The sequence below is a fragment of the Malania oleifera genome, chromosome 11, assembly GCF_029873635.1.
Source record: "Malania oleifera isolate guangnan ecotype guangnan chromosome 11, ASM2987363v1, whole genome shotgun sequence".
In the NCBI taxonomy this organism is placed as follows: Eukaryota; Viridiplantae; Streptophyta; class Magnoliopsida; order Santalales; family Ximeniaceae; genus Malania; species Malania oleifera.
This window is the reverse complement of record NC_080427.1, coordinates 46,681,958-46,754,046: the sequence shown is the minus strand read 5'-3', so window position 1 is coordinate 46,754,046 and position 72,089 is coordinate 46,681,958. Positions and strand designations below refer to the sequence as shown.

At 35.1% G+C, this 72,089-nt stretch overlaps 4 protein-coding genes across 6 annotated transcripts; 3 read left to right on the top strand and 1 right to left on the bottom strand.

Moving 5' to 3' along the window:
* Positions 1-21,515: 21,515 nt before the first annotated feature.
* On the bottom strand, positions 21,516-49,309 carry LOC131168313 (uncharacterized). 3 transcript variants are annotated; one of them, XM_058127644.1, is made up of 4 exons: positions 48,917-49,309; positions 43,670-43,869; positions 35,011-35,240; positions 21,516-21,958 (listed from the first exon to the last, which is right to left on the bottom strand). In XM_058127644.1, exons 1-4 carry the CDS (start codon positions 49,129-49,131, stop codon positions 21,680-21,682), a joined length of 924 nt encoding a protein of 307 aa, XP_057983627.1. In that variant the 5' UTR covers positions 49,132-49,309; the 3' UTR covers positions 21,516-21,679. The 3 variants fall into 3 exon arrangements, with proteins under 3 accessions (XP_057983627.1, XP_057983626.1, XP_057983628.1); XM_058127643.1 differs by lacking the exon at positions 43,670-43,869 and adding an exon at positions 48,357-48,556 and having other exon boundaries at positions 48,917-49,308; XM_058127645.1 differs by lacking the exon at positions 48,917-49,309 and adding an exon at positions 44,244-44,740.
* LOC131168314 (uncharacterized) lies at positions 27,071-32,264 on the top strand. Its single transcript, XM_058127646.1, has 3 exons — positions 27,071-27,341; positions 27,748-27,823; positions 31,912-32,264. The coding sequence occupies exons 1-3, from the start codon at positions 27,292-27,294 to the stop codon at positions 32,092-32,094; spliced, it is 309 nt and encodes a 102-aa protein (XP_057983629.1). The 5' UTR covers positions 27,071-27,291; the 3' UTR covers positions 32,095-32,264.
* Positions 49,310-63,288: 13,979 nt separating the features above from the next.
* On the top strand, positions 63,289-63,702 carry LOC131167499 (egg cell-secreted protein 1.4-like). The gene has a single exon (XM_058126301.1). The coding sequence runs from the start codon at positions 63,289-63,291 to the stop codon at positions 63,700-63,702; it is 414 nt and encodes a 137-aa protein (XP_057982284.1).
* Positions 63,703-71,265: 7,563 nt separating this feature from the next.
* On the top strand, positions 71,266-71,664 carry LOC131167498 (egg cell-secreted protein 1.1-like). Its single transcript, XM_058126300.1, has one exon. The coding sequence runs from the start codon at positions 71,266-71,268 to the stop codon at positions 71,662-71,664; it is 399 nt and encodes a 132-aa protein (XP_057982283.1).
* Positions 71,665-72,089: the final 425 nt, after the last annotated feature.

Sequence of the window (72,089 nt, the reverse complement as noted above, 5' to 3'; positions counted from 1 at the left end):
TTCTCAATGTCTTAAAAACTATAGGTCTTACTACTAATAGATTATTCAAGAAAAACACAAGTAGAAGCTCTAACACTTAATTTAGGTCTTTTAGGGTCTGTGAGCGTTCCAAAGGCTAAACAACCCCAAACTCTAAGATAATCTAAAGTAGGATTATGCCCTCTCGAAAGTTCAAATGGAGTAACTTTGGTCTTTTTGTGTGGCACTTTATTTAATACATGACAGGCAGTTAAAACTATTTCTCCCCAAAGATTAGGAGGTGCACCTGATTCTATTAGCATGGCATTAGTCAGACATATTAAAGTTCTATTCTTCCTCTCAGCTATGCCATTTGATTTAGGCAAATAAAGGGGAGTAACTTCAGGGATTGATTCAGGAGAATAAGTTGGAGTAACTTCATGGATAATTCCTAAGGATTCTACAAATGAATTGAATTCAAAAGATTCAAACTCATGACCTCTCTCACTTCTAATTCTCTTAATTTTTCTACCAAACTGATTTTCAGCTTTGAGGAGGAATTTTTTAAATTTTACAAAAGCATCACTTTTATTTTAACAAATACACATGCGTAAATTTTAAAAAAAAAATTATCAATAAAAGTCATAAAATATCTATTTCCTCCATGAGTTAAAATTCCTTCAAATTCACACAAATATGTGTGAATTAAGTATAATAATTTGGTATTTCTTTCAATGCTTTTATGAATTCCTTTTATTATTTTAGCTTTACTACATGATTCACATTTATCAAAATCCTTATCAACTTTTGGAATTAATCTCAAACCACTCATGATTCCTACATATCTACTATTAATATGACATAAAAAAGCATGCCAAAAATTTAACGAAGAGAACATATAAATAGAACTTGAAGATGCTATATTGTTATTCTCAATACTTACTTTAAACATCTCATTACAAGCATGACCTTTGCCCACAAATATCTCATTCTTAGTAATTACATATTGGTCAAATTCCATGGTTTGTATAAACCCAACCTTGTTAAGGAGAAAACCTGACACCAAATTCTTTCTCATGGAAGGAGTAAAGTATACATCTTTTAATACTATTGCTCTTCCAAAAGTAAACTTCAATTCAACCTTACCACCACCAAGTACTTGAGTGATATGTGAATCACCAAGTACAATAGTTTTGAGTTCCTTAAAAGGAGTGTACACCTTGAACCAAGATTTATCATAACAGACATGCCTATTAGCACCTAAGTCTGCCCTCCACCCCTTAGTACTGTGGACCATATTTATATTAGTAAGTAATGCCACAAATGGTTCCTCAACTATATTACATTGAGGAATAGGCCCACATTTTCAGAATTTTCAAATTCAAGCAATATACCCACTTTTGCCACAAACATAACAAACATTATTATTTTTCTTGTTATAATTGTAAGGAGGTCCTTGGTTTAAAATTTTTTTTTTTTATTAGGGTTGCCCCTATTCATTTTGTGAGGTTTACTATTATTTTTCATATTTCTCCTCTTATGCTTTAATTGAGAGTTTTTAGGAAAAAGACCTTTGGGCAAATTATTATGTTCAGAAGCAATTAAATTTACCTTCGTGGTATTACCGTTATTGATATTACCATTTTCTTGCATAATTGCATCTTGCCCTCTTGCCTCCTCCTCTATGCGAATTCGAGTGGTCAAAGTTTCAAGAGCCATATCTTTTTATTTGTAACGCATGCTCTTTCAGAATTCTCTCCAAGATAGGGGTAACTTGTCAATAATTCCTGCCACAACAAGATTGTCTCCAATATTGATCTCTTCTGATGTAACCTCTGCCACTATCATTTGAAAGTCTCGTGCTTACTCCACAACTAATTTTTCGTCCACCATTTGATAACGAAAAAATCGGCTAGCTGCATATTTTTTCGCTCATGCCTCCTCAGCATCATACTTATTCTGCAAAGCCTTCCAAATTTTCTTTATGAAGGAGTAAGTAATATCATAATAATCATAGAAATGATCGGGAGTGACATTTATACTTGCCTTTTTTGTATTGTTACAATTTTTTGTGGTGATTGACCAACTCATCTTCATTCACTTTTTTGGTATCAATTTTTTTTTATCCTTCTCGGTGAGAATATAAACAACTTTGCGGAGACTAAAGTAAAAAATTACCTTTTCTTCCCATATCTTGAAGTGGGCTCCTTTAAATTGAAAAGACTTGTTGAGATCTCTAATATTTTCACTCAGTTTCTCAACCGTAGACTCCATATATTGAATTTCCTTTAAATTGTTAAGAAATCTAATAATAATAAAAACAATAAAACTTAAATATAAATTAAAATACAAATATAAACACGATTCACAAATAGACTGAGACACGGATATCTCGTTCTCTTAAAGGAGATTCAAGCCCTCTACAATTTTTTTGGCTTAGTCTACAAACTAGTGCAGTAGAACTCCTCAAGACTTGTCTCCCTCAAGATACAACAGTTCGATTTGAATCATATGACTCCAATTTTCCACAAACGGAGGAGTCCAAAGTTCCACTAAAAACACCTTTCTTTACTTGTCAAATTCTCTAGACTCAAAAGAATGATGATATGATTAGAATTAAGAGAAGAGATTAGTGTGTTATGCTAATGCCTTAAGAGTCTATTTATAGGCACAAAATGACCCTTCATTTTCCATGTACTTAATAAATAAGATGTGCAAATATTAAATAGATACACACCTAAATTTAATGTATATTCATATAACTAATCTTATGCGTTTATGAAATACATGAATGAAAGGCCTAATTAAATGTAAATACATAACCCAATCCAAGGTACATGCTCTTTTCCAAGATAATAAATAAAATAATAATATTATAATACACTAACAATATAATTAATAAAATAATAATATTAAAATACACTAACATCTTTCAATAACATGATATTTTAAATTTAATTTTCATTGCATCTTTAAAGTCATTTTATTTTTTATATTCATCAAGAGTTCAAGAAAGAACAAAATAAAGATTTTATATTTGAATGGGTTAAGATAAAAATCATAAGAAAATTAAGAAAAAATAAATTATGACATTGAACCTATTAATAATAATTGGATATAAAAATAAAATAATATATTTAAAAAATTATTTATTGTTGTATTTGTATGTGTGGCTTTTATACTTAAGGGCTCATAAACAAAGGAAGAAGAAAAACATATGGATTAAATGGTACTGCACAGCAGGGACTCGTCAACGAGTGCCCTGCACTCGTCGACTAGTAAATACCGAAAGGCCCAAAAGTTCAGAGGTTCTGAGATATCGAGAGTAGAAAATTAGAAATACTGTAACGCTCTAACCCCCTAAGTGGGCCCGAAGTGCTACTAATCCATTCATTTACCTAATAATCCACATTCTAATATCATTTATGCAACGAAAAATATAACCATAATCTTTCAACAAATATAATATCAGAGTTTTCTACATCCATCTACATTCTAACATAAATCATACATTCACCTGTATTCACATATATACATATCTCCGAAACATAACTTACACTTCCAGTATTTATAAACACCAGTAAGTTTCACAACCATCCATTTCTTAAAAGACTTAAAACATAAAACATAAAATATTTACATCCCAAAATATTATCAAAATTATACCTTTTTCCTCAAAAGTACTATAACAGCTCGAGCTCTCTAAGCTCGATCTCGTGGAGGTCCTGAAAAAGATTAGTTCATATTCGGGTGAGACACATCTCAGTAAGGAAAGAAACATTATATAAAAAAAGTGTGTGGCCAATATGGGTTTTTATAACAACATAATATTTAACATTTGAAAATCGTTAACATAATTTCTAAAATCTTTTTCTAATTCTATTCAAACACATGTAAGGTATTTTCCCCACGAGATTACCTGAGGATAGGGGTGATTACCTGCCCATACAAGTAGCACCCCTCTGCTCTGATATATTAGGCAACCCAAAGGTCATAGTTAAAACATACTAGGGCACTCACCTTACTCAGTAAGCCCTCAGGTGATAAATTAATCTTGTACTCGCATAGTTCATACAAAAATTTACCAGCGAAGGCTCCCAAGAATAGAGAAATCTACCCGCCCATACAAGCAGTTTCCCTCTGCCCTAGCACGTTATGCAACCTACTGCTACACCTGATACAATCAGGGCACTCGCCTTTCTCAGCAAGCCCTCGAGCAAAGAGTTTGCCTCGCCCAAAAGTAACATGTGCTACTAGCATAAATACTAATAATACCATAATACATTATTTTGTTTGCCCTTATTCTACATTTCTCAACTATTCATATTTCCATCTTTTACATTTCATTTCATTTCTCTTTACGTGGCTCTTTCCCATTTTACATTGTTCAGATTTCACATTTCATTTCTATTTCGTTCATTTCCATTTTCATTTCATTTCATACCCAGCATCTTTCAGCTGTTTTACCTAACATATTTCAGTTGTTTTACCCAGCATTTTCAGTTGTCATATATTTTGTAACGCCCTAACCTACGTCTGCCAGGGAGCATTGTGTCTCTCCTCCTCCACCTGGACCAAACAACAGCAGGACGGGCCTTATCGGACTAATGACTGGCTCCACAAACCAACACGTGTCCTTTTCAGTGTGTTTTGCCTTTATTCACACACTTCCTAAGAAAACTTCTCAGGTAGTCACCCATCCTAAGATTGCTCCAAGCCAAGCACGTTTAACTATGGAGTTCTTATGGGAAAGCTCCCAAAAAGAAATGTGCACCTTGTTGATATGGGTAGTAACATCTAATCTTTTAAGTCTTTCATCCATGGAATATCACACATTTACCCAACATCTTTCAGTTGTTTTACCCAACATCTTTCGGCTATTTTACTCATCATTTTTCAGTTGTCATACATTTACCCAGCATCTTTCATCTGTTTACACGGTTGCATTAACACACACAAGCAGCATATTTCATATAACATTTTCATACTCAGTTCATTTCCTGAATATCATACATCTCATATACATATATCATATTTCCACACAACACTCCTACTTACTCATGCCACACTATTTAGCAGTAAAATTCATATATATTTCCTATAAAATAAGCTAATCCACATTTAACATTCACATACTAGAAAAATACTTTTAATTTTTTACATAATTATTCTGAAAAATGTTTCATTTTCATCAGTTCAATTTCACATATACGTATCTAATAAACAGTCCTAAACTTGAAAAAACATAATTTAAATAGTTGGAATTTTAAACCCATACCGAAATATATACACGTATTTATAACACCATTCATTTTCCATTAAATTTATAAAAATTCTAATTTAATATATATTTTTCCCTTACTGAGACGTGTCTCACTCGAATATGAACTAACCTTTTTCACAACCTCCACGAGATCGAGCTTAGAGAGCTCGAGCTGTTATAGTACTTTTGAGGAAAAGGGTATAATTTTTATAATATTTTGGGATGTAAATATTTTATGTTTTATGTTTTATGTTTTAAATCTTCTGATAAATGGATGGTTGTAAAACATACTGGTGTTTGTGAATACTAGAAGTGTAGGTTATGTTTCGGAGATATGTATATATGTGAATACAGGTGGATGTATAATTTATGTTAGAATGTAGATGGATATAAAAAACTCAGGTATGATATTTTTTGGAAGATTACGGTTATGTTTTCCACTGCATATATGATATTAGAATGTGAATTATCAGGTAAATGAATGGATTAGTAGCACTCCGAGCCCACTTAGGGGGTCGGGGCGTTACAAATACGAAGACTCGTCGACGAGTGGTCATACTAGTCGACAAGTGGTCTTCTGTGTCTCATCGGCAAGTGCCCTATTCTCGTCAATGAGTGCATCTAGGCTGCGAGAAGGAATTTGAATTTTGAATTGGAACGTTGAGGTGGTTGGGAATTTGGAAGGAAACCTCCAAGGGATTATTATTTATGCTCTTCTGAGCATACTTTGACAGAGAGATAGATCATTGTGAAGTGTATTGTGTACTTTCATATTTCTTAGTGAAATTCTTTTGTCGATTGCTTTTGTCGACGTAGGCTTTGTATAACCACGAATACTGTCGTGTTGTTATCTTTTGCTTTTAGAATTTTGGTTGTGTATGAATTGTGTCTTGTGGTGCTTTATCATTTGTTGCAAGGTTAATTATTTCATTGTGCATATTATACTCGATTTCCACAAAAAATTGGTATCAGAGAGTTGTTGTCATGGCAACGATATTATCTTCTGCAAGATTTGATGTCGTCAAATTCGATGGAACCTGAAATTTTGGTTATGGCAGAGAAAAGTTAAGGATATACTTGTGCAACAAGGGATGGTGAAGGCTCTACATGGTGTTCAACTGAACGATATGGATGAGGCAACTTGGGCAGAATTGGAGGCAAAGGTTGTTTCAACAATACGCTTGTGTTTGGTCAATGAAGTGCTCTATCATGTGATGGATGAAGCTTCTCCAATGGCTATATGACGAAAGTTAGAAAGTTGGTACATGTCCAAATCACTCTCAAATAAACTATTTCTTAAGCAGCGTCTTTATTGGCTTAAGATGGTTGAAGGATCAAACTTAAATCAACATAGCGACTCACACATATGAAAATTTAATTACCACCCTTACTTAGGAAAAAGAGTCTCTTAATCTAGAAGATGTGACAAGTGCCTTATTGAATTTTCATCAAAGGCTGAAAATATATGATGAAGGAGAAGGACTTATGGTGAAAGGTAACAATGAGTGTGGCAAAGGAAACTACAAAAGTGGGTCAAGTCAAAAATCTTGTACTCAATCCAAGAAGAAAAAGGATATCCAGTATCATAAATACGGTAAAAAAAGGCATGTGAAACCGAAGTATCCGAATTGGAAGAAAGGAAATGCTGAAAAGCATGAGGGGATTTCAAAATCTACTACTGTGGTTCAAGAAGGAGATTCGGTTTGCAGTGATGATGATGTTCTTTCAGTTTCATCGAACTCATGAAAACTTGACTCGGCATGTTCTTACCATATGACTCCAAACAAGGAGTGGTTCAGCACTTATAGGTTGGTAAACTCAGGTTCAGTTCTTATGGGTAATGATGTTTCTTGTAAGATCATTTGTAATGCCCCAACCTGGGTATGCTAGGGAGCACTACGTCTCTCCTCCTCTATTTGGACCAGACAACAGGGGCGAGCCTTATCGAACTAATGATTGGCCCCACAGACCAACACATATTATTTTCAATGTGTGTCCTTGCTCCCATACTTCTTTAGAAAACTTCCTAGAAAGTCACACATCCCAAGATTACTCCAAGCCAAACATGCTTAACTGTGGAGTTCTTATGGGAAGGCTCCCAAAAAGAAAGGTGCACCTTGTTGATATGGGTAGTAACATCTAATCCTTTTAAGTATTTCTTCCATGAGGTATCACATTATCCCCCACTTACGCAACGTCCTCGTTGTGAACCCACATTTACAAACCCAAGCGATTTGAATCTCATCACACTTCCGGCTGGGTAATTGCACTGATACCATTTTGTAATGCTCCAACTTGGGTCTGCCAGGGAGCGCTGCATCTCTCCTCCTCCACCTGGACCAAACAACAGGGGGCGGGCCTTATCGGACTAATGACTGGCCCTACAGACCAACACGTGTCCTTTTCAATGTATTTTGTCCTCACTCACACACTTCTTGAGAAAAATTCTTAGAAGGTCACCCATCCCAAGATTACTTCAAGTCAAGCACGCTTAACCGTGGAGTTCTTATAGGAAGGCTCCCAAAAATAAAGATGCACCTTGTTGATATGGGTAGTAACATCTAATCCTATTAAGTCTTTCTTCCACAGGATGTCACGTCATTGGCATAGGAAATGTTAAGATAAAAATGTTTGATGGTGTCGTGAGAACCTTGAGCAATGTGAGACACATACCAGAGTAAAGAAAGAGTTTGATTTCACTTAGCACCTTGGATTGTAATGGTTTTAATTACAAGTTTGAAGGTAGGGTTATGAAAGTATGGAAAGGTAATATGACGGTGATGAAAGGGAAAACTCTAGATGGGAATATCTGACCAGTGCAAACTGCAAGTGCACAGTATCGTAGTTTTATAATATAATGATGTGTAGAGTATCGTCCTCAGGGATTGATGTCTTAATTTTACCAAATACCAAAATTTTACTAACCTTGATTTTATTTAGAAAAATTAATAATTTTAGACTGCAAAATTTAAACAAAGCTACTTTAAATAAACTATTCAGGAGAATTTAAAACTGGATACCGCGTGTCAAATTGATGATGATGAAAACTTCTAGGAAACTGATTTCACCTAGTTTCTCACTATGCTTTACTCATTTAGCTAATTTAACTTCGTTTTCTCTATTTGTTAACAAATCGCCAATTTTTCCAAAAGCCTCTTTCGATAGTCAATCAGAACCTATTCTTGTTTATTATTTAACATAAGAGTATGCAAATTAATAACGCAAGAACGCAGTAAGACCCTCGATTTTTAATACTATGTAGGTTCATATAAGTCTTTCGATCTCTATATTTACCTATGCTGAATTATCCAAGATCTATCCTATAATCTCCCCTTTCGGTAGCAAATCACAAGACTAAAATCATTTAATTAATGGCCAGTTAATTAAAAGCATTAGGCACAGAATAACTCAAACAAACATTAATGAAAACTACTTCAGATTAGCATCAAAGAGCAAGCATAGTTTGAAATTGGCTACATCGTTTTCCTAAAATTCAAAAATTTAGTTCATTCCGAAAATTAAATCCAACATAACAGATTTCACCATATTTTCTTCAATTTGGAGCGTACGGGAAAGATGAACACTCGCCGCACCGCCGTCGCGCGTCACAAACACCTCGAACACCGCCGTTGTTCACCGCCTTCCGATTCTGAAAAGATATTATTTTTGCATGCTTCCAACTCTCCTTTGCTGGTTGTGTATCTTCGCAGCACCCCCAAAAGAAAACCACAAGAAAGCTCCTAAAAAATAATTTTTCCAAGAAACTTTCTGTCGTTTGGCCTCCATTGTGTGTCTAACCAAGAAAAATCAATTCTTTCTTTTTGTAAGATGCGGCCTCCCTCTCTGTCCCAGCGCACGCAGCCCCCCCTCCTCTCTTCTTCCACACAGCTCTCTCCAAAGAAACCCTCCTCATTGGCTTTTTTCATTCCTTTCCTTTTGTCTTTCCTTTCTTTGCTTTTCTTTCCTTTCTTTTCTCTTTCCATTCTTTTGTCTTTCCTTTCTATGTACCCAGCGCCTCACCCTTCTGAGATGATTCGACTGCATGGCTGGGTCACATCTCATTTTTTTATTTTTTTATTTTCTTTTTTCTTTTTTTTCAAAGGTACACAAACTGCTCTCCTCTTTCGAGCCCACTTTCTACCTTCTTACAGCTCATAAATCTCAAATCTTAAAACACAAAAGATGTAGATATCTTTTTTAGCTTTTCCTAGAATTTTGAATCGTCTCGATCAGAGCTCGGATGAGAAAGTTACGCCAAGATTACGAAGAATTGTTGAAATAATCCATAAAACGGTGTATGCTAACTTCACGTCTGATTTCAATCTTGATGCATCCATTATTTTGCAAAATGTAAAACATGAAAATTGTAGAACATTTTCTTATCTTTCTATGTCATCTTGAATAATCTGAATCGGAGGTTGGATGAGAGAGTTACGCACAGATTAAAAAGTGTTGTCGGTTTTTTTGGCTTCCGATAGTTGCCCTACAAGAAAAAATACCAAAATTTCATAAATTACTTAATAAAACTCAAATATTATAAATAAAACATAATGTTAAAATATTGAGAGTAATTAGGCATTTAAATACAAAATAGGATTCCCAATACATGAATTAAAGCACCTAATTGCGCAATTTAAGCGCGTAATCAATATCTATATATATATTGCAAGGAACTACCATTGTAGGTGGAGCTGCAGTCGTAGATGCTAAATCTGATGAAACTATCTTGTGGCATATGTGTCTCGAGCATACAAAGGTACATGCTATGAAGGAAATACACAAGAGGAAACTCTTGAAAGGTATGAAATCATGTCAGCTGGACTTTTGCATGATTTGTGTTCTTGGAAAACAAAACAGGGCAAAATTCAAGTCAGTCATTCACAAGACGAAAGGTATTGTTGATTATGTGCATTTCGATGTTTGAGTCCCAGTTAGAGTAGCATCAAGAGGTATACATGTGTATTATATGAGTTTTGTTGACGATTACACACGGAAAGTCTGGGTATACTTCATGCAGCACAACTCTGATACGTTTTCCAAGTTCAAGTTGTGGAAAGTTGAAGTGGAAAATCAAATGGGGAGGAGAATCAAATATCTAAGATCAAACAATGGTACTGAGTACGCTGATTCTTGATTTATGGAGTTTCGTGAGCAGCAAGGCATTAAGAGACACTTTATCGTTCATCCGACACCTCATTAAAACGGTGTGGCTGAAAGGATGAACCGAACTCTAGTTGAAAGAGTTCGGTGTCTCAGGCTTAATGCAAGACTACCAAAGAAATTTTGAGCCGATTCAGTTAGTATGGCTTGCTTGTTTTCTAATAAACCAATCACCAAGGGCATCACTAGAGGGTAAAGTGGCAGAAAAGGTATGGACGGGAAATGCAGTAGACTACTCTGAATTGAAAGTACTCGGGTGTCTAGCCTATGTTCACATATCTAGTAAGGAGAGATCAAAGTTTGAAACAAAATCTCGGCGTTGAATTTTTTTCTGGATACCAAAAGGGTGTGAAGGGGTATAAGCTGTGGGATCCAGCGACAAACAAGGTGGTGATTAGTAGGAATGTAGTCTTTGATGAGAAAGTTATAGTGGAGCGTTCTCAAGATTGTGATGAACAAAAACAAAAGCCAAGAAGCTGAGGCAGTAATGAACATGTTATGCATGTGGAGTTGGAAACTCAAGGCAACGGCAATGATCATGGACCTTTGGTTGCAGGGAATTCTAGTTTAGGAAACCAACAAGTCGATAATCTTCCTATACGGAGATCCAGACGTACTATCAGGCCTCTGGTAAGGTATGGATTTGAAGAGTTAGTGTCTTATAATTTTCTTACTAGTTGGAATGATCCAACTACATTTCAAGAAGCAGTGCACTGCCAGGAGAAAGGTAGGTGAATGAGTGCAATGATTGAAGAGATGGAATCACTACATAAAAATCAATCTTGGGAATTGGTGGAGCTTCAAGATGGGAAGAGAACAATAGGTTGCAAATGGATATTTAGGAAGAAGAAAGCAATTTCATAAAAGGAAAGAGAAAAATTCAAGACACGGTTGGTGGTAAAAGGGTACTCACAGAAGAAGGGAATAAACTATGATGAGATCTTTCCACCTATGGTCCGACACACTTCGATTAGAATTGTGTTGGGGTTGGTAACCCATTATGATCTTCATTTGGAACAAATGGATGTGAAAATGGTGTTTCTTCACGGTGACTTGGAGGAACAGATTTATATGCTGCAGCCGAAGGGACTTAGTGAACCAGGGAAAGAAAGCTTAGTTTGCAAGTTAAAGAAATCTCTTTATGGGTTGAAACAATCTCCAAGGCAATGGTAAAAAATATTTGATTCCTACATGATCAAGATTGGCTACAAAAGGTGTGAGTATGACTGCTGCGTGTATATGAACAAGCTTGATGATGGTTCTCTTATTTTTCTTGTTATTGTATGTCAATGACATGTTGATAGTTGCAAAAGATTTAATTGAGGTGAATCAGATAAAGGAACTATTGCATAAAGAGTTTGACATGAAAGATCTTGGTCCAGCCAAGAAAATACTTGGGATGGAGATTCACCAAGACAGAAGTGCAGGGAGGTTATGGTTATCTCTTTAGCAGTTATGTATAGAAGGTGTTGGAAAGGTTTAGCATGACTAATGCAAAATCGGTGTGTACACCTCTAGCGAGTCATTTTAAGTTGTCTACTGCAGATTACTCAAGTACGGATGAGGATATCCAGGACATGTCAAAGGTCCCCTATGCAAGCGTCGTGGGGAGTTTAATGTATGTAATGGTGTGTATAAGGCCATATTTGGCACATGCCGCGATTGTGGTGATTGGTGAGTAACATGTTCGGCCAGCAATAGGGTTGTCCTTCAGTTATGGGATTTGTAGATACTGATTATGCAGGGGATATGGACAACAGAAGGTCTACAATGGGTTATGTTTTTACCCTTGTAGGAGGACCTATATGTTGGATATCCATGGTTCAATCTCCGGTGACATTATCCACCATTGAAGCTGAATACATGGAAGTTGCCGAAACTACAAAGGAAACCTTATGGCTTACCGGTTTGGTCAAAGAGTTGGGCTTACAACAAGACAGGGTTGTGATGCATTGTGACAGTCAGAGTGCTATTTACTTAGCGAAGAATCAAGTGTACTATGCTAGAACCAAGCATATTGATGTAAAGTTCCGCAAGGTTTGGGAGTTGATTACTTCGGGCGAGCTTGTATTGGAGAAGGTTCACACATCTACAAACGCAACAGATATTTTGACGAAACCGATCACTAATGAAAAGTTCAAACATTGCTTGAACTTACTCTATATTTCCAAGTGATAAAAGGGAGACAAACCCAATCGAGCATTCTAGGTGGAGATTGTTGTATTGTATATGTGGCTCTTATACTTAGGGCTATAAACAAAGGAAGAAGAAAAGCATATGGATTAAATGGTACTGCACAGCAGGGACTCGTCGATGAGTGCCCTGCACTCGTCGACTAGTAAATTCCGAGAGGCCCAAAAGTTCAGAGGTTATGAGATACCGAGAGCAAGAAATCAGAAATACGAAGACTAGTCAACGAGTGGTCATACTAGTCGATGAGTGGTCTCCTGTGTCTCATCGGCGAGTGCCCCGTTCTCATTGACGAGTGCATCTGGGCTACGAGAAGGAATATGAATTTTGAATTGGAATGTTGGGGTGGTTGGGAATTTGGAGGGAAACCTCCGAGGGATTATTATTTATGCTCTTCTGGCATACTTTGACAAAGAGAGAGATCATTGTGAAGTGTATTGTGTACTTCCATATTTCTTAATAAAATTCTTGTGTCGATTGCTTCCGTGAATGTAGGTTTTGCTGAACCACGTATATTGTCGTGTTGTTCTCTTATTTTGCTTTCAAAATTCTAGTTGTATATGAATTATCTTTTGTGATGCTTTATCATTTGTTGCAAGTTTAATAATTCCACTACATCCTATACTTGATTTCCACAACATTTATTTATCATATTCAATTTACTTTTTTAGTTTGCAAATAGATAGAACAAGATTGTTTTATCTAATTATCAATATTTACATATATTTTTTAAGTATTTTTAAGAAATTCAGAAAATATTTTATATATACAAAAAGTTTAGATGGAATGGTGACTAAGGCATTCTTAGCTCCCTTTTTCTTCGTGTTTGAACACGTGCTATATGGTCTTTACACTTAGCGTGTCATCACACGTAAAATTTCACATGCATTAGCATAATTTATTTTCATTATTATGACCTTAAGATACCCTATCGTCAGGTTAAAAAAAATTAGTGTAAAAATTTTTATTCAAGTATAATATTATTACAATCAACAAAAAATTTAGCAATATGTGACGACTCATATATATAATATGAAAAACTTTATATCGGAGATTTTTTATGTCGATACTAAAGTTAAATTTATTCAAATTTACACAAATTTAAATTTAAGACAAGAAATCCTCGATTAAATTCCTAAGCGTAAGCACATGCGTAATGTGATTTTGAGATTTATGTTTGGTCAATATAAGATTTTTCAAGACCATTTTCTTTTGGTTTTTTTTTAAGGTGATGGTGTGAGCTATGACCTACTTATTTTTGTCCTCAAGAGTAGGCAGCCTCTTGGTCTATGCAGCTGACTAAGCATCAATATAAAGCATAATTAGTGGGCCATAAGCATTCATTCTCATATATAAAACATCCCATGACTCTATAAGTATGTCACTTAATTGTAATTAGGCATGATAATTCTATGGGTTTTGCTAAATTAATCTAATATTAGTTTCTAATACAGAACAAAACTAAGGGATATTCCCATGGCCATGTGTAGATCATTTAACCCTTCGAATTATTGTCAACAAAAATATTATCATTATAGGCGAGGAGACAACGGGCACACGCTATCATAATCGGATAAGTAAAGCATAATCACTTATGGTCCGTTTGGATCAGGAATTTTACCTATGAAAATGAAAGGAAAGGAAAATAAGGAGAGAACTTATTTTTCATTATATTTTCCTTCTATATTCAATTATATTAAAAATGAAAGTTTATTTTTTATATGATTAAAATTTGAGAAAAAATAAATATTAATGATATGTAAAATCAAAATTTTGTTTGTAAATTTGATATATTTTTTCTTTTCTTTTTTATTTTCCTTGATAACCAAACATGAAAACATGGATTCCTTCATATTTTTCTTTCTTGTCCCTAATATTTTTCTAATTCCAAATGAGGCCTTAAGTGTTGGATAATGTGATTGTATAATAAAAAAAAATATTCCTAAAAAGGCATCTCATGTGTAAATAATTGAGCCTGAAATCTAAAAGCCTAAACCATAAATTTTGATTCTTGGAATAAATCCTATCAACCAAATGCCAAGAACACAAAGAAAACAAAAAAATAAAATAGAAATAATTATTTTTCTCACAATAAGCTGTCATTGAAAAGGATGTAATAAAACTACAACAAGCTTACAAACAACAACTAATCTCTGAAAAGTACAATAAAATTATTTTAAAAAATTTTAAAAAAAATCAATTTTTTTTTATAATTTTCTTCCTTCTTATTAAAAATAAATAAATTATCAAACCCATCTTAAACTTCACCTCCCTAAAAATACAAAAACCCTAATCTTGCATTTGGGAGCATGCATTTTAAAACTTTAATTTGAATGTGCGCAAATTTGATCTAAACGTAATACAAAATTCACAAAAATCTAAATTTAAAGTTGGCACTATATATGAAAATCATTTATTATTATTAATACCATTGTAAAAAATTTGTTACTTCTAAAATTGAAAATTAATAAAGAATACCCCATATAATAAAGAAACATTCCTAAAAAGCATTGAGTCATATACTAGCCAAGTGAAATCTAAAAGCCTAACCCATTAATTTTGATTCTTGGAATAAATCCTATCAACAAAACGCCAGGAACACGAAGAAAACAAAAAGATGAAAGAGGAAAAATTGTTTTTCTCAAACAATAAGCTGTCATTGAAAATGATGTAATAAAACTACAGTAAGCTTACAAGCAATAACTAATTTCTGAAACGTACTATAATATTAATTTTTTCTTCTTACTCGTTAAAAATAAATAAATTATCAAACCCATCTTAAATCTCGCTTCCCAAAAATAACAAAAACCCTAATCCTGCATTTGGAAGCTTACATTTTATACCTGTAATTTGAATATATCCGAAACAAAATTTACAAAAATCTAAATCTATACCTTAAAATTTATACTTGCATACATAAAATAAATTTATCATTATATAATTTTTAATATATATATTGAGAGGGGGGTGGAATTCAATTCAACATTGGGTATTAAAAGGGGAAGAGGACTTGAATTTTCCAAGGTTGCTCCGTTTCGTGTTGACTAATGAAATTGGGATTGAATCATTGATGATGATGTAAAAACTTGAAACTACCAAAAGAGAGAGAGAGGTAGTTGAAAATTTGAAATGATGGGCAGCACAAAAATCACATCCCATCAATAATTAATAATCAATAATCATTTTCAGGTTGAACGTTAGACAATCTAGGCGGGTAGGACCAACGACCAAACCCCTCTCTCATAAGTAATTAATTAATTAATTAATGGATTCAAGTCCTTTACCTTTGAACCCCTCGGATCACGTGCCAGCATGTTGCCACGTGTCCGCCTCCTCCACGTCATGTAAGCACATGTGTATGCATGCATGTGGGCATTAGTTGCTTTTAAAAAAAATAAATAAATAAAACAAGATAAGTATAGGCGTGTCAGAACGGGTTAGCTGATCGAGTTTGAACGGATTGTAAATAGGTGGAGGTTAAATGGGTTTAAGTTCAGATTGTCCCGTTTACTAATGAATGACTAATATTAACATATAAATCCAAACCTGCCTATTTAATAAACAGGTCATAAAAACATGCCTCACGGTAGGAACTATGTTCCCACTCATCACTTATTAATTGATGTTTTTTTCCTTCTCAAGTTCATTGTAGGTTATCGAATTTGGGTTATTCAAAACTAATCTTCGAGTTTGATCTTTGATTTCACTTTCTTAATACTAAATTAAATAGGATTTTTAATATAAAAATTTTAAAATTACGTCACGTAAAAGGACTACTGGAAGTGGAAATTGGACCAATAATCGTTTTGGCCAAATTAATTATTGATTAAAAAATAATTATTTTGAGTTTGGGAGTTAAAATATGTTTAAACGTTAAACTGCACGATTTGATGATTTTTTTTTTTTTTTAGTTACTTTTTAAAAGTAAACATTTGAAAAACTAAACATTCCGTGCAATTTTGTTTACTAAATAATAATTTATTTTAATCATCTTTGCGACTTGAATCGAGCATTAAACATTGTCAATTATAGCGAAAACAGAAGTGTTCTAATTCAAATATCATTCTGAACATAAGAATATAAATTTTAAATAGATATTTTGACCCAATCTAGTGAACTTGGGATTGTAAAAAGTTAAATTATCGAATTTGGATCTATAATTTCATAAGTAAATCATTATTTAGATCAAAATAACTTAATGCAACATTTAGAAATATAAATTTAGGATTATAAACTTGGAATTGGTTGCCCGTGGATGATATATAATTTTATATCTTAAATATTCTTATTCAAATAGCCTAACAAAACTAGCATTTTGCAAGATAAATTAGGGATTGCACAACTAATTTCATCAGACTAGATTTGACCAAATATAATTGAATTTGCTTGGCTTGTTAGGATTAGAGGAGTTCATGGATAGTCTTAATACACATGAATGAGCACCAACTTGACCCAAAAGCTTAAGCTTATTGGGTCTTGGACCAAACCATATATATAGGTATCCATCATCGTCTCAATTTTTCCAATGTGGGACAAACTCACAAGTGGGATTCTTGACAATCTCCCCCTCACTTGTGAGTTCCAATTGCTCCCCCTTAACGATCTCCCCTATGGGAGTAAGCTTAATTATCCAACAGATGCTCGAGTGAGCCTTACCACTGCGTCTTACGTGTCTCGAATTGCATTTCAAGTGTCTCCGAACCCATCATACCTCCCACGTCTTGACCCTATTCGGATCCATCTTCCAAGTCTAAATGATCCTTATTAGCCTCGATCACACACTAGGTCCTCCAACTATTACCACATAAGGAAAACTAGTTTCTTGTCTCGATTTTTATGATGTCGCTCGTCTAGAGTTACAAATCATCGGCTCTAAACCATACCACGTGCTCCCAACCATATATATAAGCACCCATCATCCACTTAATTTTTTCAATGTGAGTCAAACTCTCAAGTGAAATTCTCAACATGGCCTACCATGCACATGTTAAGGACACGAGTGAATATTTCATTTTTCTCTTTTGGTTTATGCATACAAAAAATCTATTAACTTGACTTGCTAGTAGGAGGACCGACGGACGAGCTCTAACCCATGTAAAATTTTTTAAAAATAAAAAGACATCATATTTATTATGTAAAAATGATTTAAAAATTGAAATTCATGCTTGCAAACAAAACTTTTTAAGAATTTTCTAAACCCTAACTTTCCCTATGGAGACTAGAATGGGTTTTAGGCGGCAAAGTGGTTCACTTCTAGGAAGGCACTGAAATTTCTAGTAAATCCAAGCGATGGCTATTGGTCAATCAATGACATGGAAAATTTGGTTGTGCTATTATTAAGTACATGCATCTCAATGCCCATCCACATCAACCAATACGTATCCCATTATTTCCTTTGTAGACTTCTTTAACCTATTTCTATTCTCTAAATCAATTTTAGACCCATATATATATATTGTGTGCTCGTGGGTGTCCTTATAATAATTTTTGTAATCATGATACGTATAGTCTCCTTCTTCCTTTTTATAAAGAATTTTGGTTAACAGGAATTTGATTATGAAATTTTGTAACACCAGCATTTTGATTGAGTGTGACAAGACATGAAAGACTAATTTTTTAATGATTTGTGTTGTGAGAATTTTATTTTTATACAAATTTTTGTAATTTCGAAGAGGGTCCTTGTGAAAATAACAAGGAATGATTTATTTATTTTAAATATAAGCTTATATTTGTGTGTGTATGTGTGTATTTGTATGTAGGATTAAATTTTTTAATAAAATCGGCTGTGATAATTCTATTTTTTTTATTAGGAGGAGTAAATTATTGAAATAATAAAGACATATGAAAACATGGTTTATATTTAATTAAAATTTCTTAGAACCCATTTCTCCATCAATTTTAAATCCATATATATATATATATATATATATATGTGTGTGTGTGTGTGTGTGTGTGTACAGGAGCAGCTCTTCACAATATGGGGCCCTAGTGAATGATTTAATTAAGGGTCCTTAATATTTTATTTAATTTTTATTTTTATTTAAAATTAATTTTTCTAAGTACCTCAAATAATTTTAGTTACATTACATGTGTACTTCACTCACCAAACACGTGAATTCCATAAATAATGTTAACATTATTATATTAAAAAAAAAATTTGAGGTCCCCAAAGCACCTCAGTGGCCTTAATGAAGAGCCGGCCCTGTATATGTAGCATTCATTTCTCTCTCTATTTTAGTGTATCTCTATCTTCGAATCCATTTGCCTCTTGATTCTTTTATTCAATGACAAATCTAAAAATTGTTTATATTTAATTAAAATTTCTTAGAACCCATTTCTCCATCAATTTTAAATCCATATATATATATCTAGAGTTCATCTTAGCATTCATTTGTCTTCTTGTATTTTAGTGTCTCTCTATATTCGAATATCCTTGTCTCTCGATTTTTTTATTCAATGACAGATCTAGAAATTTTCTCCTCTAGGAAAGGAGCAATCGAGCAACATGTATATGGTCGCACATAAAGAAAGAGAAATATAGAAATATATAAATCAAAAGTTTTCAAAATTAAAAATTTTTTAAAGTCCGAATTTGAAAGCTCTAATGCATAATGTAGGAGCCCTAATAGATGTCAAACAATTGGGGTGTGTTACGAAACATTTGAAATGATTTTCGATATTCGCTAATTTAACAAATAACCTCTTAACAAAATTTAAATTAATGAGGCATAATCATATTTTTAATCTAAATGTTTTATAATTTAGTATATAATGCATTATTTTCTAAAATATTAGTGGCGGCGCATGTCCCACAGGGCAAAACCTAGGTCCGCCACTCATTGAATTTCCCCTATAAAACTATTCTCTAGAGTGTACAACTAAAACCCTAATCCATGATCAGTTTTCTTTGTCTTGCAATGAACAAAAATTGTACTTTGCACGAAAAAATTTATCATCAAAACTTTCAAAATGATCCAAAAATAGAGACCAATGATTAGCATTGAATGATCATGAACGCAGCCAAAATTGTTTAGGCTATCAAATTTTTGAAAAATAAAAATAAAAGAGAAAATAAGTTATACTCACACGAAAGAGGGGGAAAGGAATAAAATAAAGCAAAAATCTAATACCCAAACGATTAAATCAACACTCGATAAGAAAAAATAAGAAAAATTAGTGACAAACTTTTTGAGGTAATAAATTTTCAAGCTAAATACTTCATTTTACCCACAAACAACAATTTTAACAAGAAAAAAGAATATGAGAGTCATAAAATAGAAAATGCAACTTTTAAGCCAATTCAACAATAATTTTCCTCTTTTTCGGATGGTAAATTACATTAACCACTCCCAAATTTCATTCATGTTATAAGAATTCGTACTAACATTTAAAATTTACTCCGGTAATATTGAAATATTTTTCACTTATTATGGCTGACAGGATTAGGACCACGCCCTTGTTTATCATTTTCTTTTTGCCCTCAAAATTATTCTCTGAAAATTCCTTTAGCCTCTCTTTCTCTCTCTTAATTTGGCATATGCCAATTTTTAATAATTCTTTGACCCAAAGTCTCTTCTCTTAAAATCACTTCCCAACAATTCTTTTACCCTAAAAAACTATTCTCTTAAAATTCCCTCCCCGACCCTCATAGCCTCTCTCTCTCTCTCTCTCTCAAACCCCCATGGACTTCAACTAATACAGATTGATGGGAGGTCACATGGATTTTGAATTTGTAGAATTATTAATAGCAACATATTCAATGAATACTCGAAAATATTTTATTGTCGCCCCATCACACAATTTTCTAACCTCGGCACGTAATTCACATTTTCTTGAAAAGAACATCTTATGATTTCTATAGTGAGGTCAGGTCATAAACAAAATAAGAAACAAAAGATGGTAAGAGGATATCATTTACCTCGCGGAGCACATATGGGTGCTTACTATTCAAAATGACATAAACATTATTTTCCTGAGAAAATACTTTCCAGATTCAGTTTGGCTTCTGCCTCTTTACCGACAATCTTCATCGCCACCAAGACATCCCCATCACCATCACCAAACTCAATCCAAAATTACACCACGGGTGTCATTGTCATTGCCGGACCACTTATTCCACCTATGATATCTATTCAGGCTCGTGTGACAATAGGAGAGAGTAGGGCACATGGGCAGACGAGTCCACGAGCCTGCGAGGTCTCTCCTCTGCTCTCTTTTTTGTCCCCAGAGCACGTTATCTTGACCTATTTGTGAACACACTGACCCATCGTCGGATCTCCAGCAAAGACCAAATGGCTGTGATTTGTTCTCACCTAGAACTTCAAAAAAATAAGACAATTCTTTTCAACGAGCCCAGATAGATCACCTTCGTACAGAAATCCACAATTGGCAGCTGTCTCTATTACGAGATTTTCCATTAGATTGCACACGCCAGCAAACCTGTTGAATCACACTGTCCTCATCCTCCGCCACTTTTGACCACAATTTACGACACCACGAGCTAGAGTTGGATGACATGGGGATTCAGCACCGATTTGGTCGGGGAGAAGTGCGAAGGAGAAAAAGAATAAACTCAAGGCGGGAAAGGAAACCAGTCTCTCTCTGTGTGGAGAGAAATTTTAGGGCGAGGGGGGGGGGGGAACGAGTCATCTATCATTTATAATAGTGTACCCACTGCAGGACCACTTTTCAAATTTGTTTTGACTGATTCTCTCTCCAATTTGGGGAACGAAAAAAAAAAAAAGGCAATCAACCAAGGAGGGGAGTCTATTTATTTTCACTTATTTTCTATCCACTTCACCCCCCTACCCCCCTCCCCCTCTATTTTTCTCCCAAAACCAAACAGAGGGTAAGTTTTATTGCATCAGAACCCAATCAAAGAGGCTTAAAAACAAAAGGATTTAGAACGCAAAGAACCATCCTAGTTACATGAAGTCAAAATCAGTACCAAAAGATGTGACTGACATTTGCTAATCATTAACGAACAAAAGATGTGTAGTTTCTACAATGAACACATTTGTAGAGCAAATCATTTATTCCAAACACTGGGGGGTGGGGGTGTATAGAGCCTGCCTGTTACCATTCCAGCATACCTTTCACAAATTAAAATCACATATAAGATCTCATTCTAGGCCGTACAAGAGACTGGGCACCATCAACGAATATGGTTGTCCCAGTCATGTAACGCGCACCGTCACTAATCAGATAGATTACAGTTGAGGCCAAATCATTTTTAACATCGAGCCATCTGTGGAGTGGATTGACTTCTTTGACCAGCTTCTCCGCCCTTTCCCTTCCCATCGACATTGGGTACTCGTCTCCAAGGTGCAAGCCGCGAGCAATTGCATTAACCCTGATCTGATATTTTCCCAAATCCATTGCTGACAACTAAGAACAGTGATAGGAGATGGCATCATATATCGTTCAATTCAGTGCTTGTAATTATTAAAAAATATACATAAAATAAAAAATATCTAAATAAAAGGAGAAAATGAGAAGATTCAATTGGGAATAGCCATAACACAGATCACACCAGAGTTCTTAATACTAATGCTTAATTTAAAGATGGACTGAAAGGGCATGCCAACCTATAAATGCCCACACAAACTCCTTAAGAAGAGGAGCCTTGGCACAATGGTAGAGTTGTCATCGTGTGACCTACAAGTCATGAGTTCGAGGCATGGAAACAGTTTGTAACAAAAATGTAAGGTAAGGCCATCATGGTCCACCCCTTCCCCAAACCTCACATATAATGGAGCTTCATGCACTGGACTGCCCTTACAAATTCCTTAAGAACTGCCTCAAGGCCAAACTCAAGAAATGCCTCCAAAAGTAAAAGGATAAACCCTTAAACTCATTCATTTCATAATTCAACTCCAATTGAAATCCTATTTCAATAATCACATATTTATAGGCCTAGTATGCAAGGAAATCAAGCAAATAAAGGAAACCTAAGGACTTGTTTGGTATTATTGTTGTTTCCTATTTTCTGTTTCTATTTTTCCAGAGTGAAAAATAGATTATAAAAATACGTTTGTTTCTGTTGTCAATTTTCTATTTCAGTTGTCGATTTTCAGTTGTTTCCATAAAACTAAAAACTACAATTGTTTTAGCAACCTATTGTCAAAAATTTTATCATCCAGAAATAATTTTTTGGATTAAATTATTCATTTTATACACTTTTAAATTAAAATCAAAATTAAATGATCATACAAATTTAAATATAATTCAAAGAAAAATAAACATAAATTTTAAAAAACAGTAATAAAGCTAAGTACAACACCTTTACTACTTTTCAATTGTCATGTCTAATAAAATTTTTATTGTAAAGTAAATTTTGAATGTAGAACAATTAAGTAAAATAATTATAATAAATTTTATTTTCATTATAGTAATGTTTTAATGTGTATTATTTGTAATTTTATTATTTTAATCATATTTTTATAAATTTTGATTTAAAGATGAAAATGAACATTTTTTAAATTAAGTTTTTAATTTGTATTTGTTTTATAAATGTTAACCAAACAAGTTTCCGATTTCTAGTTTTTAGTTTCTATTTCTGGATTTTTATTTTCATTTCTGATTTTCGTTTCTCTAATTTTTAACATTGATACCAAACAGCCTCTAAATAACACTAGGTTATTTATTTCCTAACAACTAAAACTAATGGGCACCATGGTGGACCGAGTCTTGAAGATCCCTTGCAAGTTCCAGATGGACCAATCACACGGTCAAGAGCTACGAAGATCAAGGAAGCAATGCAAGGATTGGTGCAATCCACTTGGGCCGAGTTTGCAAATTTATCAAGCAAAACCCTAACATTCAAGATGGGCTTGAAAGAAGAAGAACCGACTTTAATCCATGTGATACATGCTACAGAGGGGAGCGGCATAGCCTAGTGATTCAGTGTAGACTCTTTAATTCATTAAGTATAGGCGTGTGGGTCTATTTTATGTTTCTATGGTTGTAGGCGTTTGGGTCTATTTAAATTATTAGGTGAGCTTCTTTTATTAGTTATAGGTGTGTAGTTTAGGGTGTTTTGGGCTTGAGATGTTCAGCCCATGTCTTTTAATTGCTACGGGCCTTAGTTGACCCTAGGGTTTCATGGAGGGATTTAAAAATAGACTTGTAGCCGCATTCTCCACAAGTTGAACGTGCATGAAGTTTTTCTTCATAGAGAATTTTCAGTTTTCACTACTTGTTCTTGAATGAACTAAGAACTTATCAAAGGCCAAACCTTTGTGGCATTCTCACCGAATCTAGGTTCGTGAAACAAGATTTCAACGGGTCTAAATCATCTCGACTTGATTCTTGGCATTCTTGGGTAAGTTTTCAATTTGTTTGTAGGTTCAAGGGATCCGATCTCACGGGTTCACATCATTTGGTATCAGAGCTCAGGTTCCAAATCAAGTTTGATTTATCCTTTTTAATTCTTGCATTTGGTTTTTTTGTCTTGGGCATGTTCTAGGGTTTTCTATTTTGATCTGTGATTCCTTCTTCATTCTTGCTAATTTCGTGTGTTTGAATTCAGATCTGTGATTTTCACAATTTATTACTCGTGTTCTTGTTTCAAGAATTCAGATCTGCGAATTCTTTAATTGACTACATGAATCTTTGCTTTAATTTCTGGATCTAAAATTTCCAGATCTGTAATCTTTGCTTTGATCCCTTCTATTTCTGTTTCTTTAATTGATTACACAATCTTTGCTTTAATTTCCATATCTATAATATTTGGTTTGAATTTTGATTCCTTCTATTTCCGTTTCTTCTTGTTGAAATCAGATCAATATTTTTAGGAAATTGCAATCTTTTTCGAAAATTTTCAGAATCTATATATAAAGGCAGCGTATTCAAAGGTTGCTGCATAGTTCAAAATTTATAATTAAAAAAAAAAAAACAGAAATGACTGTTGGGAATACTTTAGAATCCGAAAATTGAAGTGATTTGGTGTTGATTGATCTTTATCTTCAAAGGGGTCGAATATATCATCTTTAATATCTTGTTTCCCAATTGCTCTTTTTCCTCGTACAAATTAAATCTGCTATTTGATAGCCTAGGATCTTCTTATTACGTTATTTGAATTTGAATTTGAATTTGAATTTGAATTTGTAACCGTACAAATTCCTAAAGACCCGTGTCATTTTATTCCTTTCTTGTTTCTTGAATCTATTGCTGGTTGGAATAATACAAGGTTGTGTCTTGATTTAGTTCAACTAGTTCTTAAAGAACTTGAAAGGGAAAACAGGTGAGGTAAAAGGCAAGAGTGGGTAAGAATAGTATTGGAAGGCGAAAAGAGTGAAACACAAGTGGAGTGACAATATTTGATCGTAAACACATAAGGGAGTGTGTGAGGTTTTACCACTAACATTCTTGTTTTGCAGCGCATTAAAAAATGTCTCATAAGAATGACTCAACACCTAAGGAGGAGGTGGATAACTCATTCTTTGTGTTGCAAGCCATGCAACAACAATTTGAACTGTTGAATTTGGTGTTGGGGGAGGTGAGGGATAGGATGGATCAGTAAAACGTAGCGATTAGAAATCTGCAAGGTGGGCGAGATAGGAGGAGACATGAGCCTAGCATTGAAAATGAGTATGAGAACAAAGAAGAGGATGAGGAGGACATAGCATCTGAAGTTGAAATGGGTGGAATGGGCAGACCTAGAGGAGGTAGGCATGGAGGAGGACCTAGGTGAAATCCAAGAGGCCGAGATGGGGTAGATAGGAACCTTGGGAGCATCAAAATAAAAATATCATCTTTCCAAGGTAGGACTGACCCTAAAGTCTATTTAGAGTGGAAGAAGAAAATAGAGTTGATTTTTGCTTGTCACAATTATTCAGAGGAGAAAAAGGTGAAGCTGGCGGTAATCGAGTTCACTGATTATGCAATTAATTGGTAGGATCAATTAGTGACCAATAGGAGGAGGAATCATGAAAGACCTGTAGAAACATTGGGTGAGTTGAAAGCTCTCATGAGGCGGAGATTTGTACCTAGCCACTACTATGGAGACCTCTACCAAAAAATTACAAAACCTTACACAAGGGTCTAGATCATCTTGACTTGATTCTTGGCGTTCTTGGGTAAGTTTTCAATTTGTTTGTGGGCGATGATTCGGGCTAATGTAGAAGAGGATCGAGAAGCCACAATGGCCAGATTCTTTAGTGGTTTGAATAGGGATATTGCCAATGTAGTTGAGTTGCAGCATTATGTGGAGATAGAAGACATGGTACACATGGCTATGAAGGTGGAGAGGCAGTTCAAGAGAAAGGGGGCAGCAAGGTATACTTCAGTTTCTAGCACTCCTTGGAAACCAAAGTGGGATAGAAATGATCGAGTTGTAGTAAAGGGGAAGGCCAAACCCTCTAAGGGAAAAGATGAGGGAACTAGCAAGAACAAACCCAAGGTAGATTTCCAACCTTCAAGGAATCAAGATATTAAATGTTTTAAATGTTTGGGTTCAAGAGACATCGTGTCTCAATGTCCAAACAAGCGGGTGATGGTTATGCGTGACAATGGGGAGGTGATAACTGAGAATGAGGACAATAGTGATGAGATGCCCAAGTTGGTCTATGCTAGTGATGATGATGGAGTGGAATATCCCATAGAAGGTGAATCTCTTGTTGCCAGGCGTGTTCTTTATACGCAAATTAAGGTAGATGAAATGGAGCAGTAGAGAGAGAACATATTTCATAATTGATGTTATGTAAACAAGGTGCGTAATATGATTATAGACCAGGGAAGTTGCACCAATGTAGCTAGTACCACCCTAGTTAAGAAGTTGAGCTTACCTTTACTGAGGCATCCTAGACCTTATAAGTTGTAATGGTTGAATGAATGTGGGGAGGTCAAGGTCAATAAACAAGTTTTGGTAGCTTTTACCATTGGGAGGTATAGTGATGAGGTGCATTGTGATGTAGTTCCTATGCATGCTGGCCATATTTTGTTGGGGAGGCAATATGATAGGAGGGTGATTCACGATGGTTTTAGGAACAGGTACAGCTTTGTAAAGGATGGGAAAACAATCAAGCTTGCTCCTTTAACCCCAAAACAGGTCTATAAGGACCAACTGAAGCTGAAAAGAAAGATTGAGAAAAAAAGAAAGGGTGAGGCCGAAACAAAAGAAAGAAAAACGAGAGAAAAGAAAAATGAGGGTGAGGCCGAAACCTCAAGAAAATGAGAGAGTGAAAAAGAAAATAGAGACGTGGCTGAGAATAAAGAAAATAGAGTAGAGCCACGAGAGAGAAAAAGAGAGAGTGAAAAAGAAAATATAGAGGTGGCTGAGAATAAAGAAAAGAGAGTGGAGCCACGAGAGAAAAAAGAAAGAGAACCTGCGGAGAGAAATGAAAAGACAAAGATGAGTTTTTTGCAAAGGAGAATGAGGTTAATCTCTTTCTTAACAGACCAGCCTATGATTTTTCTTGTTTACAAAGAATATTATCTTAATCTTGATGAAACTAACCAATCTCTTCCTAGTTTGGCTGTTTCTTTGTGGCAGGAGTTCAAATATGTATTTACGGAGGAGATGCCAAGTGGGTTGCCGCCCATTAGAGGCATTGAGCATCAAGTTGCTTTCGTACCTGGAGCCATTATTCCAAATCGACCAGCCTGTAGGATTAATCCAGCAGAGACAAAAGAGCTTCAAAGGCAAGTTGAAGATTTGATGAGCAAGGGGTACGTGAGAGAGAGCATGAGCCCATGTGCAGTACTAGTGCCAAAGAAGGATGGGACTTGGAGGATGTGTGTTGATTGCAAAGCGGTCAACAATATTACGGTAAAGTATCGTCATTCCATTCCTAGAATAGATGATATGCTTGATGAATTGCATGGCTCATGTATTTTTAGTAAAATAAATCTTAAAAGTGGATACCATCAAATTAGAATGAAAGAGAGATGAATGAGACTAAATATGGACTTTATGAATCAGTGGTTATGCCATTTGGACTTACAAATGCGCCTAGTACTTTCATGAGATTAATGAACCATGCAATACGAGCATTCATACACAAATTTGTAGTTGTGTACTTTGATGATATCCTAGTGTACAGCAAGAACTTATATGAACATATTGAGCATATGAGATGTGTGTTCTATGTGTTGAGATGTGAAAAGTTGTATGCTAATTTTAAGAAATGTATCTTTGGTATGGAAAAAGTTATTTTTCTTGATTATGTTGTTAGAACAAAAGGTATTGAGGTGGATGAAGAGAAAGTCAAGGCCATCAAGGAGTCACCAAAGCCTAAAGGCATCACTGAGGTAAGAAGCTTTCATAATTTAGCTAGCTTTTATAGGCATTTTGTTAAGGATTTTAGCACCATTGCTGCACCACTCACTGAAATAATTGAAAAGAATGTTGGATTTCATTGGGGGATTGATCAAGTGAATGCATTTGCTACTATTAAAAAAAGGTTATATTTTGCACCTACGTTTGCATTACCTAACTTTAACAAAACTTTAGAGATTGAATGTGATGCTTCAGGAATGGGAATTGAAACCGTTTTGATGCAGGATAGGCGGCCCATAGCTTTCTTCAGTGAGAAGCTAAGTGGGGCGGCCTTGAATTACCCCACTTATGACAAAGAACTTTATGCTCTTGTTCGGACTCTAGAGACGTGGCAACACTACCTTTGGCCTAAGGAGTTAGTGATCCACACTGATCATGAATCATTGAAGCATCTCAAGGGTCAAGGTAAATTAAATAAGAGACATGCTAGATGGACTTTTTTCCCATTTTAATTTTATTATTTAATAAAATATTAAATAATACTTTGTTTGGGAAAAGATTTCCCATTTTAAGGCTTACGTAATCTCGCAAGTTGGGGCTGCAAGATTTAAACAAATCTCGCACGTTGGGGCTACAAGATTTAGGAAAATTTTTTGAAAAAATAGATTTGCATGGGACAGAGGATTCCAGAAGCAGTAGCGGCAACACAAAATATGAGGGTTCGTCTTGCGACAACGTGAGTGGGAGTTTCCGGCCGTTGCAGATGGGGGAGAGATGATTCTGCCTGCCAGAATCGAAAAGACGAAAGAAGAAAACGGTGGGCTCCTCAGTTCCTCCACCACAACCCCAGTGATTTCGAGGGGGAAAGAAGAAAGAAGAAAACGCCTGAGGAACGGGAGCTTCCCCAAGAGGAGCACGCCGGTCAGTACTTTGTCCGCCAGGTTTCTGCTTAACCCAGCGGTCGCTAGCCAACCCAGTCTTTAACCAATAGCCCTCGCCTATAAAAGGCCACGCATCACACACGGAATAAAAAAAAAAACAAGGACAAAGAGGAGAAACAGAGAAGAACTCTGGGAACAAGAAACAGAGAACAGAGGAGGAAGAAGACAAAGGAAAAGACCCGAGAAAGGTCGCATAGAAAACAAGTGTGGGAATGCATGGTAATGCATTGCCATGTGGAAGTTCATATACATATATGTTGCATGTTGTCAAATATGATCAAAGATGAAATTGGGATGAGTGAACCTAATGAATTGCATGGGTGAGTGCATTAATTGGTGGACATATTTTGGGATGTGAGGTGGCAGTAGGTGATAAAGAGATTTGCATGCATGAATTGATTTCGTGCTAGTGTAAGGAGTTCTGTGTTTTGAATATAATATTGGGGAAACATGGGTAAAGCCAAGTAAATGCATGCATGTGAATATATTACGTCCTTAGCTTGTAAAACCGTGGATGCATTTTTTCTTATTATGTGGCCTTGTGTATGCAAGTGCAATATCAGAATGTATTAATAAATATGTGTTAGCAAGTGTTTATTTGTGCGTGTGTAATAGTATTACTATTGTTGTTATTATATTACATATTATCATTGTTTAATAAAATATAGTACTTTTTTTTATTACGTCGGGTTCATCTCATCCCTATCACTACTAGCGGACTCTCCAGTGGACACTCCCCTTCGGGGCACACAACCTGGCATGCAACCTGGCGGGACCGACGAGAGAGACTAATCCCACACCTGCACGCACGGCACCCTCCACACGTGTAGGAGTAAATCGCGGATGTACACTCGGACTATAGGGTTGGAACCCTTAACCTCTCCGTCAAGCGGCCTACGAGACTCCGTCCTTACCACCCGAGCATATGCCCAGGGGCAAATATATTATATTCAAAACACAGAACTCCTTACACTAGCACAAAATCAATTCATGCATGCAAATCTCTTTATCACCTACTACCACCTCACATGCCATATGTCCACGAATTAATGTACTCACCCATGCAATTCATCAGGTTCACTCATCCCGAATTCATCTTTGATTATATTTGACAGGATGCAATATATATATGTATATGAACTTCCACGCGGCAATGTATTACCATGCATTCCCACACTTGTTTTCCATGCAACCTTTCTCAGGTCTTTTCCTTTGTCTTCTTCCTCCTCTATTCTTTGTTTCCTATTCCCTGAGTTCTTCTTTGTTTGTCGTCTCTGTCCTTGTTTCTTTTTATTCCGTGTGTATGATGCGTGGCCTTTTATAGGCGAGGCCTACTGGTTAAAGACTAGGTTGGCTAGCGACCGCTAGGTAAAGCACCAACCCAGCAAACAAAGTACCGGCCGGCATGCTCCTCCTAGGGAAGCTCCCGCTCCTCGAGCGTTTTCTTCTTTCTTATTTCCCCCTCGAAATCAGTGGGGTTGTGGTGGAGGAACTGAGGAGCCCGTTGTTATCTTCTTTCTTCTTTCCAACTCTGGCAGCCAAAATCATCTCTCCCCCATCTGCAACGGCTGGCAACTCCTGCTCACGTTGTCGCAAGACGAACTCTCATATTTTGTGTTGCTGCTACTGCGCTACTTCTTCTTCTCCTTCTTCTAGAATCCTCTGTCCCATGCAAATTTATTTTTTCAAAAAAATTTCCTAAATCTCACAGGACCAACCTACGAGATTTGTTTAAATCTCGCAACCCCAACAAATCTCGCAGCCCCAACTTGCGAGATTACGTAAGCCTTAAAATGGGAAATCTTTTCCCAAACAAAGTATTATTTAATATTTTATTAAATAATAAAATTAAAATGAGAAAAAACTTATGCTAGATGGATGGAATACATCGAGACCTTTCCTTATGTCATCCGTTACAAGCAAGGTAAGGAGAACATTGTTGTTGATGCTTTATCACAAAGGTATGTACTTCTTACTTCTATGAGTGCTAAAATGCTTGGGTTTGAAAATGTGAAAGAAGTGTATGCCAATGACGCTGATTTTTCTGATATGTATATGGCGTGTGATAAAGCGGCATTTGGTAGTTTTGCAAGCAATATGATTATTTGTTTAAAGAAAGCAAATTGTGCGCGCCAAATTGTTCAATGCGTGAATTATTGGTGCGTGAGGCACATGGTGGGGGATTAATGGGACACTTTGGTGTCCAAAAAACCTTAGAAATTTTACATGAACATTTCTTTTGGCCTAAGGTGAGAAGAGACGTCACTCGAATATGTGGTAGGTGCATTACATGTAAAAATGCCAAATCTAAGGTTTTACCACATGGGTTGTATACACCCTTACCTGTTCCTAGTGAGCCATGGGTAGACATATCTATAGACTTTGTTTTGGGGCTGCCTAGGACAAAAAAAAAGGTAGAGATTCTATTTTTGTGGTAGTGGACAGATTTAGTAAAAGAGCACATTTCATTCCATGCCATAAAACAGATGATGCCACAAACATAACTGATTTGTTTTTTAAGTAAGTAGTGCGACTCCATGGTGTACCTAGGAGTACTGTTTCTGATAGGGATGTTAAATTCCTCAGCTACTTTTGGAAGGTTTTGTGGGGAAAATTAGGTACCAAAATTTTATTTTCCACTAGGACAAACTGAAGTAGTCAATAGGACTTTAAGTCTCTAACTCAACTCTTACGCACTATCATTCAAAAGAATTTAAAAACTTGGGTGGATTGTTTGCCATTTATAGAGTTTAGGACTATGCATACTACTAATTATTCTCCCTTTGAAATTGTTTATGGTTTTAATCCACTTACTCCTTTAGATTTGATGCCTTTACCTATTGATAAAAGGAGTAGTTTGGATGGACATAGGAAGGCCGAATTATTGAAGTCAATTCATGAGAGGGTACGGCTTCAAATTGCGTAGAAGAATGAAAAGTTTGCTTCCCAAGCCAATAGAGGGAGAAGGCATGTCATCTTTGAACCAGGAGATTGGGTTTGGGTTCACATGCACAAAAAAAGATTCCCAACTCATAGAAGGACTAAATTGCATCCTCGAGGAGATGGACCTTTCCAAATCCTTAATAAAATTAATGATAATGCTTATAAAGTGGATCTTCGAGGTGAGTATAATGTCTCTGCTACTTTCAATGTCTCTGATCTTTCTCTCTTTGATGTAGGTGATGATTCGAGGTCGAATCCTTTTAAGGAGAGGAGGAATGATGGGCGCCATGGTGGACCGAGTCTTAAAGATCCCTTGCAAGTTCCAAATGGGCCAATCACAAAGTCAAGAGCTAAGAAGATTAAGGAAGCAATGCAAGGATTGGTGCAATCCACTTGGGCCGAGTTCGCAAATTTATTAAGTAGGACCCCAACATTCAAGATGGACTGGAAAGAAGTGGAACCAGCTTTAATCCATGTGATACAAGCTACAGAGGGGGGCGGCATTGCCTAGTGGTTTAGTGTAGACTGGTCCTATTTTATGTCTCTATGGTTGTAGGCATTTGGGCCTATTTAATTTATTAGGTGGGCATCTTTTAATAGTTATAGGCGTGTAGTTTAGGGTGTTTTGGGCTTGAGATGTTCAGCCCATGTCTTTTAATTGCTGCAAGCCTGGTTGGCCCTAGGGTTTCATGGAGCGATTTAAAAACAGACTTGTAGCTGCATTCTCCACAAGTTGAGTGTGAATAAAGTTTTCTCTACTTGTCCTTGAATGGACCTAGAACTCATCAAAGGTCAAACCTTTGTGGCGTTCTCACCAAATCTAGGTTCTTGAAACAAGATTTCAACGAGTCTAGATCATCTTGACTTGATTTTGGCGTTCTTGGGCAAGTTTTCAATTGGTTTGTGGGTTCAAGGGATTCCGATCTCACGGGTTCACATCAAAAACCCAAGAATCTAGTAAATTATTGCCTATTAAAATACTAATATATAAAATGCCACAGAAATAGGAAAGAATCCTTAAAAATAATAAATTACAAGATTGCTCAAAAATATCTAATACATAAAATGCTACAGAAATAGGAAAGAATCTTGAAAAATAATAAATTACAAGATTGCTCAAAAATCTCTAAGATCCCAAACATGATGAATTTGCGCCCTTCGAAGCTCACATTACACCAAATAACGCCTCAAACTCTGAGGCAACCCAAGAAATGCCTAGAAGCAAAGCCTTTGAAGCTCTTCTCAAAAGGCTTAATACCTTGAACCATGAGACACACGAGTTGCACACTAGGGGCTCTAATTTTTAAGTTTCTTTAAATATTTTTTCCAAACAAAAATCAGTTCCTGTGATAGTAGATCGCTTGCGAATTATTCTAGGGGACCATATCTTGTTTGAAGATTTAGAAATCAAGGGTTTTGTTTTAAATTAGTAAATTTAGATATTTTAGTTACTTTGGGTTTATTTGTGTACTTTAAATACCTTCACTCCATGTTCTTGAATTTGGAGTTGTTTTGAATTTAGATAAAATGATTGTTAGATTACCACTTTACCTAAAGGCTTAAGCTATTAGGTTGTGAGCCAACAATGTATATCAAGCTTTAACACTCCCCTGCACGTGCAGCCCAACAACATGTGGAGAGATAAACACAGGATAAATAACACCTATGATAGGGAACACAATAATTTTTTTTAAATACCATATAGTAAAAGCAGGCAACAAGACTACAACCAGGACCTCCTGGAAACTAATTCTGAAACCATGTTAGATTACCAATTTACCTAAAGGCTTAAGCTATTAGGTCGTGGGCCAACAATGAATATCAATCTTTAACAATGATGTATAAAACTGTATTGAAATTTGTCCAAATTCACCCAAATCCAAATCTAAGATCCAAAATTCATGCTCTCAAAGACTACCTCAAAATATTTTGTAATTATGTATTTAGTTGGGGATATTTTGTAAATATGTGTTAGTAATAGTAGCTGGACATGTAAGTTAGTGCACCGTTATCATTTGAAATCAGAATTGCTATGCAGTTTCTCTCTCTCTCTCTCTGGTTTCTTCCTTCTGCTTCTTATTCTTCCTTCATCTTCCTCCTCCCATCTCTGTTCTGTTCTTTGTCTATCCTGCCTTCCTGTTCTGTTCTGTCCATATTCTTCTTCTCCCCTTCTCTACTCTCCGTCTCTCACAATTCGGTCTCTCTTTCTTTCCTGAATTGGATTTTTCAGAAGAGATTCCATAATTTGATATTTTTGGAGACATTAAAAAAATGAAATCAAGTATTAATTTTGTCTTGGGCCTCAGAATTTCCAGGATACAACCTATGGAAGGACATTATGCACTCTCTAAATTTTTTTTTTTTCCTTTCTGATAATCTTTTCTCCTTCCATTCAACCCCCCCTCCCCCAAAAAAAGGTATGTGTAACAAGAAAATTATTTAGTTGCCTCTTCTCGGGTCCAAAATTTTTTAAAAAAAAATCCAAAACAGGACTCCTTTTCCCTTTTCTTGTTTTGCTGTGCATATCAAACAAGATCTATTTCAGATTTCATTAGGAAATTTTGAAATCTACCCTCCAAAACCAACATATGGATGAAATAAAATAACATAAAATTTTTATTTAATTTTTTCAATAATTCTCTTCACTGCTGCAGTTAATTGAAATTGCAATTCAATTTCTATTGCAGTTGCACATCATGGTTTGAATGTGCCAACCAGTGGTTAAAACAGTATCAAAGTGATCCAACGACATAACTGGGCAAGTATCAGGCTCAAGTCTCCTAACAAGGGTAGTCCCATAGATAAATCATAATTATAACCCAGTATAAATAAAATTGAGGAATTGGAATTACTCATAAAATTGAGGAATTTGCATTACTCATATTAGTGGACACAACATGAAGTCAACATCATTCTCACATGAATGGAGACGTGTAAGAATCTAGCAGTGCAGTCTATAAAATATCAAGTGAAAAATTTTATAATATGTTTTGAGCAAAAAAACAAAGTTGCTTTCTGATTTATAAGTAATAAAAATAATAACAATAAAGCAGGAAAACGACAGCTGCAATATAGCAACAATTAACCTGTGAATCACAAGACATAAGCAAGAAGAACTTACATCTTTCAAGATTGAAATGCTTCCAAAATGTTGAGAACCACCAAAAACACCCCCCAACTCCCAAGAATTCAAGACAATTTATAGAGTTAATATCAAATGTGATCTATAGCTTTCAATATAGTGTTCTTATAAGGATGAGTTCTGATATGTAAAATGTTTTGGCAGAGATAGTAAATGACTAGACATAAAGAAATGCTCATTAAAGTTCTCTTACCCTAACTAACTGGTCCACTCCTGCCAAACATGAACCATATGCAGCAGCTCCCTTGTAGATCCCTCTCTCACCACCAATAATTGAGGTTAAAAACACAACGGATCCTCCCGATTTGTGATCCTGCATACTTCTCCCAACAGCTTTTAAAAGAAACCAAGCAGCCATGAAATTTATCTTCACTGTCTTTTTGAACTCATCTTCAGATAATTGCAGGATATCCTTCATCTTTCCTGTTACAGAGCAATAAATCTGCTGCTGGAGTCACTCTCAATAAAGATATTCACACTTAGCATCACAGAACTCTCACCAGTCCACATAAGGAGATCCATGATCATTGAATTTAGAGCAGAAGACACCAACCTCCCCCCTAAGGCTTGACCAAAAGACAAGGACCTCTCCTATAGTTTCAAAAATCCCACAATCCTTCCCTGACATTTGATTTTTGAGACACTTATACAACTCAAAAATTTTGTCTTTTGTCAAATATAAAAGGAGGTTTGTGTCTTTTTAGCAAACCTCAAAGGAGATCTGTGTAAATTTTGAAACCTGGTAGGAAATCTTTGGGATTTTTTAAACCTCAGGCTCAGGAGAGGTCCGTGTCTTTTTGCCAAACCTAAGGTGAAGCCAGTTTCTTTTACCCCTTGAATTCATCTATGCAGGAAAACAAATAATATGTGCCAATCAACTTCATTTTCTTTTTCAAGTTTCTATGTAAACATGCTATCTTATTAATACACAAAAAATCACTAAATATCCTGAATTCAAGGTGAAGTGCACTACACAAGACAGTCTGTTAGCATGGTCTCCAGTGAAAGCTATACTCAAATGTTGTGCTGGAAAAAGGGAAGCAGTGCTCATTGATAACAACCAGTTCAAAAAATAAAATATGGTCAGTTCTTCCCCTACTATTCAAAGCTTCCAATAATTAGAAATTGCATTTCACTCAATAACGTGATACGCAGAGCAGGTAACTACATCACAGTCCACATGCCAAAAATATTAAATTAGAGAATAGAATGGCTGTAGAACTGCAGTATTCTAGATGACATTATAATGTTGCTAATATATTGTAAACCTTCCACCTTGCCCCTCCCCCATTTTGAAATTGCTATGAAATTCATGTAGTCCCTGATTTCTGTCTGACTATTTTACAATTCCAAATATTTTTGATTGAAATGCAACTCTAATTAATAAAATCGAATTTGTCTCCTTAGTAGCAGTAAGAATTCAGCTTTGGACGATTAAAAACATGAGTGCTGGAGAGGCTTTGGATGCATAAATTTGTCAGCAGGCTAACTTAAGGACCACCAGACCCAAAGCTACTTATATGTGTTTGAACAAATGAAAAGGGCACACTTGCAGCAACCTTTACACTGCTTGTCAAGTTTCCAATATATTTTCAGACATCGACAGAGTAGGGATCCATTTATCCCTGGAGTGTATCTTTTTATGTTTAAACTTCTCAATAACTTTGAGAAGTTTCAATAATCCTGCATTTGATCATGTTATCATCTTATTCTTGCCATGCATGTCAAATATCAAGACGATCAGATATCAGGAACTATTTCAAACCCCACTTCAAATTACTATTTTAGTTAATAAAGTTTGACAGTAATTAACATTTTCAAGATCATGCGGCTAACATTATCTGATCAATTTGATTATTGAAAAGTATATTGGGTACAGTTATTGCATCTAAATCTAATCTATCAAAAGGTACAATTGAAAAACTATAATCCATACTATCTCTATTATTGAAGACTTACTGATGCACTAGCAGCAGCAAGGGTGATGAACAGAAAAGCAATAACAGTACTGCCAAGGGGGAAATTGGGGAGAAATAGAGAGGACAGTGGAAGAAAGAAGAAAGATGGATGAAGGAAGAAGGAAGTATAATGGGGGAACAAACACATGTTCACCTGTCAACGTGGCTACAAACCACAGTGTCAGGGGTTCGAATCCCTCCTCGCCCACAACCGGCCTAAAGGGGAAGGACCTTTCCCTCTAGGGGTAGGAAAATCATGATCAGGATAGCTGACCCAAAGCTATGGAACTTGGGTATGGGTCTTTTGTCAAAATGGGAAACGACTTAAGGAATGATGGAAGGGAGAAGAGAGGGAAAAATAAGAAAATAATAAACAACAACAACAACAAAACCAAGCCTTAGTCCCACTAAGTGGGGTCGGCTATATGAATCCTTTTCCGCCAATTTATGCAATCATGAACCATTTATTTTGATAGATTCAAGAATATTAAATCCTTATTTACTATCTCCTCCCAAGTTATTTTAGGTCTACCACTACCCCTTCTACTGCCCCCCACAGTAACTAAGTCACTCTTCCTCACAGGTGCACTATAAGGCCTACGTTGCAAGTGTCCATACCATCTGAATCGTCCCTCCCTTATCTTATCTTCTATAGGAGCTACACCTAACTTACCACGAATATGTTCATTCCTTAATTTATTTTTCAATGTTATACCACTCATCCATCTAAGCATCCTCATCTCGGCAACTTTTACTTTTTAGATATTATGTTTCTTCGTCGCCCAACATTCCGATCCATATAGCATAGCTGGTCTTATAGCTGTCCTATAAAACTTCCCTTTCAATTTTAAGGGTATTTTACGATCACATAGCACACTTAAAGCACTTCTCCATTTTATCCAACCTGTTTTAACTCTATGCATTACATCATCTTCAATTTCTCCTTCAACTTGCATAATAGATCCAAGGTATCGAAATCTACAAGTGCTATTTATTTCTTCATCATCAAGTTTAACTTTGTCTCCAATATTCCTCCTATCATTATTAAAATTACATTTCATATATTTTGTTTCATTTCTATTTATCAAAAAGCCTCTAAATTCCAAAGTTTTTCTCCATAATTCTAACTCAGCCTCTACTCCATCCCTATTTTCGTCAATTAATACAATATCATCTGCAAACAACATACACCATGGAACCTCCTTTTGAATACTCTTAGTCAATTGGTCCATCACTAAAGCAAAGAGATAAGGACTCAAAGCAGATCCTTGATGTACACCTATGGTAATTGGAAATTCTCTAGTTTCTTCATCTATAGTCCTTACACTAGTCATTACTCCATCGTACAAATTCTTAATGACATCGGTATACCTACAACATATACCCTTTTTTTTTTTCTAAAACCCACCATAGAACTTCCCTAGAAATCTTATCATATGCTTTCTCAAGGTCAATAAATATCATATGCAAGTCCCTCTTCTTTTCCCTAAACTTTTCCATTAATCTTCTTAAAAGATAAATAGCTTCTGTGGTAGATCTCTCAGGCATAAAACCAAATTGATTTTCTAAGATCTCTGTTTCTAACCTTAATCTTTGTTCAACAACTCTTTCTCATAGTTTCATCGTATGACTCATAAGTTTAATTCCACGATAGTTATTACAATTTTGAATATCTCCTTTATTTTTATATATAGGTATTAAAGTGTTTTTCCTCAATTCATTTGGCATTTTCTTAGTTTTTACTATTGTATTAAATAAATTAGTTAACCATATAATTCCGTTATCACCCAAGCATTTCCAAACTTCAATTGGAATGTTATCTGGTCCCATAGCTTTCCCATTTTTCATCCTTTTTAGTGCAAACTTAACTTCGTTAACTCTAATTTTGCGAATAAATCTTATATTTTTAGTCTTTTCCTCATTTGACAACTCTAAGTTTAAGCCTTCTATTTGGTTTTCGTTAAACAACTTACTAAAGTAACTTTGCATCTTTCTTTAATATCTTCGTCCTTAACCAACACAATATCATCCTCACTTTTTATGCATTTTATATTTCCTAAGTCCTTGTTCTTCCTTTCTCTAACTTTAGCAAGTTTAAATATATCTATTTCCCCTTCTTTTGTACCTAATCTATCATACAAACTATTAAATGATCTATATTTAGCTTCACTAACGGCCATTTTTGCATCTTTTCTTGCCTCCTTATATTTTTCAAAGTTATCTCTATTTCTACCTTTTTGCCACGTTTTATACCAAATTCTTTTTTTCTTTATGATTTTTTGTACATCTTTATCCCACCACCAACTTTTTTTACTATTCAAGAATCTTCCCCTCGATTCACCTAAAATCTCTTTTGCTATCTTTTTAATAGAACTAGCTAATCTATTCCAAAGAGTATTTGTATCTATCCCATCCTCTAAGGTCCAATCCCCATCTTTGATCATTTTATCTTTAAATTTTCTTATATTTCCTCCTTTTAGGTTCCACCATCTAGTTCTCCTACACTGGTTTATTTTATCCTTTTTCTTCCATTTTTTAATACATATATCTAACACTAAGACTCTATGTTGTGTGGTTAGGCTTTCACATGAAATAACTTTACAATCTTTGCATGATAAACGATCTACCCTCCTAGTTAAAAAAAAAAAATCTATTTGACTTCTATTTTGTCCACTTTTAAAGGTTATTAAGTGTTCTTCTCTCTTCTTAAAGCAAGTATTCATTATACTAAAATCATATGACATATCAAAGTCTAAGATCATCTCCCCTGACTCATTTTTGTCTCCATATCCATATCCTCTATGTATCCTCTCATAATTTTTATTATCTCTTCCAACGTGTCCATTCAGATCTCCTCCTATAAATATTTTCTCAGTCCCTAGTATGCCTTGTATAATACCATCCATATCTTCCCAAAATTGTCTCTTAAGATTTTCTACTAAGCCAACTTGAAGAGCATAAGCACTAATGATATTTATTATCTCTTGTCCTAATACCATCTTGATTTTTATAATTCTATCCCTTACTCTAGTTACATCCACAACGCTATCTTTTAAGTTTTTGTCTATAATAATGCCTACTCCATTCTTATATTTTTCTTTTCCAGTGTACCAAAATATAAATCCTGATTTATCGATTTCTCTAGCTTTCTCCCCCACCCACTTAGTTTCTTGAAGGCAAATTATATTAATTCTTCTTATAATCATTGCATCCACAATTTCCATGCTTTTACCCGTAAGTGTCCCTAGTTGCTAATCTAATCCTAGTTTCCTGAAGTAAATAAAAATAAAATGAAGTAGAAGAACCCAGATTCCAAATGAACAAATTTAAAATTGAAAAGGATCTTTCTGATTCTCGAAGAATGGGGGGCAAAGGGATTGATCGAGAAACATCTCTTGTTCTTATTATAAGATCGTAATTGGATCCGCGTAAAAGAATAATCTTCTTCTTTGAGCGAAATGCGGCAAAAGGAAGGAAAATCCATGGACTGACCCCATTATCTCCGCCCCGTAGGAACTATGAGATTGCCCCAAGGACGCCTTCGGCATCGAGGGGTCACGGACCCCTCAGTTCGGATTGTTGGCTGCAACTCGCCTGCATGAAGCCAGAATCGCTAGTAATCGCCGGTCAGCCATACGACAGTGAATTCATTCCCGGGCCTTGTACACACCGCCCGTCACAATTCAAATTCACAAAGACTAACTCTTGCATGGCTTTTGTACCTTATTTGTAAGAAAGCCTAAATAGCAAGAATTTGCACAAGCCCCTAAAGATACATGAAATTACAAAGGAACCACTAAAAATACACATCTATACAAATAAACCCTTAAATACTCATCAGCCTAACGTTAATAAACTACACACGTTTGGGTTTAGGACCTGAAAATCCTTGACCTTATTCTATGAAATTGGTCTCCAAATTGGGTCAAAATGATCCATCCCATCATCCACTTCCCATCCTACATCAGTTCCCTCGTTCCAAATATAACTCGACTATGTCAAGTTGGGAAAAGCATCAAGCATCAATAGTGCACTTTACTTTAGTGAGTGGACAAGCTCAAGATGGCATCAACTTCTTGCCGATGAAGAGGATATAAGAATTTTTCATAGGAATCATGCTTAACCCTCCCACCAAACAACCATGGACAGCCCAAAAAAGGTATAAGAAAATCTTAAGAGGAAGAATATCACAATACACTGTCTCCACATTTGAATCAATATTGAAGGTAAGTGCACAATGAATCATGGACCTTCGAGTTGGACTCATTCACCCAAGCAATTTTGTATGAATCAGCCCCATGGTTCAACACCCAAATTTAACTTCACAAATTCTCCAAAAACTACATTTGTACAACTATGAGGATCAACCACCAAAGTACAAAGATGCTTATGAAAAAATCACCTCAAGATGCTGGTATGTCTCCAATCTTCACTTTCTTTAACCTTGTGGGAAAAAAGTATTGGTCGAAGTACTAAACAATTTTTCACATTACCATCATCATCAAAGTCACTTGGAACTTCTATCTCAACTTCAATTACTTGGATAGCATCACCATATTTTTATTTTCTTTTCATTTCTTTTCTTTTTTAAAGTAGCCATGACTTGGTTATGACATTGTGCAGCTTGATGCCAAAAACCCTGGCATTTGAAGCATGTGATTGCTGGTTGGACCTTAGAAGTTGTTTCGGAATGCTTAGGATTCTTCCAATGGATAGTAGTTTGAACTCTTTTACACAAGTGCTCAGCTAACTTTTCATGCACAACTCAACAAAAGGGTCAATGCAGCTCTAGGAAGTAGGAAGATTACATAACATGCCCACCTCTATTTGAGTGGCAACTTGTATTGCATCTGTAATAAGACAATACACAGCAAGATTGGATGCAATGGATGGCTTCAACCTTTTTCTATACAAAGTAACCATCACATCCTTTTCCCATTCTATGTTGGCCAAGTAGCATAATGATAAAACCTACTAGAATCATCTTGTATTCTCGCTTCAAATCAAAGAGCTGCAGATGAAGCTCATGGTAGTTGGATCTAACCAAATCTCCTGCTTTTGAAGATCTCCTATTATGTAATCCGTGAAACTCAAGCCATTTCTTTAAATTTTGATTCGCAAGATATAACTTTAACTTTTGAGCTTAAATCATGTCAATGTCTTAGCATTGAAAACAGCACTCCAAAGAAAACACTCAATCATCAAATCCATCAGAGAACTATCACCATTAAAATATAAAACTTCTAATTTAATTCCCTTTCTCAAATGATCATTTTGGCCTTCGCGGAACTCAAAAGTATAAGAAACAACAGCAGCTATACCACTTTCCTATTTGGTAGGAAAATTCAGTCTGCCTCTTATCCAAGGCAGCAACTTCAGTTGTTGGCCTACTCAAAACATTAGGGATAGTCTCTAAAGAGCATTCTCAATGTTTTGTTTTAACCCACCAAACAACTCCACTTTTGCAGACAACACAACATTATTCACCACGTTGCTGATTTTTTTAATATGTATATACTGCAAGTCTGCAACTATACATCACTAAGGATCCTAAACACAATTCCCAACAATTCTCAATCTCTTCATTCAAAACCTTGAACTTGACTTCCAATTTCTCAAAAACTATCTTCAGGTTCACCTTTATTGTAGATTATCACTTGGTAACTAACAAACTCTCCTAAAAAACTTACAAAGATGGAGAAAAGAAGATGGTTCAAGAATTCTAGAAAAATTGCTAGAATTTAATACAAAACAGGGGAAGAAAAAGAAGAGTCAAAAAGAAAAATGGGGTATTGAAAATGGAAGAATGGAGAACACGGTTCAGCTTGATACCAAATGATGCAGAGCAGCAGCAAGGGTAATGAACAGAACAGTGGTGTAAGTAATGCCCCGGCAGAAAATAGGGAGTGAATAGAGAGGAGTGGGGAAGAAGAAGATGAAAAAATAAATAAGGAAGAAGAGAGGAGGACGGAGATAAAATGGGGGAAAACACATGTTCACTTCTAAACTAAAATTCACAAAAACTAACTCTTACATAGTTACATGGCTTTCAGACCCTGTCTATAGAAAAATCTAAATTACAAGAAATTACACAAAAACCCTAAAATACACAAAATTACAAATGAATCACTAAAAAAGACACATCTAATACAAACAAAACCCCAAATAAACATAAGCTTAATACAAGTAAACTAAAAAAATTTGTTTTTTGCTTTCTGTTATTAGGTGAGTTTTCATTATTAATGAGTGTTTATGCTTATGTTAAAAATTTGACAGTACTTTTACAGAAGTGTGGTGTTGAACAATGAAATATGAATGCAGGAAATGAATTTAATTTATAGAATGCACATTGATAATTCCTATAATTCATCATAAATTTAGTTATCGCAATATTTTACATCTTAAGTTTAATACAAGTAAACTACACACATTTGTTTTTTGTTTTTTGTTTTTCGTTTTTTGTTATTAGGTGAATTTTCATTATTGACGATACATTTACGCCTATGTTAAAAATCTAACGGTACTTTAATAGATGTGTGGTGTTAAACTATGAAATATGAATGCAGGCAATGAATTCAATTTGTAGAATGCTCATTGATAATCCCTATAATCCATCATAAATTTAGTTACTGCAATATTTTACATCTAAGAGGAAAAAACAAATACTAAATTTGCCTATATGTGTATTTCCTAAAGTCAATTAAGTTATGTCTCCTGGCCATGTTTTATTCTTGTTTTTCAAAAATTATCGTATCATTAGCCGTATAGCCATACTGTGGCACGCACTTGTCGTCTGTTAGAATCAGTGCTTCTTAGATCTCGCCGTAATTCAGATTAGTTGTCACTTATTCTCTATTAATAAACCAACAAAACTGTTAAGCCAATCATCTATACCTTCGTATGTGTAACAGTGGACAAAAGCATCCAAATTCCCCAAAAGCCTGCATGCCTTGTCCACTGCCTCGTCAAAAATCACCTCCCTGTCCTCTTCCATATCCAATCCAACCACTTCAATTGGCATCACACCCTTCAAAGACCCCATTATTTTCTCACCAATACTTCGAAGGCAGCTCTCGTTCCCCATCAAAACTATCCTGATGATAAAAAGAACGCAGGGATTAACCAAAAAAGGGAACCAAAAAACATATATATAGTGACAGATTTTTTTTTTTAATATAAGCTATATATTTTCAACAGATATTTTAAGCCCGCACACAAAATTCAAAAAGCTTAGTTCTGTTTGGCTGCTGAGAAAAACCCAGAAACAGAAAAGATGAAATTTAAAAAAAAAAATAACAATATCAAACTCAATAATTCACTCTCGGTGAGGGAAGTTTTTCAACCTTAGAAATCCCACTATATTTTCTTTTTCTTCTTTGTTTCTCTCCCTCCCCCCCCCCCCCCCCCTAATCATATTCTTCATTCAAATTTTCCAAGCAAGCAAAGGCGGTGCCAAAGAAGAAAAAACCTGCAACCGCGCTTTGCCAAATGATAAGCAACGTTCTGCGAAATCTCGTCGCCATTGGAAGTGATCAACACCTTCTTCACGTGATTCTCCATTCTCAAAACCGATTCAAGAACGCAATTCCAGGTCTCGACCGATCAGAAACGCAAAACCTTCTGCGATCCGCGGACGAGAGGATCTGTGATTCAAACACAGGGGCGCGGTGGGCATCCATTTATGGAGAAAAATTAACTGAAAATTAGGTACGAGAATGTCAGTGGGCCAAAACCCTAAGCGCGTGGAATGTGTGATCGCAATTCAAACGGCAATGACGATCTGGACTTTCCTCTTAGGAGAAACCAACTGAAAATTGCAAGGTGCAAGGTGCAAAGAGCGCTGCAGTGAGAGGGAAGAATCCTGTGCCCCCGGCTTACCGTGGGCGTGGAACCGAATCACTGATTCTATTATCGTGACAATAGGTTAAAATCGAAAAATTCGATCCAAAGAAAATGTTTTTATCTAAATGGTTCGTAGGATATTTAACTTGAAATAGCTATAGCCAAGTGTATTTGGCTCGATTTTTTATTTTACGAGCCAAAAATTGATCACAAGACAGAATTGAGTGTCTCTTCGATATACTATAAAATTCTACCGACTCAATTCTAACGAGGTATTATCAATTTTGATTTATTAAATATCGTAATCATAACTATTTTATTGATTAAAAAAATATACTTTATCTAAAGTTATAAAAACAATCAATTAAAAAGTAGTTTGTTATCACTGTCAATAATTAAAATAATGAAAATCAAAAATAAGAAATAGAGACTAAAAGTTAAAAATTAGTAACATATTGAATTAATATTTATAAAATTAATTAAAATTTAAAATTTAATTAAAAATACTCATTTTTGAATAATATCATAAAAATATAATTAAATAATAAAATTACAAATAATACATATTAAAAAATTACTATAATAAAAATAAATTTTATTGTAATTATTTTACTAAATCATTCTGCTTTCAAAATTTACTAATAATTGAAAAATAGTAAAAGTATTTTTTAATTTGCTTTATTATTATTTTTTAAAATATTTATTTTAATTATATTTAAATGCATATAATTATTTAACTTTTTATTTTAATTTAAAAGTGTATAAAATAAATAATTTAATCCAAGAAAACTATTTCTAAATATTAAAATTTCTAGTAACTGGTTTCCAAAACAACTAAAAATTACAAAATCTAATTTTCAATTTTTTAGCAAACAACTAAAAATCGACAGCAAAAACAGAAAATTGACAATATAAACAAATGCGTTTTTATAATATATTTATTTACTATGTAGAAATATAAATAGAAAACAAAAAACAACACTAATACCAAATAGGTCTTAAAATTGATAAAATTGATCGGCTCGAAACATCTTCATTTAAACGATTCGGTTGTATACTTAACTTAAAATGACTTGATTTGGTTCAAATAATTTACTTTGATTTTCAATTTTACAAGTCAAAAATTGATCAAACTAAAAATAAATTTATAACTTTAAAAAAATTGGTCCGACCCTATAGAACTTTATAAATTTATTTATTAATATTATTTGTATTTAACCTAATATTGTTTAGGGTTTAGTAAATTTCAAATATGTAATAGAAGAAAATAGTATAGTGAAAATAACTTGCTACAACTACATGTTGAAAAAGAACAATTTGTTCGATTTGATTTTTGCATTGTTGAACTAGTAAGTTCAGTTTAGTTAGAGTTAGATTTTAAGAGAAAGTTTGAATATGTTCTTTATTGAACAGAAAAAAGTCGCTTTAACTTTTGTTCCAAAGTGATTGAATGAATGGTTGCATAGCCATAACTCTATCCTTATATGAAAAATTCTTTTTAGTACACTTATAAGCTCGTGACAGAATACAGACAAATATAAACTTTTTTGAATGACATGTTTTTAAGTTGCATTTTTATTTAGAAACGAATCACAAATATTGCATACACTAGAGACTAAATTTTCATTAGGAAAGATTTAGACATTTAGTAGCAACATTTTTTTATTGTCAATAAAGTTAATACTCCTTAAATTATTTTAAGACTACTATTTTAAATATATATTCTTATTTTTGAAAATTAAAAATCCCACTAAAATAATAGTGACCTAGATAGTTTTCCTAGCAACACATTTAGGAAAAATTTTACTGTATATATACTGCAAGTTTGCAACTATACATCACTAAGGATCCCGATACACCCAAAATTAATACTCATAAAGGGGAAACGGTTACAAATCCACCATTAGACCCCTCTACATAACTGATGTTCAAACTTTAATACACACACATTCATGAGAGAGAGTAGTTACAAAACCTTTACATAAATATCCATAAAACTCCTATAACCCCACAAGCATAATAATGTCCATCAATACCAAATTGATGGAGGTCAACCTCCACTACTATAAAAAGAAGACTCGAAGAGGAGATAAACATCTCACTCATATTCATTCCTTTCTACTGTTGCAATTCAGAGTCTTTCATGAGTCTCTTACTTAAACATCAGAGTGATCCTTAGAGTATACCCCGGATCGTCCAAGTCATTCTTGTTTAATTCTTTTCAAGTGATCACGGTCAAGAAACGATTCACAAAAGTTATTTGATTTTCAGGCAGATCCTAAACACAATTCCCAACAATTCTCAATCTCTTCATTCAAAATCTCAGACTTGACTTCCAATTGCTCTAAAACTATCTTCAGTTTCACCTTTGTTGTAGATTATCACTTGGTAGCTAACAAACTCTCGTAAACAACTTACAAAGATGGAGAAAAGAGGATGGTTCAAGAATTCTACAAAAACTGCTAGAACTTAATACAAAACCGGGGAAGAAAAAGAATTGGTAAATAAATAACTCTTACTTGCATGAAAGAAAAAAAGACAATCAATCCTTTAATTGGCTGATCACATGCCTAAACTAGAAAAGGAAAGTTGGGAGATTTAAATGATTGTATTATCAGCCATACACGCCCATAAAAGTCAAAACAAATAAAAGGAAAATAAATGGCATGCAAGCCTTATAATCAGACTCAATTTAAACATGCCAATTTAAGCTTAGCCTTGGCCAGATTTTTCTAGAGTTTGAATCATGTTGATGAATCTTTGTTGCTCACGTGGGTCATGCTCAATGGGCCTCCACGAATTTGCTTGAGTCCATACCTCTTGAATTAGTCCGTTGAGTGCAGCTTTAAATTTTCTTACTCGTGCTCTCATAACCGGCCTAATTGGGACTTAGACTAGTTCCTTTGAAGTTAAGTTATGATTTGCATCATTCAGTAGTGAGAAGAGAAAATGGGGTGTTGAAAATGGAAGAATGGAGAACATGGTTCAGCTTGATACCAAACGATGCAGAGCAGGAGCAATGGTTATGAAAAGAATAGTGGTGAAAGTAATGCCTCAGCGGAAAATAGGGAGTGAACGAGTGGGGAAGAAGAAGAAGAAAAAAGAAATGAGAGAAGAGAGGAGGAAGGAGACAAAATGGGAAAAAACACATGTTCACTTATGTATTGTAAGGCAACTATGATAAATAGTATAAAAAAATGCAGAGACAAATAAAGCAATCAAAATACACGAATTTAATGTGATTTGTCATTATGCCTACATCAATAAGATTATAAGAGCGAACGGTTGCTAAATTTTACTATATAAAAGAAGGATTATATCACATATATTTATACTAACCTAATCGCATAAAGTATTAGAAAAAATTCCTCAAATACCCCCATACCATACTGCGGGGACGTTTCCCCCACACCCCCAACCCAATCCAATAAAATAATAAATTACATCGTTGCTCCGTTCCACTCGATATTCTATACTTTCTGCACTCCACTCCACTCCTCTTTTGATATCAATCTACTTTCTCTGTATACGTATTTCACTCGATATGAGTCACATAATGCAACAACTTCTAATCTTAAATTCACAAAAACTAACTCTTATCATCAGACTGTATAGCCCTACTGTGGCACGTCGACTGTTAGAATCAGTGCTTCTTAGATCTCGCTGTAATTCATATTAGTTGTCACTGATTCACGATTAATAAACCAATAAAAGTGTTAAGCCAATCATCTTTACATACCTTCGTATGTGTAACAATGGACAAAAGCATCCAAATTCCCCAAAAGCCTGCATGCCTTGTCCACTGCCTCGTTAAAAATCACCTCCCTGTCTTCTTCCATATCCAATCCAACCACTTCAATTGGCATCGCACCCTTCAAAGAACCCATTATTTTCTCACCAATACTTCGAAGGCAGCTCCCCTTCCCCATCAATACTATCCTGATAATGAAAAGAACGCAGAGATTAACCAAAAAACATATATATAGTGACAGATTTTTATTATTTTTTGATAAGCTATATATATTCAACAGATGTTTTAAGCCCGTACCCAAAATTCGAAAAGCTTTGTTCTGTTTGGCTGCTGAGAAAAACCCAGAAACAGAAAAGAATGAAATTTTTAAAAAATAATAATATCAAACTCAATAATTCGCTCTCGGTGAGGGAAGTTTGTCAACCTTAGAAATCCCACTAAACAGAATAAAACACGATGTTTTCTTTTTCTTCTTTGTTTCTCTCCCCTATCATATTCTTCATTCAGATCTTCCAAGCAAGCAAAGGCAGGGCCAAAGAAGAAAAAACCTGCAACCGCGCTTTGCCAAATGATAAGCAACGTTCTGCGAAATCTCGTCGCCATTGGAAGTGATCAACACCTTCTTTACGTGATTCTCCATTCTCAAAACCGATTCAAGAACGAAAATCCAGGACTCAACCGATCGATCAGAAACGCAAAACCTTCTACGATCCGCGGACGAGAGGATCTGTGATTCAAACACAGGGGCGAGGTGGACATCCATTTATGGAAAATGAACTCAAAATTTGTAGTTTTTTTCCAAATTTTATTTTATTTTAATTAAAATATTTTAAAAATATTTGTTGAAACTTTATTTCCGCAATTCAACGTTTTTTAAAGAAAAGAACGTTACATCCCAACGTTCCTCAGTGTTCTACGTCAGCAGAATGTCTCGATCCTCCGCACCCAATCTCCTCTGCCTGAATACCTGAGATGGTCCTTTGACCAAAGTGTCTTTATGTACACGTGTGTGGTGTGTGGGTGGCATTTGGGCGCGATTGTATTCAGGGCCGACTCTTCTTTAGGCGGCTGAGGTCCTCCCTCTCAAATTTTTTTTAATATAATAATATATATTTGAGACCCTAAATTTTTTTAATTAAATAATATTAATATTATTTATTATGCTCTCTTTCTATATATTGACTTCTCAACTAATAAATAAATAAAATTATATTTTAAAATAAATATAATTTAATTTATTTATTTTTCAAGTCTCATTGACTTCCCAACTAACAACTTTATTATATTTCTACTTATCTATTACTCTTATCTTTCTCTTATCCTCTATAAAAAAAAAAAAAAAAAATCCATCCCTCACACTCTCTCACTCTCATCTCTCGGTCTCTCTATGATTTTTGCTCCGACTCTTGTGTTCATCATTTTCGGTCCTCCGATTCTCTATAATTTTCATCAATCCTAATTTTGATTTCAATGTTTGTGCATTATTTTTCTATTATTTTCATTCTAAATTTTTTTTTCTATTTTTTCTTAAATTTTGAAAGTTTTGAGATTAGAACATTATATTTGGTAAGAATCTAGTATCTCTAAAGCCTCACTCGCCGATCGATTTGTAATAATAATAATAATTAGGTTATATTGTTTCAATCTATTATTTTTATAAATTTATTAAATTTATTTTTATTTATTTACATAATTTATCAATTTATAGTTAGTATTAATTTTGAAATTGAATTATGTCAACAAGAAAATATGAATTCGGATATGAAAAACGAAGAAAGAAAAAATAAATTAAATAAAATTATAAAGGTCCCAATTAAATCTCGCCTAGGGTCCATATTGTGAACAGCCGGCCTGAGTGTATTACATGCTGTGGGTGTTGACCGTTGACGTGTCATCTACGTGTGCATTGCATGTCATATATATTGCAACAGGTGTAAAATTTGGTGTGTGCATGGGACCCAGCCAGCCAGGTGCGGTGGAGGAGTGAGAGGGTGGACGGGTGAACTATGCGTGCATGCATGCAGCTGGCTGCATGCGTGGCCAGCGTGATTGATGCAATGGATACACGTGTCTTGTGAGTCACATTGCATAATTATATTATCCATGCATGCATCTGCCTGTATATATATATATATATATATATGATTATGCATTTTGAGATTTTTTTTCCAAATTTAATTTTTATTTAATTCAAAACATTTAATAAAAATTCAAGTAGAACTTTATTTTCACATTTAATGTGCCTAAAAAATGTCGGATAGTACAGCAGTTTTTAATGTACTAGGACAGCTCACTTGGTCAAAAAACGCTATTTCAAGTAGCATTTTTTGCTCTGATTTAGTTAGGGAAGAATCATGTGCCTCCAACTTACCGTGGAACCGTAACACTCTATTATCCATGACAAGAGGTTAAAATAGAAAAAATCGATCGAAAGAAAAAAAATTTGTCTTAATGGTTCGGTAGGATATTTAACTTGAAATAGCTTGATTTGATTCAAATAATTATAGCCAAATGCATTTTGGTTCGATTTTTGATTTTACGAGTCAAAAATTGGTCAGAGGGAAGAATTGAGTGCCTCTTTGGCTTTATGTGAAGCTGTAGTGGTCCAACTCTGATGAGGTATTATCAGTTTTAATCTATTAGGTATCGTCGTAACTATTTTATCAATTAAAAAAAACCTACTCTATCTAAAGTTATATAAACAGTCAACTAAGGAGTCGTTTGGTATCACTGTTAAAAATTAGAAAAACGAAAGTTAAAAACAAGAAATAGGAGCTAAAAATTAGAAATCAGTAGAGTATTTGGTTCACATTTATAAATCTAATAAAAATTTAAAACTTAATTAAAAGTATTCATTTTCACCTCTAAATTGAAAAATAACTTGAAATAATCACAGGGAAGGTTAATGTCTTTTTATCAAATCTTAAGGGAGGTTAGTGTCTTTTTCTCTTTCCAAATATAATATTTTTTACTCAAAAAAGTCTTTTTACAACGATGCAATGTTTCTACATATATTTGTCTATGTATTAATAGGAATCTATTTGAGTCTAGCTAAGTTGATGGTGGGACCAAGGACGAAGCTTCAAACTCGACAAATTTAATAAGGATGTCTCAAGTTTTTACCACTAAAGTATCTTCTAAGACACATCATTTTCAATAGATATCATATTTAAGTAATCAATTTTCTAAAAATGCATTTTCAATTAATTATGTAATTAATATTATAAAACATAACAAAATTTTCACTAGTACTGTTCTAATTAATATATTCTCTCTATCTTCCTCCATCTATGTTAGTTAATGAGAAATTGTTCGATTAGATTGATTAGCATTGTTACATTTTAGGGTAAAACCAAGTACACCGCCTCACTTTTTAGAAAACTATCACAAAATTCCCTAAGATTTAATTTTATTGATAGTATAAACAATTCATTAGTTGACTATTAGTCAACCGTTAAGTTTAGTAAAAAAATTAAACTTTAAAATGACAATTTTACCCTTCCACTCAATTTTGATAAGATAAATTAAGAAAATGACATTAATTTAATAAATAATGTTCAAAAATTTGATCAATTAATTATAATATAGTTTAAAAATCAAACTTTTAAGTAAAATTGAACACTTAAAAATAAGTCGGGTCAATTAGTTGACATAAGTATGACAATATAATTAAACTATTATTTTAAAAAATTAAAAATTATGAAAAAAAAATAATACAAGTAATATAGAAAAAAAATAGTTGAATAATTATATCATTACAAAATATTAATTATATACATTTCATGAAAATTAAATGACTAATATGTCTTTAACAAATAAAATATAGTTTTACAAAATTGATTAGATCAATAGTTGGTTGACAGTGACTTGCTTTTTGGGTTTAATTGAATATCATAATTAATAACATTGCAATTTAAATAAAGTTAAGAAAAGTCAAGTGAACTATCTCAAACAATAATCAACCAATTAATATAAATTTGAGTTTTTTTTATCCATTTTGCATTCATATTTTACGTATAGAAGAACTAACATTCCATTTTATAATTTTAATTTATAAATAATAAATTTTGAAATTTTCTTTTTCTTTTTTAAACACTATGTCTAATAAATTCTTAAATTTAAAAAATTTGAATTATGTTTTATTTGTTTCATGATGTGTTTAGTCATTAAATGTAATGCCCCAACCCTCTACATGGGCCTGGAGTGCTACTAATTCATTCATTTACCTAATAATCTACATACTAATATCATGTATATAGCGGAAAATATAAATATAATCTCCAATTATATAATCCCAGAGTTTACTATTCCTATCCATAATCCAAATTAACTATTCACCACTTGTACTCATATATATACATGCCTCCAAAACATAACCTACACTTCCAATATTCACAACAATAGTATGTTTCACAACCATTCATAAAATCTAAAAGACTTAAAACATAAAACATAAAATATTTACATATGCAAGAATTGTATTTTAATTCAAACATTAGACCAAATATTGGAATACGATTCTATTCTTGGAATTTAATTTCATCGTAAAATTGATTTTGCAAACCATAAAAAGATTAAAGTATTAAACTTTTTTTGTAAATTATTTGTTATTTATTATTCATTATTTTATAATCTTCTTAAGGTCTTGTTTAGAAGTCGAAAGATATTAGAAAAATGAAAAAAAATATCAAGAAATTCACAATTTTATGCTTGGTTGTCAAGAAAAGTAAGAGAGAAAATAAAATTCATACCAAACTTTTGATTTTATACGTCATTAATATTTATTTTTATTAAAATAAACTTTTATTTTTAGTAGTATTTTGGGTTAATTTGGAACTCAAAAAATACTAAAGAAAGGAAAGAAAAATATTAAGGAATTTACTTTTTCATGTTTAGTTATTGTAATGACAAAATTTGTGCCTTGAAATTAAGACAAAAAAATTCTGTACAAATATTTAATTTTTTGAAATAATGGGTACAATCTCCGTGGATTTTACAATGAAGAAAAATAAATTCCTTTAACCTGATATCCTTGGAAGTGGATTTGTCAGTTCAAAAATTCATGGAACGTGTCTCCAAATAAAACGACTAGGATCTTCTAGCCAGCATCCCTCCTAGTGCTCACAATATCTCTCGGCTGCCTCTCTCCAGTGTCTCTCTGCTGCAACTCTCGATACTCTCTCGTCTCACTTTGTCTCAACACTCTCTCTTTCCAGCGTCGCTCTGCTGCAACTCTTGGCACTCTGCTCCGACACTCTCTCGTCGTCTCCGCCGTCTCCTGTGGGCAACCTCTCATCTGCGGCAACTTCCATACGCCAGAGGCTTAGTTTTCTATCCTTTTGTGTATAAACATCTTTATTTTGTTCCTTGAAAATTTTGAAGATTTCACATATGCAGATTGTTTGATTCGATTTTGATTGGTGATGATTTGTCTCGTTGTGGGTACTTCAATCTGAAAGCAGTTTGATTTGATTTTTTTTTTTTTTTTTCTGGAAAAGGAGAAATCTTAGTTGGATTGAACTGTATTCGATTGACAATTCGATGGAGAAACGTCTACAAGTTCGTGGCCGATTCGATGAATTGTGTTCTAAATTTGTCGCACTTTAGGTGGTTATTTTGATGATTTCGTGGAATTGAGGAGGCATCTCTGGGAAATTTAGCATTATTACATTTTTTTTTGTTCATCTGAACCATGTCCGACATCACATTGGCGGAGGCCTCCTCCTCCAAAGCAACATCCTCATCAATTCTGGACGTGTCTTCTCCATATTTTCTCCATTCTGCTGATCACCCTGGTGTCATTCTCATGTCCACTCCTCTCAAAGGTGACAATTATCATACTTGGAAGAGGGCTATGAAAATGGCCTTGAATGCCAAAAATAAATTTGGTTTTGTTAATGGTCCCAAACCAACATCCTCCTCAGCAGAAACTCAATTGTGGGAAAGTTGCAATGATATGGTCTTATCATGGATCCTTAACTCCATTGATCCATCCATTGTTCACAATCTGATCTATCATGAATGTCCTCGTGATGTATGGCTGGATCTTGAAAATCGTTTCCCTCAAAGCAACAATCCTTATATTTTCAAGTTGAAGCGTGACATTGCTAATCTTACCCAAGGATCCATCACCATCTCTGTGTATTTTACAACACTTAAAAGTAATTGGGATGAACTCGTCATGCTTGCCTCCACACCAAAATGCACTTGTGGTGTCTTAACCGAATTAATACGAATACAAGACACTGAGTGAGTTTTTCAATTTTTGATGGGGCTACATGACTCACATGCATCCATTCGCAGCCAAATTTTGGCCATGGATCCTTTATTTTCCATCACCAAAGTATATTCAATTTTGCATCAAGAAGAGAAGTAGAGCTTTCTTCATATCTCTAGTGTTCCAATAGAATCTGCTGCCATGGTGTTTCCTCGTCCTTTTTCTTATCCTTCTGATAGCAAGGGGTGAGGGCGTGGTCATCCAAAATGTGGCCACTGTGGTTGTGATGGTCATTGGAAAGCACAACGTTATAAGCTGCATAGTTTTCCCAACAACAAATCTCAGTTTCGTGGCACACCCGACCAAAAACCTAGTTCTTCAATGACTGCAAATAATGTCATAGGTCCTTCAACTTCTTCTGAGATTATTGTCCCTGGTCTCACCAACAAGCAATACCGTCAGCTCTTGGATCTCTTATCGTCCTCAAACACCAACTCTGCCAACTTTGCTAGTAACCTTGCCTCTTGTCATTCTGCTTTTTTTTTTTTTTTTTTTTCTAATACTGAATGGATTATTGATTCAGGTGCCTTAGATCATATGACTTCCAATTTGTCTTCTCTTGACAATATTCAGCTCCTTAATCAACCATGCCCCATTAAGCTTCCTAATGGTGACATTGTTCCTATAACTCATACCGGCACCGTGTGTTTTTTTCACACCCCAAACTCCGAAATGGGACCTAAGGGTGAAAATGTAATCTAACATGTCCCTATATCCAATAAATCATCCAAAGATACAGTACAATGAATGAGGGTCTGACCCCGTGGGGTTCCCAGGCACCCTATACACATCCATACATAACAGAAAATACGCAGCGGAAAAATGTCATTCTATACATACATGGTACCATACCAAAGTCTATAAAAAAGGAAATCCAGGTCCATAGAACAAAACACAACCCGAGTGTCAACCCAAAACTATAAAAGACAACCCGGCACAGTCCTAATACTTACCCAAGTACTGTCGATAGTACACTGACCACTATGCTCCTACACAAGGACGCTAGTTCCAGTTACTCGAAGGACCTGAAAAATATGTACATACAGTAGGGGTGAGACACCTCCTACTAAGGAAGAATAAAGGTTATATCGGTGTGTGGCATTCGAGTGTTATCATGATACACTACACATACACAATTAAATGCAGTTCCAGTACTAGTTTCACAATAATGCACACAACACACATACACATGATCAAGCAACCCGGTGTCGTTACACCCTTCAGCCCGAAGCTGGCCCGCGATACCCGATGTCAACCCATAGCTAACCCACATTACATGGCGTCCCCGGTACATGGCTAGTCCCAGACTCCCATGGCATCGTACGGGTACAAACTGGTGGATCCACACCCTTCGATGGTCAGCCGGTAAGGCTCACGCCCTCGGATACAGAGCCGGACACTCTTGCCAAACATTGCCTAGCTCGACGAGCTAGGATTTACGATTTTCTAAAACCCCCCGGCTTCTCCTCATCGACAAACCCCTGCCCCTTGTCGACGAGCCTAGGATTTTCGATTTTCTAAAACCCCTCGGCTTCTCCTCGTCGAAGAACCCCTGCACCTTGTCGACGAGAAATGTAAGGCCTTCGTCGACGAGCTCTGGTTTCGTCGACGAAACCTGTTTAATTACCATCTCGCCCCTCTCTTAATTAATTAAACCCACCTATCACGGTTTGGGTTTTTATAGTTTTGCTCCTAATCTCTCTCTTTCTAATGTTCTTTATGTGTCTTCTTTTAAATTTAATTTATTGTCCATCCGCAAACTCACCACTGATCTCAATTGTGTTGCTATCTTCTTTCCTACTTTTTGTATTTTTCAGGACCTATCAACGAGGAGGCTGATTGGAACGGGTGAAGTATTGGATGGACTTTATCACTACAAACCTCCCTTCGCCTCCGTTTTCCACTCTCAGCGTGTTTCTGACACTACTCTTTGGCATCAACGGCTTGGTCACCCTTCTATTGCATGTATTCCGAAAATTTTAAATATTTCTTGTTCTCCTTTGGCTTGTGATATTTGTGCTAGAGCAAAGCACACTCGTTTACCTTTTTCTTTGAATACACATAAGAGGACATTTTGTTTTAATCGGATTTATTGTGATATATGGGGTGGTTATCCTACAGCTTCACTTTCTGGTGCACATTATTTTTTAACAATCATGGATGACTACTCACATGCTACATGGGTCTATCTTATGTGCATGAAATCTGATACTTTCACTTACCTTAAGAATTTTTGCGCCATGGTTAAAAATCAATTCAATTGCACTGTTAAGCACGTGCGCACTAATAATGGTAGAGAATTTCTATTTACTCCACTTCAAACCTTTTTTTCATGATCACGACATTTTTCATGAGCGCACATGTGTAGATACACCTCAACAGAATGGTGTTGCCGAGCGTAAACACCATCATCTTCTTAATGTGGCTCGGTGTTTACGTTTTCAAGATAATCTTCCCATCTCTTTTTGGGGTGAATGCATCCTCACGGCTACTTATTTAATTAACCACACTCCTTCTCCCAGCCTCAATAATAAGTCCCCTAATGTATTTCTTTTTCAGAAACCACCCTCATATACACACTTACGAGTATTTGGGTGCTTGCGCTATGCCCAAATCGCTCGCCAACATCGCGATAAATTCTCTCCCCGTACTCTTCGATGTGTTTTCTTGGGTTATCTCACTCATCATAAGGCTTATCGTGTTTACGATCTTGAAAACAAAAAAAATTTTCCTCTCCCATGATGTCACATTTGAAGAAAATGTTTTTTCCTATCATCTCATATCTCCAACCCCTACACCTTCTCTAGTCCTTCCTCTTCCTATTCCTGATATACACTCTTCCTACTCTCTACCTACCCAACCAACCACACCAACTCCTAGCCTCTCACCTCTCCCTCCTTCTCCCTTGATCTCCTCACCGACACCCTCACCCTCACCACCTTCCCCCCTCCCCCTCCACCTATCTCTTCACGACCAAAATGAGCTGTCACACATCCCTCTTACTTGGATGATTATATCTATCCTATTTTACCAAAGTCCTCTACGGCTTCACAAGTTTCAAGACCTTCATCAGGTACAGTTCATTGTCTCTCCTCTTTTTTATCATATTATTATTTTTCTCATCAACATTTGACTTTTCTTTCTATTATGTCCCAATATCCCGAACCCACCTTATATTCTCAGGCTATACTACACCCACACTGGCATGATGTCATGGCTTCTGAACTTCAAGCTTTAGAAACCAATCATACATGGGTTCTTCAACACCTTCCACTTGGAAAAAACCAATTGGCTGTAAATGGGTGTTCAAAACAAAAATTCGAGTTGATGGATCCATAGAGTGACACAAAGCTCGCTTGGTGGCCAAGGGCTACACTCAAATAGAAGGCTTGGATTATCATGACACTTTTGCTCCTATTGTTAAACTCGTTATTGTTAGGTGTGTTCTTACAGTGGCTGCAACTCGGAATTGGCATCTCCTTCAATTGGACGTCAACAATGCTTTTCTCTAGGGTGACCTCGATGAGGAGGTTTATATAACCCCTCCACCGGGTTATTGCAAGCAAGGGGAGACTCGTGTTTGTCATCTTCAAAAATCACTTTATGGCCTTAAGCAAGCCTCTCGCAATTGGTTTTCTAAATTATCTTCTGTTTTACTTGTTGAAGGTTTCACCCAATCTCAGGCCTATCACTCTCTCTTCACTTGCTCTCGGGGTCAGTCTTTTACTCTCATACTTGTTTATGTTGATGACATCTCATGGCAGACAATGATATCTCTGATATTAGCACTTTCAAGGTCATGCTTGCTCAAAAATTCAAACTAAAGGATCTTGACAAACTGAAATATTTCCTTGGCCTCGAAGTTGCTCGTTCTCCCACTGGCATCTTTCTTAATCAACGGAAATATGCTCTTGACATCATTACTGATAACGGACATCCTTTCTTGGAGGACATGTTGAAGAATCTAAATTTCCCAGAAAGAATGGTTTCATGGATTCTGGAGTGTGTTTCTACTGCCTCTTACTCAGTCTCAGTAAATAGAAGGTTGAATGGCTTCTTCAAAGGAAGAAAGGGTCTGAGATAGGGGGACCTTTTGTCCCCTCTTCTGTTTGTAATCTGTGTTGAGTACCTGTCAAGACTTCTAAAATCTTTGGAGGGTAAATTTAAATTTAAATTTCATCCTAAATGTGCAGAGTTGAAGATTACTCACTTAGTATTTGCTGATGATCTGATGCTTTTCTCCAGAGGAGATGTTGTGTCTGTAAAGTATTTAATGGACTGCCTGAAGGAGTTTGCTCAATGCTCTGGTCTCTCTGCAAACTGCTTGAAGTCTAACTTATTTCAGACTGGAATGAAGGCTAATGATCTTGAAGAGGTTATCAACCAGACTGGGATTAAAGAAGGGGTGTTTCACTTCAGATACCTAGGCATCCCCCTAATGTCATCAAGATTAAATGCAGCTCACTATAAACCACTGATTGACCACATTGCTGGGTTGATTAAGGGCTAGCCTGGGCATACATTATCCTATGCTGAAAAGCTTGAGATAATAAACTCAATCATTCAAGGCCTAGAGTGTTTCTGGCTCGCAATTTTCCCCATTCCCCTTAATGTGTTAAACCAAATTATCGAACTATGCAAGGTATTTTTGTGGGGGGGCAGGAGAAAACCTTTGGCTGCTTGGAAGGATATTTGCCTACCGAAAGAAGAAGGTGGTTTGGGGATTTTCGACCTAAAGACCTGGAACAAAGCCCTGCTAACAAAAGCTTTATGGAATGTTCATGCGAATAAGGACAGCTTATGGACTAAATGGATCCATCAAGTGTACCTAAATGACACTGAAATTTGGTATGCTGCTACCAGGAAAGAACACTCTCCTTTATTTAAGAGGGTGGTTGAGATTAAAAATCAACTAGTTCAGTTTGCTGGGGGAGTAGAGGCAGCTGTGGAAATGATGAATAAAATGCAAAACAATTCGCACATGTGGTATGATTTCTGGAGAGAGAAAAATTATAAAGTACCTTGGTTTAAAGAAGTATGGTACAATGGGTGATTACGCACCGAAACTGCGTAATTGAGCACTTTAATCCGGTCTTTACGGCTTATATTTTTAATTAAGTATTCAAATTTGTCCAATATTTTAATAAAGTGCCAAAATTATCATTCTTGAGTTTTATTGTGTAATTTATGAATTTTTGGTAATATTTTATTGCAGGAAAATTTCCATGAATCAAAACCGATACATGTTCGTATTTTATACATAACTTTTCTATCCGAACTCTGATCGAGACGATTCAAATTTTTAGAGAAATATGAAAGGATTATCTACAAGTTTTGTGTTTCGAGTTTTATGAGAAACCAGTTCCAAAAGGGTCACATTTTGTGGTGAACAGAGAATAAAAAATGACAAAACAAAAAAAGGAAAAAAAATTGAAGTGGGCCGGGTCTTGATGTGACCCGGCCATGCAAATGGAGGGCTGGCAGTGTGAAGAGGCGCTGGAAACTGGAGCGTAAGGGTGGAAAAAGAAAAGAAAGGTAGAAAAAGAAGAGCAGTGGGCATTTATCAAAGGAAGGGAGGCTAGGGTTGCGTGTGGGGAGTTTGCTGGGCCTGGGGAGCTACGCCGCGGGACATAATAGGGGAAAACGGAAGCAGCTGCTGCTGCTAAGCTCCAGCCTACGACCACCTCCAATCTCTCTCCCTCATTCTCTCTCTTTCTCTTGTTAATTAATTGTTATTATTTGTTTTTAGTTTGTCATTCAACGCATGTTTTACACTTAGTTTTAATTAATCATATATTGAATGTTCTTCCTTGGAGTTAATGTTGAAATTTAAATTCTTGTTTAAGCTAGTTTGTCCGTTGATTTATTTTGCTGTTAAAGAATCCTTTAGTCTACTCTATCTCTCTCTCTCTTTGTGTTATTTTAATATTTGTTTAAATCTTGTTGGGGTTACTTAGAGTGGTTGCTTTTGTTCTTTCCCTTAGTTTTAAATCTTGAATATTTGTTGGAATGAAATGTTGTTGGGTTTCTTTATTGAAGTCAGTTTATTTTTCTTTTTAATTAAAGTCATTAAATCTAATCTAAGTGATGCTTTGTGTTGAGTTTGTTTGCTGCATTTATTTCAAATTAGTGTTGGATTTAAATATTTGTTCAAGTAGTATGTTAGGTTAGTTTATTATTGAAGGACCTTTGTCTAGGTTAGTTTAGTTAATTTATTTATTTAATTGTATGTGAGTTATTCTCTTGTTTATGCATATGATGTTATTGTTTTAGGTATTTGTTTCAATTTCATCACAAATTTTCCAAAAATCCAAAATTTCAAATCTGAACCATGTTCAGTAAAATTTGTTTTCTTATTTTCTTTTTTTTTTTTGTTTTGCGCTAATTTAGAACTAATCTGCATTCCCCGTGGAGACGATCTAGCCTATTTGGGCTAATTATTACAGGACGTAACTCCTATACTTGGGATAGTTTTAGTGCTACTCATTTTTAGAAGTGAGTCAATGAGTCTACCCCAAAGCATGTTTTTTGCTTATGGCTCGGCTTGAAGGAGAAGCTACCAACTTGTGACAAAATTCAAGTTGAAGGGATTAATCAGGGATGTACATTTTGTGATGAAAGCAGGGAAACACTTGACCACCTCTTCTTCAAATGTAAGTTCTCGGCTGAAATGTGGAGAAGAATAAGGAAATGGTTAGGAATTAGAAGAGCCATGTCCATAATCAAGGCAGCTGTGAAATGGCTTCATAAAAAGGCTAAGGGGACGGAGTGCATTCTGCAGGAAAAAGAATTGGACTTACTGCTACCGTGTACTGTATTTGGCATTTTAGGAACAGAAAAAGATTTGAAAGTATTATAATCCCCCCCCTATAGAATTAGTTAAAGTGATCCAGAAACACACCTATAGGGCGGTTTTTGATAAATTTGACATGTACTTAGTTTGATATTTCATGACATGTGAGTAGGCTATTAGGAGTGGCCATCCATGGCCCCTGGGTATGCCTGGGTTTGATGTTTTGTTTGGAATTGCACGGTGAGTGATCTCATTGTAGTCCTTTTGTCCTGAATATGTCCAGGGTTGTTGTATATTTTTCAGTTGATCAATATATTTACCCATTTTGATATAAAAAAAAAAATCTCAAACTCAATAATACTGATGGTGATCTTCTCTCCGATCCAAGCTCGTTTCAGTGACTTGTTAGCCGTTTGCTCTATCGCACCATCACTCGTCCCGACATTGTATATCCAGTCAATTTATGCACTAGCCTAGACAACAGTATTATGATGCTGTTGTACGTGTTCTTCAATACATTAAGTCATCTCCAGGCTAAGGCTTATTTTTTCCTACTGCCAATACTCTTCAAGTCTCAGTTTATTCTGATTCGGATTGGGCTAGTTGTCCCATCACCCACCACTCCACCACTGGTTTTTTCATTCAACTGGGCACTAATCCAATTTCCTAGCGCACTAAGAAACAAACTATAGTCTCTCACTCCTCCACCGAAGCTGAGTACAGGGCACTTGCTTCCACTACTTGTAAACTTACATGGCTCAAAACTCTTTTAAATGATCTTGGCGTACCGCATTCCCAGTCTATGCTCTCATATTGTGACAACCAAGTGGCTCTTCACATTGCTCAGAATCGTGTTTTCCACGAACGTACCAAACATATAGAAATCGATTGTCATATTATTCGTGAAAAGTTACGGGCTAACCTGTTTTTCACTAAGCATATTCCTTCCCACACTCAGCTTGTCGATATCTTCACTCAAACTTTGGGTCATGAACATTTCCAAGACTTATCACGCAAGTTGGGCATTACGGATCTCTATGCTCCAACTTGAGAGGGAGTATTAGAGAAATATACACTTTCCATTCTTAGATTCTCTCATGTATATATACCCTTGTAATCCTTGTAATGTGAGTGAATCAATATAGAAAAATTAAATTTTCTCCCAATTTTAACAGTTTGTGAGAAATGAGTTACGGGAAAAAAAGAAAAAAAAAAAAGACACGGTTGAGTATTTGTTAAGTCTAAAATAATTTAAAGTGACTAAAGCATATATGTGCTTATAGAAAATATAATTAATGTATTGGTAATTTTGTATTATTTGAAAAAAAAATTATGGAAGTCAATGAAATAAAATATTTTTTTTTTTAAATGAAGTTAGCTTTTAACTTTTAAATATTTCTTATAAATTCATGAATTTTAAAAATTCTCAAAAAGAGTTAAAATTTAGGTGAATTTCACTTAAGAAGTTTTTTTTTTTTTTTTTTTTGGTCTCATCATTTTTTAGGCTTCTAAAGGTTGATTATGATACTCAAGTTAATTGAAACTTCCAATTATGTTAGTAGAAATTCGACATCTTTAAGACTACGCTCGGAACTCAAAAAAATATTAGAGAAAGAATAGAAAAAATATTAAGAAATACACAATTTCATGTTTGGTTATAAGAAAAATAAGAAAGAAAATAAAACATATACATTAGGCATAGAAAATTATTATAATTATGGGATTATTAATCAACTTTAATTGAAATCCATATGACTATTCATATTATTAACGTAAATCCACTCTTCATCTCCCTCAGTATCTCTATATAAATCAAACCCCTTTTCTTCCCTTCAATCAATCAATCAACCATGGCTTTCCTCGTCAAATTCCTCGTTGCAGCTCTCTTAGCTTGCACCATCGCCGCCTCACCGGCCGCGACGGCGCGGCCACTCGCCTCCCGATTACAAGCGGACAACTCTTCGGAGAGCAACGACTGCTGGGACTCCCTGTTCGAGCTGCAGTCGTGCATGGGGGAGGTCATCACCTTCTTCCTCAACGGCGAGACCTCCCTCGGCGCCGACTGCTGCCGCGCTGTCCACACCGTCGAGCACCACTGCTGGCCCGCCATGCTTGGCTCCCTCGGCTTCACCGCCGAAGAGGGAGACATCCTCCACGGCTACTGCGACGCTGAGGAAGAAGACGACGACCTTCTCCACCCGCCGCCACAGCCTCTTTCCGGCGCAGAAAACGCCGTGGGTTTTATGCAAAACACCCACCCATGAAAAAAAATTTCTCTCTTTTTTTTTTTTTTTTTTTTCATTTTCCACTTTTGTTGGAATACAAATAACTTTTATAATTAAAGAATGGGTTTTTTTTTTTAATGAAGTATCACTTATGTAATAACTTGGACTATCCTATGAATTCGGAAATAACATATAAACTTATATCCTAGGTACCACGATGCATGCCTAAAAATTACCATGCCAAAAGACATTCAAAATTTGGAAATAACTCTTTTGCAAGTTTTTTTTTAAGTGAGAAGATGAGATAAATTATTAGGTTAGATTAATATGTATATTTTGGATAACAAATTAAATCCTTAGACTAGAGTGACTTTAAGAATTTTAAGTATTGAGATCTCCCAAATCCTAAGGATAGTTGATTATCTAAAATATAATCTGATTATGTAGCCGAACAATATACTTTTTCTAAATCGGTAGCCAATACTATTAATTGAAAATCATTCAAAATTCAAGGGCTAGATTTGTTGTTTACAATGCGAATGCTTAACTAGCCTAATTTAGTAATTGTTCTGAGATGGTAATTCCGTGTAGGCTAGGCTTTTTATAGCACTACGATGACAACAACAATAAACCTTTTAAGTTCTGTAAAAATCATATTTTGTACGATCATTATATAGTAAAATTTGTGAGTTTTAATTTTGTTCTTTTTTGTCGTTTAATTGGGGGTGTCACCGAAGCTTTTCGCCTAGTCAGATCTCTCGTTTTGATTCTTGTTCCCTAGAAGTAACCATGGCATGCACGCCTTCCCCTTCCCCTTCCCCTTCCCCTTACCTATGCACCATTTTCCCATATGACTGGTTCTATGGCCAGCCACATTCTGCATTTCCCATGGAGCTAGCTCCTATATATACTAGCTGCACTATAAATAGGAGCAGGGTTTCAAATTTGAAGGAGGTTAGGATTGACACACAGGTGGCTAAAAAGCATAGAGAGGACTTTGAGCAAACATGGAAAGAGTGAAAAGACTTTCAAAGAGTCACTCTCTTTTTATATATATGATATTAATTAATATAAGACTAATTTGTTATATGTATAGTATTTAAAATACTGGCACACAAACACGTAGATTTTTAGGCCCTATTTGAAAAAATAAAAATAAATAAAATATTAATTTTCATTACATTTTCTCTATACTGAGTACATTTAAAAATAAAAACTTATAATAACATAATTAAAAATTAAGAAAAAAAAACTACTAGCAGTCTAGCAACATGTAAAATTAAAACTTTGTTTATTAAAAGAATCAAAAGTTAATGGATTAACTTCTTCCCATTTCCTTTTTTTCAACTTCCAACCTCAGTATTTAAAAAAAAAAATTGTACTTGTGGGATCATTACATCCATCGTTCTCTTGCAATTCCTCCATTAATAAACTCACTCTTCATCTTCCTCGCAACTTCTTTATATAAACCAAACCCCTTTTCCTCCCTTCAATCAATTAACGATGGCTTTCCTCATCAAATCCCTCGCTGCAGCTGTCCTAGTTTGCGCCATCGCCGCCACGCTGACCGCGGCGGCGAGGTCGCTCGCCGCCCGGCTGCAGGCGGACAACTCGTCGGCGAGCAACGACTGCTGGGACTCGCTGTTCGAGATGCAGTCATGCACGGGGGAAGTCATCACCTTCTTCCTCAACGGCGAGACCTTCCACGGCGTCGACTGTTGCCGCGCCGTCCACACCGTCGAGCACCGCTGCTAGCCCTCCATGCTCGGCTCCCTCGGCTTCACTGCCGAAGAGGGAAACATCCCCGCGGCCACTGCGACGCCGAGGAAGAAAAAGACGACGGTCGCCCGCCGCAGCCTCTTTCCGGCGCGGAAAACGCCGGGGATTTTGTCCAAGATGCCCACCCATGAATTTTTTTTTTTCATTTTCCACTTTTTGATGGATTACAAATAACTTTTATAATAAAATAAACGCCCAGTTGGGCAGACCTGCTTAAAATTTAAACCCCCCCCCCCCCCCCCTTTTTTTTTTACAAATTTATCTGCATTAAATATGAAATTACATTTTTAAAATTTAGGTTTTCAAGTTAAGCATATGACTAAATTTAATCAAACATACAATATACAAATCGTCAATAAAAATAAAAATATTAGATTAGCCAATCTAATTATATTAAATTTTAAACACCAAATAACCTCTAGGCGGGATTGAGAAAATTCAATTCAAAACCTTTTTTAAAACTTATCTTGCATAACTTACGGTTTTAGGGGTGACTGAATTTTGATCTAAATGATTGGTTCGACCTTTAGGCATCATTTAAAAAATTTTAAAATTAATTTTTCATTATATTTTTTTTATATTAGATACAATTAAAAAAATAAAAACTTATATATAATAACTTGATTAACAACTAAAAAAAGTAGGAGTGATATAACGGGTTAGCAGATTAGGCTTGGGCAAGTCGTAAACGGGTTCAAGTTTGGGTTGACCCATTTACTAGCGAGTGAGTGAGTAGAGTGACTAATTTATATAAACTCAAACCAGCTGATTTAATAAATGAGTTATAAATGGATACTCGTTAAGAACTTGTTCAAAAATATATTTTATTTATTTTAATTTTTTAAATTATTTCATATAAAGTAACGTATATTTTAAAAAAAATGGCACTTTTTATTTCATTTATTAATATCTTAACAAAAAAACATAAAATGTAAAAAATAATACATCTCTTTAATTAATATTTTTTTAATGTAATGTATATAAAATTAAATAAGTCACCTGGTGGGCACCCAACCTTGACTCGCCTAACCCGTTTATTAAACAAGTCAAGTTTGGGTTGATCCATTTATAAATGAATTACCTTATGCTAAATCAAAATCCGATTTAAACGGACGGATCACGGGTCACTTGTTGGGTTCTAACCTGTTTTGCCACTTCTAAAAAAAAGTACTAATGATGTGTAGAGTTGATAATTTGCTTACTAAAAAAAAAAAAAATCAAATGTCAATGAATTTCTTCACATTTCATAAAATTTTCAACTCCCCACTTTACTTTTTAGAGAAAAAAAATTATTGTACTTACGGGGATCATTACATCCATTGATCTCCAGCAATTCCTCCATTAAATTCAAACTCACTTTTCATCTTTTAAAACTTGATATACATTGTTGGCCCACAACCTAACAGGTTAAACTTTTTAGTAAAGTGTTAATATAACATGGTATCAGAGTTGGCGTAGGAACCCGAACCTAGAAAAGAAAGATAAAAGAAAAGAGAAGAGAAAGGAAGAGAAAAGCATGGAAATGGTTTGGTTTGGAGAATGTAATTACCTAAAGAATAATGGTATTTAAATAATAATTAAGAGAGTGAGAAAATGGAAATAGGGGAAAGGGGGTACAGCAGGCTTCGCGTTCGTTGACGACATTGCATTATGAGCTCGTCGATGAAGGTGAATTTCGTCGACGAGAAGATACCGAGAGGATTTTTGGGCGACTCTGAATTTCGTTGACGAAGGAGAGAGTTCGTTGACGAGGTGACGTGGCTCGTTGACGAAGCCCCTAGTATAAATAGTGTGAAACTCAATTTTAAACACAAAAAAACCAGGAAATTCACTCTCTCTCTCTCCTCCCTATGGTTTCTCTCTCCTCTCTCTTTGATTTCGGCTTCATCGTTTGCTGGATCGATGATCTAAGGTCACCACGACGCTTCTGGGGAAGTTTTCTTCAAATATGTCGGAGCGGATCGTTGGTAGAAGCAAGTTAAAATTCACCCCTGAGTTGAGATAAGACTTTTTATGTCAAATTGAGTCTTTTTATAGTTATAGGAAATGATATTCACGGAAAAATACCAAAATTTAGTTCTAAGAGTTATTATTTTTAGGGAGTTGAACGGGAAACCCTGCGAGTGCAGGACTGGTATTTTAGGGGGTTTCTTTTCAGTGTCAGGTAAGGGAATAAACTAAAACAGTTATTTTTCATGCGTATTATTATTATTATTATTATTATTATTATTATTATTATTATTATTATTTATCAGTAAATTAATTTTCAGGGAAACATGTATTATATTTGAATATTATTGAGAAAATGCATATTTGGAAAGATACTGTTGTATTACAGGAAATGTAATTTTAGAATAAAAAGTATGATTTTACTTAGCATTGTGTGACATGAACATTATTTTACGTGATAAGTATTATGTTATGAGAATTTTACGAGTAAAGCATGTTTTCAGGAATTATGAAATAATATAGTATGTTATGATTTTGAAGTACATGATAAATGATTTATTTATTCAGAATGATATGTATGAGATATTCGGTGCAAGACCGTGATTGATAGCTGGCGCAAGGCCGTGTATGTTATATGTTTCCGACGCAAGGCCTTGTTTATGAAATGTTCAGATTTAAGAAATGTTCGGCGCAAGGTCATATTTATGAATGAATAGAAATGCTATTAATCCATTTATGTTAAATGTTATATTATCATGTACTATATGTTATCAGAACCCGGATGTTAGTTTAGTTCAGTTTCAAGAGCACGGTACCGAAACTATATAGATCATATATCTATGTTCAAACTTGTGCTAACCACCCCACAAGGGGGTGAGAGATGGATAGTCGATGTGACTTTCAATGTAGAGTTGTAAACATCCACCTGGCAGTCCGGACCAGGGTGTGACGGGCCCATTGTACTTACAGACATTTTTGACTTGATAGTGGTCGACCAGTCATTGTCGGGTCCCACATTCGGGCTGCACAACCCGTCATGGGGGGTAATACATGACATCAGCTAACTATTCATCATGGGTATGTTTTCAGTATTATCAGTTATAACAGATATTTTATGAACGGTATGATTTATTAGAAAATATATGATTATTCAGTATGTTATGATGAATGTTTACAGATATATGAAATGTATTGTATATGTATAATTGCATTAAATGTTCATATTTGTCACATAGACTGTATTTAGTTTATTTTTCCTTACTGAGAAGTGTCTCACCCCCAAACATTATATGATTTTCGGGAAACCTAGAAAGACTGGTGGAACGTGACCGCCGTTGAGTTAGTAATACTACCCCGCTAGGAGGGTAAATTTTGATCTAGGGACAGTAGATGTGTGTTGTGGGTTCCTAGATATGTTTATATGTATGTTGTATTTTTGGAGTTTGTACATAAACACAGATATTTGGGAATGTAGTTAACTCTAGTATTTATATTTTATGGTTATGAAAATGTGAATTATATTTACTGTTGCTTAGGTTTCCGCTGTGAATGTCAAAGGTGTCCCCGTTACCCATGAGTTCGAGTTGACTATGTTATTAAGTATGTTTTATTATATGATAAGATAAGCAGATCGGTACAAATCCTGTTTTGATAATGACAAAGCACTTGGTATTTGATCTGTGCATTGAGAATGTGAGCAGAAACATTACTTAGTATGCACGGAAGGTGATGAAGTCATGAGAATTAAAGCATATATATATTACCTGGCACAATCTATGGAACTAAAAGAGTAGAAGAATGAAGATGCAAGCGTCAAGTTCAAGATTGTTATGGGAATGAGTATTTAGAATTAATGTATGTGCATATTTTATATGATATAGCTAGAAGCTTAAAATATACTGTAACGACTTGCTTAATTTACTACATAATCAACCACATTAAATGCCCTGATACCAATAACTAATGATATAGCAAAGTTATCCCGAACCTGTGGGTAACGGGGACACACCTGTCATACATAGCGGACACCTAAACAGAAGAAAATATAAATTTCATGCACCCAACCATAGAATACAATACTAGAGATACTTACATTCATTTTTTTTTTCAAAAATACCAAAAGATAAAACTAGGATCTTACATCAAAAACCTATTCACCCTAGTTCAAAAACTCACCCTCCTAACGGGGTAGTAAAATCTGCCTTTAATAGTACGAAGCTCGTTCTGCCTGTCTGTCTGAGTCTCCTGAAATAGTTTAAGCTGGGGTGAGACACCTCTTAGTAAGGGAAATAAACTAAATACAAGTGACAACATGAATATTTGCGCGTTATAATAAATATACAGTTTATATTACATACTTGAAAACATTGTCAATATTATAATTGAATAAAAATACAATTTCATAGTTACACTAAGTCGTACTGTATCTTAATGTTCATCAAATCATCTGATATAACTAGTAGTGCTGAAATTTACCCAGGACGAATATTTAGCTAGTGTCATGTATTACCCCCCATGATGGGTTGTGCAGCCCGAAGGTGGGATCCGACAATGGCTGGCCGACCACTGCAAAGTCAAAAATGTTTATAAGTACGATGAGCCGGACTGTCAGGTGGACGTCTACAACTCTACATTGAAAGTCACATCAACTATCCATCTCTCACCCCCTCTACTGGCAGGGGTAGTTAGCACAAGTCTGAACTGTATAGTTATGGTACTGTGCTCCTAAAAACTGATTTGAATTATCATCCGAGTTCTAATAACATATAGTACATAATCATATACTATTTTAACATAAATAGACTGATAACATTTTCTAAATTTTGTCATAACATAAATAATCACGGCCTTGCGCCGGATAATATACGTAACTGCGGCCTTGCGCCAGATAACATACATAATTGCGGCCTTGCGCTGGCTATCAATCACAGCCTTGAGCCAAACATATCATAAATACTGAACTGAGCATATGTACTGTTTATCGTATATTTTGAAATCATAATTTCCTATATTATCATGTTATTCCTGAAAATAATTGTAAACATGCATTTCCTGTAAATTTGACTTAACATAATACAATATACTTGAAATAATATTCATGCCACACAAACTGAATAAAATCATGAATTCTGTTCTGAAATCACATTTCCTGACATTTTTACACTAAAAACATATTCCTGTGTAACAACAGTATTTTCCCAAATATACTCATACATAATACATGCTTCCTAAAAATTAATCTGCTATTAAATAATAATAATTTTCATGAAAAATTACTGTTTTAGTTTACTCCCTTACCTGACTACTAAAATGCCCATAGAATAATTAGTCCTGCACCCGCAGGGTTTCCCATTCAACACCCTGAAAACAACATTGTCCCGAACAAAACTTCAGTATTTTTTCAAATGCGACATTTTCTACAATTGTAGAAAAGTCAAATACTCAACATAAAACTTTACCTTAACACATAGGATGGATTCCAAGTTAACCCGACCAACGACCTACTCTAACAGACTTGAAGATAACTTCCTAAGAGTAGTGTGACGGCTTCAGATCGTCGATCCAGTGAAGAATGGACCCAAAATTTCATTATATGGGAACTTATTGAAGGTTAAAATAAGTAGGTATGGGCAAAATAAAAATAAAAATCAAACCAAACCGAATAAAAAAAAATGAACCAAACCGAACCAAAATTTTTTTGTCCAATTGCGGTTCGAAATTTTTAATTTTTTTGGTTATCAGATCGATTTAGGTTCAATCCATTCATTATATCCGTTGATCTCTTACAATTCCTCCATTGATTTAAACTCAACTCTTCATCTTCGTTACTACTACCATATAAACCACACCCCGTTTTCCTCCCTTCACTCAACTATGGCTTTCCTCATCAGATTCCTCGCCGCAGCTGTCTCGGCTTGCGCCATCGTCACCTCGTCGGCCGCGGCACTGTGGCCGTTCGCCGCCCGACTGCAAGCAGACAAGTCGTCAGAGAGCAACAACTGCTGGGACTCGCTGTTCGAGCTGCAGTCGTGCACGGGGGAAGTCATCACCTTCTTCCTCAACGGTGAGACCTTCCTCAGAGCCGACTGCTGCCGCGTCGTGCACACCATCGAGCACCGCTGCAGGCCCTCCATGCTCGATTCCCTCGGCTTCACCGCCAAAGAGGAAGACATCCTCCACGACTACTGCGACGCTGAGGAAGAAGACGACGACCATCTCCGCCCGCCGCCTGAGAGGGAGACATCCTCCACGACTACAGCCAACATTCCTTAAAATAGTATATAAGGAATAAATATTCTATGTATTTTAAAATATTTCACATTATATTACACCTTGTTCTAAAAAATAACTATTTTTTGCAAACTAAATAACCTTAGATTTCAAGTAACTTTAGGAAATTTTGGCTTAAGGAGATCATTTAAAATTCAATAATATGATTAATTGTCTAAAATATAATTTGATTATATGACCCAACATTATAATTTCTCTAAATTGATAATTACTAATTGAAAATCAACTAAAATTCAAAGAATATATTTATTGTCAAAAATATGACATGCTTAATCAGGCTAATCCAATAATTATTCATACTTAATGACTGACGTTGAGCCTCGACAACACTCAACATTGTAAGTTTTAGGATTCTTTTTATACTAAAATTTGATCATTACTATTTCGCTGGCATGTAGAAGGATAAA

Excerpts from the sequence above, each read along its gene's own strand:
- LOC131168314 (XM_058127646.1), top strand. The coding sequence starts at position 27,292 with ATGGGACTTGGAGGATGTGTGTTGATTGCAAAGCGGTCAACAATATTA. Across the intron at positions 27,342-27,747 it reads AAGCGGTCAACAATATTACG|AACAAAAGGTATTGAGGTGG; the intron begins GTAAAGTATCGT and ends TTATGTTGTTAG. Across the intron at positions 27,824-31,911 it reads AGCCTAAAGGCATCACTGAG|GTGATGATTCGAGGTCGAAT; the intron begins GTAAGAAGCTTT and ends TCTTTGATGTAG.
- LOC131168313 (XM_058127644.1), bottom strand. The coding sequence starts at position 49,131 with ATGGATGTCCACCTCGCCCCTGTGTTTGAATCACAGATCCTCTCGTCC. Across the intron at positions 35,241-43,669 it reads CCACTGTTACACATACGAAG|GAAAGATGAAGGATATCCTG; the intron begins GTATAGATGATT and ends GCTCTGTAACAG. Across the intron at positions 21,959-35,010 it reads GAGTGGACCAGTTAGTTAGG|TTGTCAGCAATGGATTTGGG; the intron begins GTAAGAGAACTT and ends CACTGTTCTTAG.
- LOC131167499 (XM_058126301.1), top strand. The coding sequence starts at position 63,289 with ATGGCTTTCCTCGTCAAATTCCTCGTTGCAGCTCTCTTAGCTTGCACC.
- LOC131167498 (XM_058126300.1), top strand. The coding sequence starts at position 71,266 with ATGGCTTTCCTCATCAGATTCCTCGCCGCAGCTGTCTCGGCTTGCGCC.